The sequence below is a fragment of the Chiloscyllium plagiosum genome, chromosome 17 (genome assembly GCF_004010195.1).
Source record: "Chiloscyllium plagiosum isolate BGI_BamShark_2017 chromosome 17, ASM401019v2, whole genome shotgun sequence".
Classification (NCBI taxonomy): Eukaryota; Metazoa; Chordata; class Chondrichthyes; order Orectolobiformes; family Hemiscylliidae; genus Chiloscyllium; species Chiloscyllium plagiosum.
The window spans coordinates 39,204,141-39,273,586 of NC_057726.1; the positions used below are offsets into that span (position 1 = coordinate 39,204,141).

The 69,446-nt window shown below is 39.9% G+C and overlaps 1 protein-coding gene across 1 annotated transcript; it reads right to left on the reverse strand.

Moving 5' to 3' along the window:
• Nucleotides 1-24,911: 24,911 nt before the first annotated feature.
• Nucleotides 24,912-53,466, reverse strand: dnaja2a (DnaJ heat shock protein family (Hsp40) member A2a). The gene is made up of 9 exons (XM_043706912.1): nucleotides 53,311-53,466; nucleotides 45,406-45,465; nucleotides 44,482-44,705; nucleotides 44,321-44,401; nucleotides 38,618-38,751; nucleotides 35,125-35,321; nucleotides 27,242-27,386; nucleotides 26,438-26,565; nucleotides 24,912-26,218 (listed from the first exon to the last, which is right to left on the reverse strand). The coding sequence occupies exons 1-9, from the start codon at nucleotides 53,386-53,388 to the stop codon at nucleotides 26,027-26,029; spliced, it is 1,239 nt and encodes a 412-aa protein (XP_043562847.1). The 5' UTR covers nucleotides 53,389-53,466; the 3' UTR covers nucleotides 24,912-26,026.
• Between the last annotated feature and the right edge of the window lie 15,980 nt (nucleotides 53,467-69,446).

Sequence of the window (69,446 nt, forward strand, 5' to 3'; positions counted from 1 at the left end):
AGGTAACATTTTTTAAAAAACTATATAAATGTGATAGCGTTTCAACAGTAATTTTTTTTGCTTTTTTTAAAAAAATTCAATGCATACCCAAGTGGTCTGATACTGAACATGAAGATTACTTCATATCAAAAAGCTACATCAAAGTTGTCTAATGGTTTTAAAAAGTAAATGGCATTTTTGAAAGCCAAGAATGTGTAGTAGCTAAAGCTGCTTATGAAAGGATGACACTGATTTTCTATGTTGGATTGGCCAAAACTCTTAATGATGCTTGGCTGTCTTTCATAAATTTCAATGAAATTGCAAAAACAATACCCTACACATTGAGTTTTACTGGAGTCCTATCTGCATAGTAGACCTCTGCACTCTTCTAACCTTGCCGTTGAGGGTATATGTCACTTTCATCTGTATGCTGCCTTTATTATTTTGATAAATCCAAAATGGCCATGTGTTTTCTGATTTTGGAGTATCCTGGGTATTTTGAATGCAAGATTTGGAAGTGCATTGAGATGTAGCAGAGAATTCTGTTCATACACATTGATTTCTTTTAGTACTTCACTGAAGTGAATTAATGTGTAATCCTAGTTTTAAGTGGGGGAATGGGGAGGAGAAAGATAGGAAATGATCAAGACCCCATTAAGATGAGATCATCTTTGCATTGAACCTCAGGACAACGAGAGAGACATTTAATGGATGTTCGATTCATGTCAGTTTTTACTGTGGAGAAAGAAATGGAGGGTAGAGAAATAACTGTTTAAAATATCAATACTTCACATTACAGAAGAGGATGTGCTGGAAGTCTTAGAAAATATAAGAGGTGGATAAATCCCCAGGACCTGATCTAGTGTTTCCCACGATGTTGTGGGAAGTTAAGAAGGACATTGTAGGGCCCCTTGCAGAAATATTTGTATTATCTTTAACTATGGGTGAGATGCCAGATCACTGGAGAATGGCTAATTGTGCCTTTTTCCTTGCATCTCCTCTTAAGAGGAAAAGCATGGGAACTATAGACCTGTAACACTGATTTCAGGGGTGGTTAAGTTGGCAAGTCTGAAAGTTTTGCAATTAAGTGCATTTGGAGAGGCAAGGACTGACTAGGGATAATCAGCATAGCTTTGTGTGCAGGAAATCATGTCTCTCAAGTTGATTGAGATTTTTTTTGAGGAAGGAGCCAAGAAGACTTGAGGACAGAGTGGTAGATATTGTTTACTTGGAATTTAGTAAAGCCTTTGACTAGCCATATGGTAGCCTAATTAGTAAAGTTAGATCACTTGGAATTCGGGGTGAGCTTGCCAATTGGTTGCAAAATTGGCTTAATAGCAGGAGGGGGTGGTGGAGGGTTGTTTCTTCAACTGGAGGCCAGTGATTAGTGATGTTCCACAGGGATCAGTCCTGGATCTGTGTGTCATTTACATAAATGATTTAGATGAGAATAAAGGAGGCATGGTTACTAAGTTTGATTTCAAAATTGGTATAGTGACTGGTGACAAAGGTTATCTAAGATTACAAAGAGATTTTGATCAATTGGGTCAATGGGCTGAGGAGTGACAGGAGTTTAATTTAGATAAATGTGAGGTATTGCATTTTGGTAAAACGAACAAAGGCAGGACTTGTACAAATTAAAAGTAGGGCCTTGAGTAGTGTTGTAGAACAGAGGCAGAGGGGTTCAGGTACATATTCTTTAATGTTTGTCATATAAGGCGGTTAAAGTGTTTGGTGCATATACCTTCATTGCTCAGACCTTTTTGAGTATGGGAGTTGAAGTCATTTGCTGAAGTTGTACCAAGTGTTGGTGAAGCCTCGTTTGGTGTACTGCCTAGTTCTGGCTGGTCTGTTATAGGAAGGATATAAAGTTAGGGAGGATTCAGAAGAGTTATCAGGATGTTGCTGAGAATGGAGAGCTTCAGTTCTAAAAAATATGCTGGATAGAAAGGCTCTTTTCATTGGAGCTCAGAGGTTTATAAAATCATGAGGGGCATAAAGTGAATAGCAGGTGTCTTTTCCCTAGTGAATGATTCCAAGGCTAGTGGGCATATTTTTAAGGTGAGAGCTTTTAAAAAGAGGGTTTTCTTTGTGATTAGTGTGGAGTGAACTGTGGAGGAGGTGGTGGATTTAGGTACTGTCAAATGTCTAAGATATTTTGATAAGTATATAAACATTTGGAGGAATATGGGCCAAGTGCAGGTGGATGAAACCAGTTGAGTTTGACATTGTCCACATGGACTGGTTGGACTGAAGGCTCTGTTTGTGCTGTCTGACGAACCCTAATCTTCCCAACCATGTAATTCAGCTGCTCATCATTTTTTCTTTTTGTGCCTCTTCATTTTAGAATGCCTTCTTTTCACTAATTTTATTATAGGACATTTGGCTATGAAAGTTTGTTTGTATTTGGCGACATTGGTCCATGTGTGCCATAATGTGGAGACTATCAAGTTTTCTCTAATGTACTTTAGATATGCAAAGTTCCAAACCTGAGTTCTTTTGGGTTATTCCACTAAACTACTACTTGTTTTATTTGATCTAGGTGAAAAATTCAGAAATTTTCATATCCTTCAGCCTCTGTGGATAAGTTACTGCCATTTATTAAGATACCTCTGACTGATGAACAGGTAAACAAATGAAGACAAATTCTAATGCAGGATGCATTGGTTTTAAACATGGAGATTTTAAAGATCACCAATTCATAAAACGTTTGATCATAAGCAGGTGTAAACTTGATTAATGATGACACTCAATGGCTATAAGATCATATTCGATAACCTCACTTTTACTGCTAATTCACTTACTTTGTTCGAAGAGCTATTTAATTTTGCTTTTTTAAAAATACTGCTTCATTGATCCTATTTGCTGTTTTTCTGTTTGTACACTCTGGTAGTCCCAGCTATTCAAGTCACCAGGACATTGGTCCCAGCAGAGTTTACTGAAGTCCTCCTTTCGAACTGCTTACTCTGCCCATGAATAGAATTAAACCTGTTGGACTATAACCTGATGTTGTGTGATTTTTAACCATGAATAGAATGCTATTCTTCCCAAGCTAAGCTTTTGAGACATGCACTCAAACTCCATTTTACTTATCCTAAGTCAGTGTTCCTGTGGCTCAAGTAGTAATCTAGGTTATGTGGGTATTATTGTCTCTGACCACAACTAGTCTCATTTCTGCGTTTTTCTTTTTTCTGTTCTTGAAAATAGCTTGAGACCTAAATACAACGGCCTTATTTTAAAGATTAGAAACAGTCTCACCATTGACCGCTTTTCCCAGCAGCCATGTCAAGTTATGGTTTGACTCCACTTCTGGTCCCATTGCGGGTAGGTCCTTGCTTATGATAAGGTGTCCAAATAATTTTCCTCACCCCTGTGCCAAATCTCCAGATACTCACTTGGCCATTCTCTCCCCATTCTTCCTGTGTGTATTAACATATCTCCACAGAATCTTTCAATGAATGGAAAGTGACCAGTCCCAATACAGCTACCTGAGACAAACACTGACTGCACCCCCTCCAATCTACTGGGATGGGACCTTTACTATCCCTTTATCTCATGTATCTCCATCAATAAACACATTCTTGTTGCATGTTTGTCAAGGTACATATTTGGTGATCTGCAATTGCATCTAGTTACTGAAACTATTTGTAAAATGCCTCTTCAAATCAAAGATTTGCTATCTGACCTAACATTTTATTGTTTTAGGCAATCAGTGCAGTTGGTGATGAAGTAAATAATATAAATGTACAGTCACTTGATCCACATGCTCTTCAGCGTATTCGGTTGCTAATGGTAAGTTTCTTCACCTTTCTTTTTGGTCAGAGCTGTCTAGTTGGAGTCCATTATCTAGCTAAATGCAAAGTTTGGTGTTCAGCATTTTGAAGCAAGAAAGGCAACAAGTGATTCTCAGAATCTGAATGTCATTTTCACCAATCATTAATGGAGATTTTGAATATTTCAAATTGCCCAAGGATGAGCTAGAAGTTAACGTGAGCGCACAATGGACCAAAGATAATCATCTGGTCTTCAGCCTGAGCTATTTCATCACTGAATCTAATGAGTGTACTCCATCATGCAGAAGCTGCAATCTCCACAAGGCAAAAGTGAAACTATAGAAAATGAGTTGTGGTAGTGTTCCTTGCAAGCAGTCAAATTAGTGCAAATGAAGGGTTTATTGGAGACTGTGTGTTCAGCCTCCTTGTCCGCAATTATATCTGCATTGGCTTTACTCAGAGACTCATCCGGCTGATCTTTGAGCACTTGTTGCAGATCTGCACGTCCTGCATAATAACCAAAAGATTTGATTCCTGAATGCGACGACTCTTGACAATTAATCAAGTAAAATACTAGCATAACTAGTATATGTCCTCCTCCTTATCCAATCATAAGAAGGGAAATTTAATAATTTTTATCCTCCAACAGACTGCCTTGTACAAAAAAGCCAAAAATAGTGCAAAACATGCCAACACTCTAAGGAGAATTCATGTTTTTAAGTTTTTAGTAATTAAAGAATTCAGAGTTGTGTTTTAGTCCAAGTATGAAATTGTTTAATCTTTCAGCAAGTCTATTTTCAATTAAAACAAGCTTTAAGTGTCAGTTTGAAACTATAGTGCCCTTCATTGGGAGAGAAAGAAGTTGTACAAAGAGTTTTGTAACCCCTAGGATCTTTGCAGTGGTTCATGTTGCTTGGAGCTAAAGATCTGTCCGAGAGATGTCATAACTTATCTCAACAGGTTGGCCCAAAGTAGTTGAATTACCTCTAAGTGGTCAAAGATCATCAAGAATTTGATTCTATAGAGTTTTTTTGCTCTGAAATTATTTTCTTTAGTGGCAGAAATGGACCGTTCTACCTCTTGAGCAAAAAAAATCATTGGTGATCTTTGTTTTAAGTTGCACACTTCCATCTAATCCAAGATGTTGGTTCCCTTGCCTTAGTAAAATCTTGCCTCTGCCTTATGCAATAGCCTTCCTTCCACAGTTCTCTATTGCAGATTTTCAAAGTATCTCAACCTACTGATTTTTCATTTGTCCTAAAAGGTGACCTGTTACATTTCAAAGTGCCCTGCCCTAATTCTAGACTCAGCCACATGAAGAAACACTGCAATATCCATTTTAACACTGTTCAGCTTCTATACTTTGATTAGCAATCCATTGCTCTTTACTACAGTGGTGACTGGTTTGTCCATTCTCTGCTGTACAATGACCACCTCTTATCAGGAAGCAACAGTGTGTTGCACTAATTACAAATGACCCTTGTGAATAAATAAACCTGCCTGACACGTAGCCAAATGCTTCCAACCTTCTGAGGTATTTGAAGTTGATTTTGCCCGTTAAATGTAGCTGTGGTTCAAAGTAGAATAAAAAATGAAGAGAAAATGAAAGGACTGCAAAAAGTGCTCAACCTTTTTTAGAATTCTTTTGATTCCATGTCAATGGATGCATACAGATTCCATTCACCAATAGAAAAATGGTAACTCAACTGAATCCCTTTGGGCAGGTTATTTCTGACTCAATGTTTCTGGATAATACTATGTGGACTCGTGTGCAGATAAAAGATTAAGACATTAGTGATTTTGTTTTTCTCCTGTTTTATCTGTGCTGGTCACTGCCCTTTTAAAGGAGTAAAGTTGATTTTTATTGTAGAGAACAACTTGCAAAGTGTTTTTAGTATCAATAAATCTTGGTTATGTGATGTCAAAAGTTGTTTATATGCTTTAACCAGAAAGTAAATAAGCAGCAACTTTCACCAAACCCCTGGAGCCTTTTCTTTTCACTCCTGTCTCCCTTTCTGCTTTCTTTCCCCTCTTCCCACAACCCCCCACCCCAAAACAAACACCAGATATTTCATTTCCCTTTCTCAATGTTGCCCTCTCACTCCCTCCCCCCAAAAAACTTGAATGATTGAAGGAAAATCTGATTTATCCAAAGTTTGATCATACAAGTTATGGATATAGAGCTAGCAGGTTTACCACATCAATTTGGAACTGTCAACTGAGTGGCAGCATATGGAGCTTGAATTATTGTGCCATTACTATAAGGGGAAGAGACGCAATGTGCTATTGGTGGGAGGAACCAACTGAGGGTATTCCCTCAGACAGAACCCTACCATGGACTGAAGGAAGAATGTAATTTCACAATTATAGTTCAGCTGACTTGTGCATAGTTTATAATTTTGATTATTGCTCAACTTTACTGATTTTACATTTCTGAACTTTACCCCAACCATTTGTATATTAGCATGGTCAAACATCTGATGTGGGGTTGTGGAGGGAGGTAGTATAAACAAACCCAGAATGCTGAAACTACAAATGCTGGATAAGGTTTCAGAAATAAGAATTGGAGGGCATGATCTTTGGTTTTTAAAGAAGTAGTGTGGCATCTCTAAAAGATAGAAGTAACAAGGTTGTTGAATGAGTGTTGAGTCTCCAAGTTCTAAGAAAACATCAACATGATCAAATGTGAGCTGTTATGATCCCAGCTGATGCTATTACTGAACAAGTTAAATCCCAAACACAGATCTTGATGATCATGATTTGCTTTTAATAAAGTGACCTTTAACTGAAGCATAAGCACACAGTGCTGCAGATTTTGTAATAATGATCACACCAGTTTAAACAAGAAATTGTAACGATATACCTAGCCATCTATTTGCAATGCACATTTAAAGATTTTAAAACTCTCAGCAAAAGTATAATTCCAAAACATGAAATATAAAAAAAAACTTTGCATCTTGCCCTAAAATACCATTTGTACAATACTCAAACAAGCATCCCTATGTCTTAACCTTCTAGGTTTAAGTCACTTGTGACTTCAACTTTTAGACTGGGACTGTAGATAATTTCTTTATTGAGCTATTTTATACCTGATTTTTTAATGTACTGAGCTGTAAGCGCTGACCCCTTGAAGAGGTTACTTAGAACCCATGCTCATCTTGTGACTTTAACAGAACCATTGGTTAATGTACAAAGAGATTATGCAACCCATCATGTCTGCACTGACTAAATAAACTAGCTACTCATTCTAATCCCACTTCTTGTGCTATAGCAGGATTAGTGTTCTTCTGGTGGTGTTCCAGGTTCTTCTTAAATGAATTGAGGATTTCCACCTCAACCTCTGGACAGCGAAATCCAGATGACCATCTCTGGTTTTAAAAAAAAACTTTCCTCCTGTAACCTCTAATCCTTCTACTAATAAACTTCAAGCTGTCTGTTGGCAATTGACCTCACTGTTCAGGAACACTGGTTTTGCCTGTCCAATCTATCCAAACCCCCTCATTATTTTACACTTAATTAAGTCACACCTTAGCCACCTCTGTTCTGCATGAAACATCTCCAACATATCTAGTTTTTTTTTCTGCTACCATTTTCAAGACTCTCCTATCGAACAATTTTGTTCTTTCTGTAATGTGATGGTCAGAACTGTACCCAGAACTCTAGCTGTGATCTTACCAATGTCTAGTGTTAACTCCTGGCTTTTTGTATTGTGTATGAAGAAAGGTCCCTTGAGACTCCGCTGCCATTGAATAAAATAATCTGTTTGTCTTTTGAAGACCATATTGGGGGGTTATGTTGACTTAATGGTATTATCTTTGAACTAATACAGAGACAAAGGTAATGTTCTGGTGATCCAGGATCATGACAGATGGTGGAATTTGAATTCAATAAAATGGAATTAAGAGTCTAATGACAATGAAACCATTGTCAGTTTTTAGAAAAGCCCATCTGGTTCACTAATTTCCTTTAGGAAAGGAAATCAGCTAACTATACCTGGTCTGGTCTACATTTGACTGCCAACCAACAGCAACACGATTGATTCTGAACTGTTCTCTGGGCAATTAGGCATAGGGAATAAATGATGGTCTATCCAGTGATGCCTTCATCTAGAGAGAAAATATAAAAATCTCATTTCCCTCAATAACTTTTGCTTCCGTTGCCTAACAAGACTCTACCCATCTGTCTTTTAAAAAGAAACCCATTGCTTTGCCTCCAGCTCACCAAATGAAGAAAAGCATTCTACATGCCTTAGTCACCACCCTAACTACCTATCCTATCAATTTCAGGGACCTGTGGACATGTAACCCAAAGTCTGTCAGTTTCTTCTACACCTCTCAATATCATCCTGTTTTATTATTATTCCCATGCCTTCCCCAAATACATAATCTCGACACAGATGCTGAAAACCACTTCTTCGTCCCTCACTGATTCCTTTCAAACTTATCAAACTCCCACTTCACACACTGTACAACCAAAGCACTACTCAGCACAGGCAAGGCAGTGTTGAGGGTGACCTATTTATGCTTCTTGAAAACAGTGGTTCAACCATGAAAAAACCAGTTTAAGTAGCTGTTACTTAAGTAACTTCACACACAGTTTGTATACTCCTGATCTAAGGCTGCAATAAAATTTATTTTTTTTCTTAGAATAATGTTTAATTACTAAATTTAAAAAAAAAAGTATTTAGTTTAAAAAATGCCCCTGTGACTCTCATTCATCAGTTCTGTGTTATACAGAGAAAACTTCAATTTTCCAATATCCTCAAAATTGATAAAGCTCTTGTTGGACCACAATTAGAACATTGTGTACAATTCTGGTCATCACTATTCAAAAAGGATGTGAAAGACTTTGAGAAGAGATTTATCAGCAGGGTTCCAGGGATGAGGATAGTAGCTACATGGTTAAATTGGAGACGCTAGTGTTCTCTCCAAAACAATGGAGATGGGAAGAGGTTTGATATGAGTGTACAATGTTGAATGAGAGGTTTAAATAGAGAGACAATGATACAATAATAATGCTAATGATACAAACACTAAGACAAAGGTTTAAAATTTTGGACAACAGATACAGGTGGGAATGTGAAGTAATTTTTTTCCTCACATAGCAAGTGATGACCTTGAATTTACTACCCAGTAAGATGCCTAGTCTTCCAAGAGGAAGAAGGAAGCTTACTTAAGGTTGAGGAGGCAAGGATCAGACAGGACTCTAAAGGATTACAAGGTAGCCAGGAAGGAACTGAAGAATGGACTGAGGAAAGCTAGAAGGGGGCATGAACAAGGTTTAGCAGGTAGGATTAAGGTAGACCCCAAGGCATTTTACACTTGTGTGAGGAACAAGGGGATGGACAGACTGAAGATAGAGTTTATCAGGGATAGTGGAGGGAACTTGTGCCTGGAGTCAGAGAAGGAAGGGGAAGTCCTTAATGAATACTTTGCTTCAGTATTCACTACTGAAAGGGACCTTGTCATTTGTGAGGACGGTGTGAAACTGGCTGATATGCTCAAACAGGTCTGATAAAGTTCCCCATGATAGGCTCATTCAGAATGTAAGGAGGCATGGGATACAGGGAAATCTGGCTGTCTGGATACAGAATTGGTTGACCCACATAGAGCGTGGTAGTAGGTGGAAAGTATTCAGCCTGGAGCTTGGTGACCAGTGGTGTTCCACAGAGATCTGTTCTGGGACCTCTGCACTTTGTGATTTTTATAAATGACTGATGAGGAAGTGGAAGGGTGGGTTAATAAGCTTGCCGATGACATGAAGGTTGGTGGAGTAGTGGGTAGTGTGGAGGTCTGTTGTAGGTTGCAACGGGACATTGACAGGATGCAGAACTGGGCTGTGTTCAGTTCTGGTCGCCTCATTATAGGAAGGATCTGGAAGCTTTAGAGAGGGTGCAGAGCAGATTTACCAGGATGCTGCCTGGACTGGAGGGCATTTCTTATGAAGAAAGGTTGAGGGAGCTAAGGATTTTCTTATTGGAGCGAAGAAGGGTGAGAGGTGCCTTGGTAGAGGTTCACAAGATGAGAGGCATAAATAGAGTGGGGTAGCCAGGGACATTTTCCCAGGGCAGAAATGGCTATCACAAGGGGACATAATTTTAAGGTGATTGGAGGAAGGTTTAGGTGAGGTGTCAGGTGTCGGTCCTTTATACAGAATGTGGTGGCTGTGTGGAATGCACTGCCAACGGTGCTCGAAGAGTCAGATACATTAGGGAGGCTTAAGCGACTCTTGGTTAGGCACAGGGAAGATAGTACAATGAAGGGTATGTAGGTTATTTTGATCTTAGTAGAATAAAAGGTCGGCACAACATCAAAGGCGAAAGGGCCTGTACTGTGCTGTACTGTTCTATGTTCATACTGGAAGCAAAGACAGTAGATGTTTTCAGAAGGCAATTGGATGGACAGGTGAAGGAAATAGTATTGTAGAGCTAGATGAATTAACCCCACAAAGGCCAGTTTCCCATCACCAAGTCACCCTTTATTTACACATGGAGACTCCTTGACACTGATCCAGCTCCCTCCGAGCCAACTCAAGTGAACAGAATGATTAGATTAGATTACTTACAGTGTGGAAACAGGCCCTTCGGCCCAACAAGTCCACACCAACCCGTTGAAGCGCAACCCACCCAGACCCCTACATTTACCCCTTACCTAACACTACGGGCAATTTAGCATGGCCAATTCACCTGACCTGCACATCTTTGGACTGTGGGAGGAAACCGGAGCACCCGGAGGAAACCCACGCAGACACGGGGAGAACGTGCAAACTCCACACAGTCAGTCGCCTGAGGTGGATATTGAACCCGGGTCTCTGGCACTGTGAGGCAGCAGTGCTAACCACTGTGCCACTGTGCCGCCCACAATGGCTGACATTCCTTTTTTTTTCTTTTTCAGAACTTCTGACACTCCTGTTTTTTTTTCTTTTTTTTCTTCCCCACACTACCGTCTGACAGCAGTAGTACTTATTTTTTCCCCGCATCCATGTCATGTGTGTGCAGGTGTTGGACACAGTGAAAAACAAGGGTGTAAATCTTTCTTTATATTCCAGCACCAGGAAGAAAGGAAACACCCGAGTGGCCAGTGACAAGCAGTGTCCTTCTCAGAGGGCATTGCTGCATGATCAAACAGTGAAAGGGAGGGCAAGGATTAAATCAAAATAGAGTTGGAGGGGGACATTCCTGTTTATTTTTTATTATTACACCCACACTGCCGCGTAACTGCGGTAGTGCTTATTTTTTCCCCAGCACCCATGTTGTGTGTGCAGGTGTGAGACACAGTGAAAGACACAAAGTGTATGAATCTTTATTCAGTTTCCACCACCCGGAAGAAAAAAAACACCCAAGTGGCCAGTGACCAGCAGTGCCTTCACATCAAAGGGCAATGCTGCATGATCAAACAGTGAAGGGGAGGGCAGGGATTAAATCAAAATAGAATTGGAGGGGGACATTCCTGCTTCTCTTTCAGGCAGGGTTCCTTAATTGGACCAGATTAACAACCCCAATCAGGGAACTCATATTCTAGGAGGTCCACCTGGCTGACCCTGTTACAATCACTACATCCCTCTACCTCCCGCCCCACCGAGTCTGAGGACAAAGACCAGATTTTATTTTTGTATCTCCTCCTGGGGCATTTTAGCACCGGGGTCAGGTTCCTCTAACTCTGTCTCCAATATGAACAATGTATTCCAGATTTCCACCACTGTCTGGATCCTCTGTTGCTCAAATCCCCTTGAAACCTTTTGCTCTTCATCTTAAAATTTGACATCTTGTTATTGACCTTGCAACTAAGGGGAGCAGTTGCTTCCTGTCCATCTTGTCCATGCCCCTTATAATCTTCTCCATCTCCAGCAGGTCCTCTATTAGCTTTCTCTGCTCCAAACAAAAAACCGAAGCCTATCCAGCCTCTCTTCAGAACTAAACTGCTCCATCCAGGCAACATCCTGATAAATCTCTTCTGCATCCCCTCCAGTGCAATCACACCCTTCCTATAGTTTGGCAAGTAGAACTGCAAACTTTTCCAGCTGTAACCTAACCAAAATTTTGTTCAGCTCCAACATACCCTCCCTGCTCTTGTCATCTGTGCCATGAGTGATAAAGGCAAGTGTCCCAAATGCCTTGTTAACGTTCCCTATTAACCTGTCCTGCCACCTTCAGGGATGTGGACGATCACTCCAAGATCCCTCTGTTCTCCTGAGCTGCTTCGTGTCCTGGTTTACATTGACTACTCCCTTCTCTTTTTACTACTTCCTAGGTGCATCTCATCTCACTTTTCAGAGTTAAATTCCATCTGCTACCAAATTGCCCATCTGACCAACCTGTCTAAACTTCCAAAAATCTAAGACCTCCTTCCTCATTATTAAGCAGAGTAAGCAACATGTGGGGGGTCGGCAGGGCTTAGCAATCTCATGACTACTGGATCAAACAGAGGTGTGTAAGACACTGGAGGACATAGATAGGGTTGATAGGAAGTTACTTTTTCCATGAGTAAAAAGATCAATAACCAAGAGGCATAGATTTAAGAGGTGGAGCATATGGACCATCTGCAAACTCGCAAACTATGTGGGAACAAAACATACCTCGCTCCTCAACTGTCTTTCTGACTGTTCCAGAACAAATGAATTCTCCCTGTTAAGCATTGAAGAGACCTCAGAATCTGCGTTGGACATGACAGACATTGCTGTCTTGATACTTTTGTTCCTGAAGAAAAGAATGAATTTCTTCAGAGATGCTATAGGTGCAAGAGGTGAGCTACTGTTCCTTACATGCCTACTAAATATTGGGAAGATTGAAGGCATTGCTTCTGCTCTCCTCTTCCAAACTCTGTTCCCTATTCCTCTTCCTGGGAATGTTGTGAGACTAAGCCAATCTGTTCACAACTTTGGTGTTACACTTGATCTTGAGAGGAATTTCCATATTCCTATTCAGACCATCTTTTTGATTGTTCTTTCCCACCAACAGTAACAATACGTGATTTCATCCACTTCAACTGACCCACTTCTGAAACTCTCTCATTCATGGTTTGATTACTTCTAGACATGACTATTTAAATGCCACTCATTAATTAAGCCCCAAACTCTGGAATTCCCACTGTATACTCCTCTATCTTGATTTTTTTCAATTAAGACAGTTCTTAAAGCCTCCCTGGTTGACTGGGTTTTTGATTAGTTGATCTAATGTCTACTTGTCTGGCTCAGTGTCATTCTTTGTTAATAACCCTCTTGTTGGAAAATATCATTACATGAAAGATGCTTTATTAATATAAATTATTATTAGTGAAAGGGTTGAGAAGAAGAGAACACCAACTTCAGGTGATTGGCAGAAGCACAGTGATTAGATGTAAAATCTTTTATGCACTAAGTGCTTAGGTTCTGCAATATACTGCCTGAGTGTGTGGTGGAGGTAGATTCATTGTGGCTTTCAAATTACAGTGGAAGACTTTGCAGTGTTTTGTTGCAAAACTGGTTTGGAATTAGGCTAATTAGTTTTGCTGAGAGCTGACATAAAGACAATAAGGCAAAGGTCGTCTTTTGGGTTGTATACAATCAAGAAGCAGGATTTTTCAGATGGTAGCGCTTCCCAGCCTGCTCCCTGAAGAGTCACTGAATGCACTCCCACCTATCATAACAGCTCCCAAGAGTAACTTAACTTTGAGGAGTATTAATTGACTTAAACAAGATTTTTCATCCCCAACTTGGTCAGAAATTCCACTTCACAGAGCTGCCAACCAATTTGATTGGTCATTAGTTCCATAGCATCAACAATGCCAATAGCAGCCAGAACCAGGTCTGGGACTGCAAAAATGCTCCCAGATTCTGAGTCCAAATCTAGGCAAATATGAACAGTCCCACGATGGTAGTGTGGAGCGGGACGGGGTGCGGAATACCTTGAGGATGGGTGGGTTCAAGGATTTGATGGAGAGGCTAGAGAGAGAGAAAAGACCATGGTGACAGTATTAGATGGTGAGGAACCAGATGTGAAAAGGAGCTTATTGAGAAAGGCACCCCAACTTTGTGCCTGAGCATGAGCAGAATGATTTGCTTGGCCTCCTCCTTACTCCTGAGTTCTTTATCAGATTTTGAGGCTGGGATGGGAAAGGCCACATCGGGAACTTTACAGGCTCCCTCCAACTACAAAGCAGCCAATGGGGGGCTGTGAAATTCTACCCCATGCTAATAAACAAAAGGAATGTTAATGCTTATGGCTGAGGGCCCACCTGTCAACAATGTACACTGGTAAACCAAAATGAAGCACAAGATGCCAGAATAGGAGGAATACAAGACCGGAGGGTTGTCAGGCTAAAGGAGATTAGAGATATTGGAGGGCTCAGACCATGGAAAGATTTGAAAAAGAGGATTTGTCTGTCAGCTGCACAGGTAACAGGCAAAAATGACCTTTTTATGAAATTAGGATAAAGCCAACAAATTGTGGAAAAATAGAAAGATACAATAATACTGAAATGGTTTTAATGTGAACGTACAGTAGATTGAGCCCTGGATTTTCTAACCTTTTAGTTTCTTTTGAACGGATTTTCCCAACAGATGACCATTACAAGTGTTTGGAGCACCATCTGAACCAAGTCTATAAGAACTGCATGTCAGAAAATACTCCAGCAAGAGAGAACTTGTACTAGAAATTTCTTCGTTAATATTTTGGCTGCAGTTATATTTAAATTTTCATATTCAGTTATTTTGAAATTTCTTTATACTGAGATACACAACAGAAACTTCCTGTGATGTTGACATACATTACCACATTGGTTACGATGGACTCAGGAATTAGAGTTCAATGGAGGGTATGAAATAAAGTTCAAAAAGGGAATAGAAAATAACAGATGACATACCTGATAAAGATTGTTTGGAATCAATAAGCCGGTAATGTTAAAAGAATTATTGGGTTGATGAGAACCAGTGAGCTGTATGTTCTTTTTGAATGCTTATGTTGATAGTATGGCTCACAATATGCCAAGGGGGTGACATTATAGAGATTTATAAAAATCATGAGGAGCATGGATAGGGTAAATAGGCAAGGTCTTTTCCCTTAAGTAGGGGAGTCCAATTCTAAAGGGCATAGGTTTAAGGTGAGGGGGAAAAGATTCAAAAGGGATTTTGGGGCTTTTTTTGCACAGAGGGTGGTTCATGTGTGGAATGAGCTGGCAGAGGAAATGATGGAAGCTGATACAATTATAACATTTAAAAGGCATGTGGCAGGGTATATGAATAGGAAGGTTTAGAGGGACATGGGCCAAATGCTGCCTAATGGGACTACATTAGTTCAGGATAACTGGTCTTCATGGACCAATTGGATCGAGGGGTCTATTTCTGTGCTACACAACTCTATGACATATTATTTGGAGACGTATGTGCAGTGTAGAAAACAATGAATTTTAATTTTTGGTGCTGTGCATCTGACACTGTTTTAAAAAAAAAATCATATATTAACTTTGAACTGAAAGCTACAAACAGTTGAAGGAAGTGTGTAATTAAAGTGAAATGACTACCAAGCCCCTTGGGAGATGATTAAGGCATTTGCTGGCTTGAGTTTTACAATTCAGGACAGGTTGACAGAAAAATATTGACATATATCGTTCACGATAAAAGCACTGTTAATAGCAGTCTCCAAAAAGAGGACAGTGATGGGGGTGGGGTCTGATGTTTTCTTCAAAGCAATGTAAGAAGACATTGGCGTTATTAGAGGCGAAGGCATCTTACAAGACTGTCAGACATAAGTTTGTAGAACTCTGGTTCAGAAGTGTTAGTGACTTGAGTTAACTGCTTATTTAAAAGTTTTGGGGAGATACATTAATTGAAGAAAACAGAACAAGTGAATATACGAAAATTTACCTAAGAAGAAATTAAGTCTTGCTAGATGAGCAAGAAGCTTTAACATTAATATGAGCAATTCTTCACTGAGGTTTGTCTTTTTAAGGTAGTGCTGGGTGAACAGGATTAATTTTTCTTCCTGATGTTTGTAATGTGTGTTTCAATTATTCTTGAGTATAGTTTGTGTTTTCTTTGTGTAATAAACTTTAATGTACTTTGAACAAAAGAACATGAGACATCTTGTGAATTTGTTTAGTGACTGACTTTCATGGTAAATAAAACAAAATCAGTCTAGGATTATTCAGTGTCACCATCAACTGGGATCTTAGTAACATACAGAACAGAAAAGCATCTACATTTCTGTTTATTAGGCTATAAGCACAATACTGGGACAATGGTCTCGAGATAATTGAACAAAAAGCTATAAATCTCCTGACTAGCCATTTCCCTTTAAAGCAAAATATTTCTATTTCTTTATCCAATTAAAATGATTCTTCTATCAACTACAGACATCAGCGTAATGTATAAGTTCACAAAATGTAAGAATTCTCGCTTCAACACATGAAGTCCAACTTCGGATGAACAATTATTTATTTGTACAAAGTCAATTAACAGTTCTGACACGTGGACCTGTTCCCTACATTCTAGATGTGTTTTTAATATAAGTATGTGTTCCACCTCTCATTAGACGGTTAACTTGCCCAGTATGCAGATTCCTTCCATTATGTGCAATCCTAAAATACTGCCTCAAAGCCCCTCTCAAAGATGCTTTGGTGTATGTGGATTTACATACTTCTCATAATTAATAGGTAAAACTTATCAAATATCTTTACTAATGGTTTAAAAAGCTAAATAGTGAGGTCATAGTGTCTTCCCATCTTTTAAAAGTTTCAAATTAAAAATTATGGTTTTCATTTAGAGAATGAGACTGGTTCAATCATCCTAACAGAGGATGTGATTCGTCCAGTTCATTTTCTTTATGATCCCCAAAACGTCTAATGCCGTAGCATCCAATAACTATGAGATATTAATTCCCTAGCAACTTTCATGAGTTCACATTTTAAGACATTTTCTGTAACAACTAAAAGCTGATTAATATATTATCCAAGTAAAATTTAATCTAGAGAAAAAGTACTTTTAAACTTTAAAAAAAACCAGACCTTGTTTTGAATTATACTGCACACTGGAAATGTTTAAAATCGCAGGCTCCTCCTGGATTGGCTCACTACTAAGATTCCCAGCTGATGGTGACACTGAATAATCCTAGACTGATTTTTGTTTTGTTTACCATGAAAGTCAGTCACTAAACAAATTCACAAGATGTCTCTTATGCTTTTTTGTTCAAAGTACATTAAAGTTTATTACACACAGAAAACAAACTATATTCAAGTATAATTGAAACACACTGGAAAAAAAGTCCTCTTTGCTCAATCTTGAGCATACTCAAATGGACTTCTAGTAGCAGAACGCACTCCAGCAATTTCTTATTCTTCAACTCTCCACAAATCTCAATTCATTGAGCTCAGAATCAATTATCACCAGCACTCTGTGTCTGATGATTAACCTATGACATTTCTTTCACATGGATAGAAGCACCCTTTGTGGTTTTCTTTCCAAAACACACTGACTCAGAGTTTGCATGCAACAAAGCCACCTGCCGTCTCCGTTATGCCTAAGTGTCAAAATTACTAAAAGGTCCAAGTATTGATCCACAACCCCAAGGCAACTAAATCACGTGGGCCAGGCAGATTGCCTTAAAACATGATTCACCCCTTCAAACTACTCCATTATACCATGAATTAAAGGAGACCATACAAAAAAAAATCTTAAATCCAGTGTTAATAATATTTTCAAAAAGTCATAGCAGGCAAAATCTAATTTGCCATTCTCTGAAAGTAACGTGCAGCATGGTGGCTCAGTGGTTAGCACTGCTGCCTCACAGCACCAGGAACCTGTTTGATTCCTGCTCAGGAAATTGTCTGCGTGGCGTTTGCACACTCTCCGTGTCTGCATAGGTTTCCTCCTAGTCCAAAGATGTGCAGATCAGGCAAATTGGTCATGTTAAATTGCCCATAGTATTAGGTGCATTAGTCAGGGATAAATATAGGGTGGGAAGGGGGAGGGAGAGAATGGGTCTGGGTGAGCTACTGTTCAGAGGGTTGGTGTGAACTTAGGACAAATAGTCTGTTTCCATAGTGTAGGAAACCTAATCTAATCATAACATCAACTCCTCTTAGATTTTGGAGGAATGAAAATAATCCAGCGTAATCACAGGTCATCCAAAAACACTTCAGAGGTTCTTGAGCGCATTGTAAAAATGAGGTCACTGTTGTAGGGGAGGATCACAATAAGACCCCAGAAACCAATAATGAGAAATGGCCGGTTGATCTGTTGTCATGTTGGAAGTTGCATGTTAGCCAGGACACACAGACTGCTGTGCCTTTCACAATATTGCCTGGAATGCCTGCTTAAGGGCAGGTGGTACCTCAACGTAATGTGCCCATCCCTCCTCAATGACAATGTGGCTTTTCTACTCAAGGCATTAAATTGGACTTTCTTCTGACTCAAAATGCTTTTAGGCAGTAACTTCTACAACTTCAAACACCAAATAGACCAGTGCTTAGGTAGCTTGCTAAAATCTAAGAAATGTGACAGCACATTTGTAGACAGCTTGATAAAATGAAAGCAAATGCTTTGAATCAAAGAGTATGGTGCCAGAAAAGTACAGCTGGCCAGGCAGCCTCCAAGGAGCAGGAGAGTCGCCGTTTCCAGCATAAGTGGTTCATGAAGAATGAGGGAAATAAATGGGGGGGTGTGGAGCTAGTGGGAACATAATTGGGAATGTGATAGGTAGATGAAAGTGGAGGTGAAAGTATGAGAGTCAAAGAGAAGGGAAGGAAGATGTGGGATGCCAACTTGCAGAGAGTTTCAGGGAACATCTCTGGCATGCCATATTGCAGAATGTTCCAGGGAACATCTCTAGGACACGCGCACTAAACAATGCCGCCACCCTGTGGCCAAACATTTTAACTCCCCCAACCCACTTCGCCAAGGACATGCAAGTCCTGGGCCTCCACCACCACCAAACTCCAGCCACCCGAGGCCTGGAGGAAGAACTGCCTTGGGACACTCCAACCACACAGGATCAATGTGGATTTCACAAATTTCACCTCCACCAACCTTATCCCAGATCCAAACTTGCAACTCAGCATTACCCCCTTGAACTGTCCCATCTGTCTTCCCACCTATCTACTCCGCCCTCCTTCCCGACCTATCACCTTCATCTACCCATTCCCAGCTTAAACCCCAAGACCCACCCTCCACCCTCCTATCTCTCAGCTCCTCCTCTCCACTTTCCTGGTGAAGGGCTTATGCCCAAAATATTGATCCTCCTCCTTCTTGGATGCTGCCTGACTTGCTGTGCTTTTCCAGCACAACACACCAGTCCTCACTTTTCTCCTAGTTGAAAATACTTTGAATGCTGTGCATTCATATAAAACCAAAATATGCACAAAATCTCACATCTTACAAAATAGTTCTGAGCAAGAAAGAATTGAAGCTTCCAATCCATGGAGCGCTGGCACTAGTACTGGAGGATGTGGGGTCTGTATCTTTGGGATATTCTACACCTGTGCAGTTCACTAAAATTCTGGCTCCAGCATAACCAGGGAAGTGGAGTGTGCTTAAGTAATGGGGTTAATGGATCAAATTTAGGAAAATGTGGTAGAGAAAAGGCAAGATAGAAGAGTATTGCACAGGAGGTAAAATCTAAGTGTAAATCAATAGATAAGGCTAGAGGTTACAAAAGATTAAAGGGCAAAACTAAAGAATGCACATAGGATTCAAAGCAAAACAGATGAATAAATGAGTCCAGGTTGACCGATTTGAGACCTGAACAGACTTTAGGAAGGGCAGGAAGCTAGGGAAAGCTGGAGGAGTGATTCTCTTAATTATTCAGTATTGGATCATGCCTCTCTGTTGAGCTAAGTTCATGAAATCTGGATGAAGAGATTTAGGCAGATGAGAAATGATAACATCAAATCACTTGTGGGAGTTACATACATGACTAACAGTAATCACATACTGTAATGATTGGAGTATGAAAGAAGCTTCACAAAAACATTGATAATCATGGGCAAATCAAGTTAAAGGATAAGTCAATTCGGCTTTCCCTGAGCCCAGGAGCTGTTAACTGAACTGTGATGAACCTTGCCTGAATTTAGTTCTGTTTCAAGATGCATGGCTTCGGTCATTGATGTTGGTACCATGGAGGGGTGACTTATACATGAAAGATACAAAACTTTTCACTATGTCAAAATAAATTTCTATTCTATTCTAAAACATATAGCAGATATTGAAGGGGATATTTCAGAATACACAATAGTTATGCTCTATAGCAGTGAAAAATATCCAAGCAGAGGAGCCACCATTCATGATTAACTAAAAAAGATAAAAGATAAAACCAACTTTAAAAAGTTCCATTGGCACAAAGATCACAAGATTGGGCAGAATACAATAAAAATTCAAACGAGAAAAGACTTGAGTATGAAAGAAAGCCAGAAATATAGGGACAGATCTATAGATGTTTGCAAAAAAAAAGCATTCACATTGAGTGCGTTGGTTATGAAGAAAATAAATCTAGAACATTAGCAAGGGAGATGGCAGATGAAATGAACATTTTACATTGGTCTTCACTAAACAGGAAGTTTAGTGAAAATCCCAGTACAGCAGTAAATTAGATAATGAGAGGGAGGAAGGAACTCAAGCAAATGACAATCAATCAACAAGGTGGTGTTACTGAGCAAACTGTTGACACCACAAGCTGACAGTTCTCACGTCCTGATGAGCTTCATCCCGGGGTCTTCACAAGAGGCTAGTGAGATTGCTAATACTCAGATTTGAATTCTTCAAAACTCAGGTTCATGCAAGGTTCTTTTAGGTTAGAAATACACAAATACACACTAGTATAGAGAAGATATTATAAATTAAAGGCATTAGAGCAGGGTACTTCAACAAATTCAATATAACCAAAGTCAACATGGTTTTGTGAAAGGAAAACTGTTGAACCAATTTACTGGAGTTCTTTGAAGAAATAAGATGCTTGGATAAAAGGAAACCAGTGGATGTATTGTATTTCCAGAAGACATTTGGTAAGATGCCACAAATATTTTTGGCTGCAATACATTTGCTAAAACCAATGCTCTAGTGGTGACTGCACAAGACTTGCTGCTAATTATTTCTGAAGTGTGCACGTGCACACTATTAAGCCTACATTTAAAAGAAGTTCTATTTTTACACTTTTTCTAACTCAATATACTCTTTCATTAATATGTTTACTAGGTATCTGTCACTTTGTTAAAATGAGAGATATTCTGAGTGCACGTTCTCCTCGGTGTCAACAAGGACAGCCTATCAGCTAATAGCAAACTACAGGCAGAAATGGGCTATTTTCTGGTGTTTGTAAAACCCTTTATAAATGATACAAATGACTTTGAAGGGACTGAAGGTATAGTTTCTACATTTGCGGATGACACAAGGATTGGAAGAAAGGTAACTCCTGAATAGGACCAGAGACTATAAAGGGATAAGGGGAGTAGGTAAAGAACTGGCAAAGAAATTTAATGGGAAAAAGTGTAAAAATGTCAATTTTGACAGGGAAAAAAAAAGGCCTATTATTTAAATGGTGAGCGACTGCAGAGCTCTGAGATGCAGAGGGACCTGGTGCCCTAGTGCATGAATCACAAAGTTATATGTAAATACAAAGTAATTAGGATATCTAATGGAACATTGATTCAAGAAACGGAATAAAGACACCTTACTTCAGTATTACAGGTCAATGGCAAAAATCACACCTGGTGTATTGCACACAGTATTGGTCTCATCACACAAAAAAAAATCAAGGTATTGGAATGGGTGGGGTGCCTTATATGAAAAAGGTGTATAGGCAAGGCTATCATCCATTGAAGTTTCAAAGAGTAGAAAGGGATCAACAGATCTCCTCTGATCTGACAGCATTTGGCCCATTTCCCTGTAAACTGTTCCTATTCAAGTACCTACCCAGATGCCTTTTAAATGTTCCAATCAAAACCAGCTCAACTTCCTCTGGCAGCTCATTCCATAGACACACCACCCTCTGAAGGAAAACATTACCCCTCAGGTCCTTTTTAAAATCTTTTCCCCCTCACCTTAAATCTATGCCCTCTAGTTTTGGAATCTCCTACCCTGGCTATTGACCCCACCCATGCCCCTCATGATTTTATAATCCTTAGCGAGTTTTGAGAAGATTTGTAGCTCAGGTTGAGGTTCTGGATGTAGGTTTGCTCGCTGAGCTGGAAGGTTCGTTTTCAGATGTTTCATCACCATACTAGATATCATTAGTGAGCCTCCGGCTGAAGCACTGGTGGCATGGCCCACTTTCTATTTGTGTTTGGATTTCCTAGGGTTGGTGATGTCATTTCCTGTTCTTTTTCTCCAGGGGGTGGTAAATGGGATCCAAGTCAAATGTATTTGTTGAGAAGAGTTCCTGTCAGAATGCCATGCTTCTATGAATTCTCATGCATGCTTCTGTTTGGCTTGTTCTAGGATGGATGTGTTGTCCCTGTCGAAGTGGTGTCCTTCCTCATCTGTATGCAAGGATACTAGTGAGAGTGGGTCATGTCTTTTTGTGGTTAGTACTAGCCACAAAAAGACATGACCCACTCTCACTAGTATCCTTGCATACAGATGAGGAAGGACACCACTTCGACTGGGACAACACATTAGATTAGATTAGATTACAGAAGATTACATTACAGTGTGGAAACAGGCCCTTCAGCCCAACAAGTCCACACCGACATCCACCCGAGAACAAGACAAACCAAACAGAGACACACAATTCCTAGAAGCTTGGCATTCTAACCAGAACTCTATCAACAAACACATTGACTTGGATCCCATTTACCACCCCCTGAGAAAAAGAACAGGATATGACATCACCAATCCAAGATGATCTTAACACGTAAATAGAAAGTGGGCCACGCCACCAGCGCTTCATCCAGAGGCTCACTGATGTTACCTATATGGTGATGAAACACCTGAAAATGAATCTTTATAATCCTTAAGGTCACCCATCAGCCTCTGATGCTCCAGGAGTAAAAGTCCCAACCTATTCAGCCTCTCCCTATAATTCAAACCCTCCAGTCCAGGCACCATCCTCCTATGTTTGACCAAAGCTCAAACCTCTGGAATGGTAATTAAACCCACAATCTAATCCATACATGAGGTTCTACCAAGTTCAAAGAAAATTGCTAGCCATGAGTATTTCCACTTAGTGACTAACAGTCACTGGATGGAAAAAAATAGGCTTCTCAAACACCAAATTATGATTAGAAACATCCACTGAAAACAAAAGCAAATTGCAAATATTAAACAATTTCTACTTATTACTATGGGAAACAATAAATTCTTATTAAGCTTGGAATATGAACCGCTGAAAGCACATTTCAAACTTTTGTACAAACAATTCAAAGTCGGGAGCATTCTTCCAGTTCAATTCAAGTGGTCTCATCACACATCAACTCCCTCTCCCAGGACATGCAGGTCCTGGGCCTCCTCCATTGCCAAACTCTAACCACCCAACACTTGGAGGAAGAACACCTTATCTTCCGCCATGGAACTCTGCAACCACACAGGATTAATGTGGATTTCACTAGTTTCCTCATTTCCCCTCCCCCCACTTTATCCCAGTTCCAAGCTTCCAACTCGGCACTGCCCTCTTGGCCTGTCCATAGTCTTTCCCATCTTTCTGCTGCACCCTCCTCTTCAACCTATCACCTTCTCCCCTACCTTCATCTACTTATTGCATTCTCAGCTACCTGTGCACCCTCCCATTTATCTCAACCCCCCCCAGCCAACATGTTTCATTCATGATCCTCCTGCTCCTCGGATGCTGCCTGACCTGCTGTGCTTTTCCAGCACCACACTCAATGTCTCATATCAATCGCAAAATGTCCACTTCATTCACTCTTCCATTCCTCCCCTTCTAAATGTGGGACCATTCCAGTCTGTACTTCTGATCTATGCCAGAGGTTTCTCTATTGCTCAACATTCCCATGTACTTTCATGTAGGACTTAAAATAATCCCACTGACCTGGGTGGTCAGATGATGCATCATGAAATAAGTCACAGCATTTTCAAAGTACATTGCATTTATAAATAACTTAGAATTCACCAGCACAAGGTTTATTGATTAATGAGTGCAGCTTTGCTGTATATTCATAATTATATGGAATCCACACATTTCAGTAGCTGTAGAATCATGTTCCACTTTTGTCGCCAGTCAGCTCCTTAGCCTGCAACATACTTGGTGATTAGTATTTTTGAAAGGTTTCATCCCAATAACAATTAACTGCGATATATTTCTGTACTACTATAGTGCAAATTTGCACAAGACCTTAAATACTCAACTGTGTTTTATTACAAAAAGATAAATGGAACATGACTCTGAAGCTTGCCAATGTCAATTTCTGATTTCTATTTATTTGGACAGGAAAAACTACACTTCTGTTACAAGATATTGGATACCAGCTCTTTATATGGTAAATCCATATTCACCCAATTATCAAGACATTTTTATTATTGATTAGTGTACGATAAGTACTGTGCAAAATAGTCTGCTTTTAACAAAGTTGATACTAATTACATTATTGAGCAGGAGGAAACTATATGCAGAGAAATGGAGGACAAAGGGCCTTTTTTTAATGGACTGATTTGAAACTTTCGCCCCACACTGCATTTTGTTTTTCAAAAATGAGGCACAATAGTAGATTCATTTGCCCTGAAAAGCTATAGGCACACAGCTAATCTTATATTACTGTCAGCTTTGCTACTTAATTTGAGAACATATACTGAAGCCAATGAAGTAAGCAAATAAAATGTGCTGCTGCCTCAAATTAATTTTACTAAATGCACATGTTTAATTTATTTATAGCCCCCATCTCTAGCCATACCAAATTTGGGGTCCTCTGATTCAGCCCACTGTACCCTATTAGCAGTAAGTGTACTATCAGTCACCTGCATTCCATTCCATCAACTCCTCCAATTCCTCTGGCCTTCAAACATCTTCCTACAAACCAATCTCTTGGTTAATGTTTCAATGACTTGACGTTCTTTGTTTTTAAGAAATCTAAAGCCATGGGATCTTACGTTGTAGTATGCACTTCTAGATATATGAACACACCAGTGATCGCTTTTTAAATGCCGTTTTCCCATCAACATCTCACCAATGAAAAAAGTGATCAGGTGAGTAGCATGTTGATTCAAACCAAATTCACTGCCATTGCCCAATGATTCCATAAAAATAAATGTCTGTCCATACTTTTAATTGATTCCATTACTGAACAATTGCCTGCATCCACAATGACCACCACTGCAAACGTCAATCTATTCAAATTTCATACAGGGAGCTTTTGCCATACATTCAGCAGACTGCACATCATTTTCAGCAAATGGCTGTTACACGTGTCACAGCTAAACAAAAGTCAGCCCCAAAATTCATAAAACAGCCAAATATTTAACAGTGCATACAAATGATTCTAATTTTTTCAAAACTTTTAATTTGAACAAACATTTTAACAGATGACTCAATTTTGGACTTCAGAAATAACTACTTACAGTTTGAGCATGAAAAAACATTTTAAATCATTGTCACAACACAGAATGGTCCAAAGGCTTTGCCAAAATTTAAGGCAATGGGAAGGATGGAGAAAAAGCAAAATAAAACTGCCCAAACTTTATAAAACAAACAGAACTGAGCCTCCTTCCAAGCATGGGTTCAGAATAAAAAATATTCGCCATTGCAATTTGAATTTATTACTTAACAACCACAGAACTTTGAGGATTCTGGAAAAGAACCGCATAACCACATTATCTGTTACTTTGCTTTAAACTTTTTTTGTTGAAGCTCTAGAAAACTTATAGATGCAGCTTCACTTGGGTTGACATGCAGCTGTTGAGATATGCGCACCACTAAATTCTTTATTTCTACGTATGTTAGCAGCTCATGTGATTTCAGCCCATACATCAAGTGTACACAAATAAGGGCCAGACAACATCAGGAAAACTTTTTTTTAAAGTGGTGGCAGAAGGAAAGCAAAGAATTTACAGAAACTTTTCTTTAAAAAAAGCAGAGATACAAGGACAGACAAAATTTGAGATACCAGTTTAATTCTCACTAGCTGCTCCCCTGCAAAGGTCTCAAAGAATTGAGCACCTCACACTGTGCCATGGTTAGTTTACTTTAAATTATACATTCGGTAAATATAATTAAAAGTTACATATACAGCAAAGAGATGTCCATCAGAGTTCCTCTGGATTGAGTTGTGACATAAAGTCCAGTTTGGCTCTTAACAAAACCAGATGAAATCTGAAAATATCCAAAACTGAACAGAACATAGTTTGCAAGTGTGTTTTACCAAAGTTTACTGATGGGCACACTGTACACCAGGGCCAGTGTGGTGGCCACTTTCATCATCAGAACTATCATTGTACGCTTCCCGTCGGTGTCCTCCTGCAGAGCCACGGGTGCTATCAAATTCTTGCAGATCAACTTCCTCAATGTCACCAATCACATCAGGAACATCAGGCCGGGCAGGGAGCAGATCTTCTAGTTCCTGAAGGTAACACAGGTATTAACTTTGCATATGCATTTTTGTAAGAAAATGTTAGAAACATGGAGATAAAAAATATTTTAAATCTTCCTGGTTTATAGAGGCATATTAGATGCTGCAGGCTTACGTCCTTCCAATACTAAATGACAAAATATCAGACTGGGTGACTGGCAGAAAGCAACCACCAAACAAGTGAAATAAGAAACTGGATTTTCCACTTACAGCTATTTTTTCAGGGCTTATCCAATTATTTTCAGGGAACTGAACATCAAACTTGATATACAAGTTGCCTTTTTCAAATGGATTACGATACTGTGGCATTCCTTCACCTTTAACAACACGAACACAACCTAATAGAAAATATAAAATACAAATATCAGAATAGTGCTTTGGGCACTTAGCGCATTATAAACTGTAATGACAACCAAATACTTCATGGTCATCATTACTAATGTCATTTTTATTGCATATTTATTTCATTACTTGAATCTGAATTTTTGAAAATGTTTATCCATATTATTAGTCCAGTAATTTGATCACTATACTAACAAATCCCTTGGGCTGTCGTAAAAGTTGAGTGGGACAGTGAATTGACAGTGAAGAGAGGGGGTAAACTCAGGAAGGATGTTCCTGATGACCAGAGAGTCCAGAACCAGGGGGTCAGCCTAAGAACATAGGGTATATGCCATTTAGAACTGAGACGAGGAAAACATTTCTTCACAGAGTGGTGTTCCTGTGGGGTTCTCTGCCATGTAAAGTGGCTGAGGCTAAAACATTGAATGCCTTCAAGAAGAGTTACATACAATTTAAGGCAAATGGGATCAAAGGGTATGGCGAGAAAGCAGGTACTAAGTTGGATGAGGAGCCATCATATTGGTGGAGCAGACTAGAAGGACTGAATGGTCAATTCCGGCTCCTGTTTTTAATTCCATTAATGTTGGAACATGCTGTACATTATCATTTTCATACAATTTTTGATGGGTTGGTTTGAGAATAAAATATTTCTTCAATATTCTTATCTATTACCTGGTTCAATAACTTTTCCTGGAGGATATTTCACAACAATCTGCCGTCCATCCAAATGTTGGAATGTGAACTGAAAGCCACAGAGTGCCTCAACAAGACCAATTTTGTGGGTCATGTGCAAATCATTTCCCTCTCTTTGAAACACCTAGGAATTAAAGCAAAACGTTATGTCTTGTGAACTAAATGCAACTTTACATTTAAAAAAAAAGAGAATAAAACACATGAAATTAGATAGGTCAAGCATCACGACAGAACACTAAGTTTGCTCTGCGTGATATTCCTAAAATATTAGGTAAAATAAAAAAACTCAAAGCTTCCGTTAGTTTCAAAGAATAAGAATATTAGGTTGCTATTTAAAGATGATAGTAGCTGCACTATCTGTAAGCACTTAGCACCCAGGCCTAAATTTTCATTTAGCAACTCAAAACATGCCCATTCACAGTTTACAACTAACTATTTTATATGAGAGCTATTCAGCCAACTGATCACAACAAACCACTCCAATCCGATATCAAAAAAGAAAATGCTGGAAATATTCAGCAGGTTTGGCAAATTTTGAAAGAGAAACAATAATACTTCAGACTGACGGCTTTTCACATTAGTAGTATTTTGTTTGTATTTCAGATTCCCAGCATGTAGTTATTTGCTTCTGCAAGTCCATAGATGATCACTAGTCTGAATTTCTTGTGCATTTTACAAAAGCCTTTCAATTGGGTTGTTCAAGAAAGATTTGGACCAATTTGTATATCTGGTCCAGTTAGATCAGAGGCAAATTCTTTGGCACTTCATGGGAAAGCACATTTCATGCTGTCAGAAATGTTGGTTCAACAAAGGATCCACAGTAGATTTTTCTCTCTCAACAGATGCACTCTAACCTGAGTATGTCCTATACCTGCGATTTTTACTCTGTATTTCAACACTCTTGCATAGACCATCCCAGAGATGACTGACCTAGTCTAGAATGCAAATGCTGTGACAGTAATTCCGACTCAAAGTTAATAGCTATCTTGCATATTGTGGTTATGCCTTTGACAAAGAGCTTGGGAAGATCAGTAGGCCTAGGAATTTCAGTAACAAGGGCATGAACTCCAGAAGTAGTATGGAGCAAGGCAATATAACTTTTGAAAAGTTATTTAGTTTGGAATTTTGGACAAAATGGGAAAGTGACAGTGCTTTAAACTAAGAAAACTGTGGAAGGAGATGTTGCAGTTTTAAAACAAGTAACTTTAACTCATTATGAATCGTATTGGCTCTGTTGCTTCCTTCAAGCAATGGGGAAAGATATTAATGACTCAGCTTTGCCCCGAGAGAATCTGTTAAGTGGTATTTCATCAGGACCAGTTGTAGGGGGTCAGGACTTAGCAGTACGAAAACTGACTGGCTGCTTGGCAGGCAGACACAGAAAGACAATCTCTGAGAACAACATGGGGCAGAGAGCCTCGGCATGCAAAAAGAAAGTATCCCTCTCCTTGCAGATAGGTTACAAAGAATTGGAAGACAGTTAGCTGCTGCCTCAAAACAGAGACTGAACAATTAATGAGCCAACTGCCCTATGTCTGTCGTAAAGAATTGAATACACTTGGAAAAACAACTGGAGATCAGAAAGACCAAATAATAAGGACTTCATTTTATCCTGCAGACTGGTACAAATATTTTTGTCCACTCAAAACAATTTATTTTCTTTGACTGTTTGCATGTGTTGCGATTGAGAGTTACAAGTTGTTAATTCATATTTTGTCTGCCTGTGCCTAATTTCAAATTTATTGATTTAATTTCAATGTTAAATACAGAAAGCTAGTCAATGCTTTCTGTTAACCAGAGTACTTCAGACACAAAAATTAAAGAATTTGAGTAATTTAAATCTCTAACTTGATGAACACAAACCATGCACTTCCTGAAATGCTCTGTAGTAGTAATCAAAGTCAGGGCACTCTCAGGACAGATGCTTTAATATTTTGCATTCCATATTCTGTAATTTGAAACATATTTCTACTGCTATCCCCCTAATTACTAACTTTATAATAGAAATACAAAGAACTTTAGCATCTTACCCATAGTTAGCAGTTTGCTGGTTATAAAATTGCTATTACTTATACAGATATTTAAAGAAACATTAACCAAAAGAACCATCTGAACACATACATATTAACCAAGTCATCTTAGCATGATGTAACACTGGACCACCTCCACAAAATGGCAACATTTCCTTTTGAAGTTCATTGCATACAACAATGATAACAATTCAGCAGTATATCATTAAAATCTATTACTTTCAATATAGTATAGTCAACAAAGACCCAAACAGTCAGATGTATCCACTTGCCAAAATACTTTCTGCAATAACTGATGTTTTATGATTAAAAAAAAAGTTGTTGCCACACCTACTCATTCCTATATGAATTGTACACTTGCCCAACAGTAGTGGTGCCTAAAAGCTAAAGTGAAAAAACAGAAAATTGATAGAACTGTTTCAGCAGTCACCTTCAATTTTCTGGATTAAAGCAAATCAGGACAGAGTGGTCACAGAATAGCACGCATCGTGAACATGGAAATTTTGTGCAAGCATGAATTGGGTTTGGAACTACTCAGCTGTATTTTTTTGGTTCTAGCACTTGTTGCGTTTTGTGTTACAAGCAGCCGTTGAATGTTACATACCTACAACTCAAAATAGATTAAGCAATCAGTTAAGAGACAAGAACTCTAAGACAATCTCAAAGAGACATAAAGACGGCCAAGGAATTAGGCTTGAACAGAGGTAATAAGAATTTGCCGACTCACTGTTTTTTAAATTCAAAGTGATGTCACAAGACATTCTCCCCACCTCTAATCTTCAATGGGAACGTTAAGCAACCTAGTTGTGGGCGGCACGGTGGCACAGTGGTTAGCACTGCTGCCTCACAGCGCCAGAGACCCGGGTTCAATTCCCGACTCGGGCGACTGACTGTGTGGAGTTTGCACATTCTCCCCATGTCTGCGTGGGTTTCCTCCGGGTGCTCCGGTTTCCTCCCACAGTCCAAAAATGTGCACGTCAGGTGAATTGGCCATGCTAAATTGCCCGTAGTGTTAGGTAAAGGGGTAAATGTAGGGGAATGGGTGGGTTACGCTTCAGTGGGTTGGTGTGGACTTGTTGGGCTGAAGGACCTGTTTCCACACTAAGTAATCTAACCTAATCTGTAAATAATCTAATCTAATCTAGTTGAATAAATAGATGCACCTCAGTCCTGTCAAATGCAAATCTTGTGCCATCTGGGAATTCCACAATCTTTGTATAACTGACAACATATAAAGAAATATCAAGGGGAGCGCAAAGAGGATGAAGTTATCACAGCAGCAATAGCTAAGGGATTCAATAGCCATTGGAAAAGAAATACACCAACAAGCAGAGTAATAATTCCAAGATGGCATGCCATTTTTCTGGTGCCAAAGTCAACGAGGTGTCTTAAGCAGCTGTAGAACATTGAAAAGGGACGATTAAACGCCTCTGCAAGGATTTGCAATGCATTAGCAGGGTGCTTGCCTCTGGGCCACGAGTCCAGGTTCAAGACCCACTTGTTGCAAATGTGTGTAATAGCATCTTTTAACAGGTTGATTAGAAAATATCTAAAATGCCAAAGATTGTGGTCTATGTCTATATCAATGAGACCTGTTACAAAGATGTGGGTTCAAGAGAGTTAAAAGCATCAGAACTACTGGACACAGCACCAAGTGTTCTCAATAGGTAACAATGTACTATTTAGTCGAACAACTTGATTAGATTAGATTCCCTACAGTGTGGAAACTGGCCCTTCGGCCCAGCAAGTCCACACCGACCCTCCAAAGAGTAACCCACCCAGACTCATTTCCCTCTGGCTAATGTACCTAACACTATGGGCAATTTAGCATGGCTAATTCACCTAACTTGCACATCTTTGGACTATGGGAGAAAACCGGAGCACCCAGAGGAAACCCACACAGACACTGGGAGAATGTGCAAACTCCACACAATCGCCAGAGGTTGGAATTGAATCTATGAGGCTGCAGTCTAACCACTGAGCCACTGTACCGCCTAGCGCATTGCCTGGAGACTAAAACAAATTGGAATTTGGCCAGTTTAAAAAATACCCCGAAAAATACCAAATGCCAATCCAGTTTGAATTTAGTTTATCAACAACCTTAAAAGCCAATGACACAACCGACGTTTTGGGGTTATAAGTCTGGGGAAAATTGAACAGTTGAGAGGAGAACTGTCAAGTCCCAGTGGGTAAAATACTGCCTGAAAAATAGCACTCTTAAATCAGTAACCTGTGACGCAGAAATTCCTAAAAAGAAAAGATGACAGGACGATCCAAACAGAAGAACTGAAAGCTGCCTGGTTTAGAGATAAGAAGTGTTGTTTTATAGATCTTAATCAGAAGTTTTATCAGACTAGTATTATAGAAGGGAAAGTAAGAGATAGGTTAAAGTAAGGACTTGTACACATTATTCTCTGTTATTTCTTGAGGAATAAAGTTGTTAATTTTTACTTTAAATAGTTCTTGGACACTCAAATTTTTAGATTGCATGGGATAAATCTTTTGTGTTGCTGCTTTTAAATTAAGCAGGAGGGTTTACCCAGTGTCGTAACATACCTGTAGAAAGACGCATGATGCCTTGCAGAGTTTAAGGAGTTGGGAGAAAAACTGAAAAGCAGGAACTCAAAATCAGTCCCGGTTGCCTTACATTACTGAGCATCAAAATAGGACAACTCAGCAATACTGAGAGAGATGTTGCAAAAGTGAAAAACTTCAGATTCCTGGTGTATTGAGACCAATGGCTTGCATCTCAATAGGATGGGATGGCCTGTTAAAGATATGGGGAGCATTTAAACTGTAGCAAGATTCTTTACCCAAGATGGCACCATAAGCAACTTTTCAATAAGTAAACCTTTTACTGTATTCATGCAAGTACATGTGATAATAAACCAAATTCAATTAATTGGTATGGTGATAGGAAGCATAACTTTTGTATTCAGAAAGAAGTAGTGAAGCAGGGACCAGATGGCAGAAAATTAAGAGTACAAACAGTTGAGAAAACAAAAAGGAGAGAAAATAAACAAACAAGTTGTTTTGTGCTTACCATTACTGAGTTTAATATGTTACAAATACACATTAAGTCATTTTAGCTATTATTAAAATAGTGTCGCCATGTTGGCAAATTGTTAAGTGCAAATGAAATTAAATTGGTGTAAAAGGCATTAAGGGAGCAGAGTTCTTCAAATGCATTCAAAAAAGCTTTTTAGCCAGTATGTAGGAAGGGTATCAATGGCAGATCTATACTTAATTTTAGGGAAATAAACTGGGCAAGTTGAAGCAGTACCCTCGGAGGAAGCCTACAAATAGAAATTGTAGGGGTGAATTTACAAAGGAAGTAAGAAAAGCAAAGAGGAACATTAAACTATATCAAGTAAAAATCAAGGAATATCCAAAGATGTCCTAAAGAACAAGAGGATGACAAGACAGAGTTGGGCATAAGGGACTGAATAAAAACAGCCTGCATGTGGAGGGAAAAGATATGCAGTTAAGATATAATGGCTGTTGGCAGAAATATATCATGGCAGTTAAGGATAATTCTGGGACATTGAATGAGATAAACCTAAAATATTAAGTGTTTAACGTTTGGAAGCAGATAAGTCACTCGATCCACTATGCATTGCAGGTGCTAAGAAAGGACATTAGTAAAGGTATTTTACAATCCTTTCTGGCTACAAGCGTGGTACCAGAGGCTTGGAGGATTGCTAACATTGTATCTTGGCTTAAAAGGAGTAAGTGATAGACCAAGTAATCAGATGTCCTACCTATTATTTTAAACAATTTAGTGAGACAGTATCTAATCTCTGCCTTTCTCAATAGTAATAATCAAGCCCAGACTTGCTCAGGGAAAGTCTGACTAACTCAACTGAATATTTTGAGAAGACTAATGAGTTTGATGTAGTCAGTGTGGATTGTTACTCAGACGGTTAACAAAATCGCACTTGGCAATGACATTAAAAAGCAAAATTACAGGTGCTCGAAGGGAAAAACGAAACATGAATCTAAACTTGGCTCAGCACTAAGGCACTTTTTGCGGTTCACGTCAATGATTCAGAATTAAATGGAGAAATGACAGTCAAGACATTTGCAGATGAAACAACTGGCTCTCATAGGATTATACCATAATGGAGGAAGCAGTAAACTACAAGATATCAATGGGCAGCTGGGTAGGAAAATGGCAAACGGTAGGATAATAAATTGTGGAAGGAGATTCCGATGACAAGGTGATAATGTGGGATACTTTTTTTCTAAAATTAGCCAAGGCTTAGAAGTCAAGGTCTAGGAAATGATTCTAGAATTGTATAAAAATTAGTTAGGCTACAGTTAGAATACTGGCTATAATCCTGCATACCATATTACAGAATGAATTTAATTGCACTCAAAAGCATCTTCTCAGCATGCTGAATGTACATACAACTAGAATTCAACAGTTCACTAAGGCATTTTACCATGGGTAACAAATGCTTAAATAAGGATTTGAGGACACTGCCAGGAATGGAGAACATTAGCCTTGAGGGAAGGTTGATTAAACTGGGGTTTTCTTCTTCCAAGCAGGGAGTGTTTAAGGAGATTCAAAACGTGTTTCTAAAATCGTTCATGGGACACAGACTCAGCATTTATTGCTCATTCTTACCCACCTAAAGTGGGTAAGAATGAGCACTGTAGTCTCTAATGACTACAGTGCTTACCTTGAAGCACTGTAGTCATTAGAGACTTTTAAGGACACCCACAAATGACAAATGGAAGGAAATTCCAAGATTTAGAGCTAGTAATAGTGAGGAAATGGTAACATTTCAAAGTCAAGATGACAAAAAAAACTTGGAAGGAATTTAGATGGAATCAATTGGAAGGACCTATTAACTGTTTAGCATAAAAGGTCACCATCACTGCACAGATTCAAATTTACCCATGGAAGAATTAGAATTCGGGCAGAATTTACTTTCCCCAGAGACCGGCTGAGAACTCAATGCAGAAATCTTCAGTGTTTGAAAAAAAACATGGTATATGTACATAAGTGGGGTAATTTACAGGGCTACAGCACAAGCTCGAAGAAGTGGAAACAGGCCTGAAAGCTCTTCAGCTGACACAGGCAGAATCAGTCACATCGCTTCCTTTAGTGCTGCAGGATGTCTACATATCTGTAAGTTCTAATGCTTCACTTGCAAGATTTAATAAGCACCTCAAGACTTAAACCTTTTCTAAGACGGCCGATCAGTAATTAGAAGCAAAGAAAATTGGACATAGCCACCTAAATTTCAAAACTGGCATATATGACATTAATAAAGAAAACAGTGCTAAATACATTTTTTTTAATGGGTATTGTATGAATTGAGAGATATGATGGGAATACTATTTTAGTCCACTGTTAAACAGATTATCTTCCATATCTTACTGTACAAGATCACATACACCACCAACATATAGAAGCATAGAACGCAGAACAGTAAGCAAGCTTACATTTCAGAACTGCAAAATGAAATATCAAATTTTTAGTATATACCATCAACTACTTAAGTTGCTGAATGCTTAACATAAATAATTGAATACCTCTTCCCTTTGCTTCTAGTTTAAAAATGCCACAAGACTTTTTGCCTCAAATGCTTGCATTGTCAAATCAGACCAGCTTTCTTTTAAAGCTGCTTCCACCATGAAATCTGTCACAAATGAAACAACACAGCCACTGGGAAATATTGAATATACTAGATATTTTGATTCATCTAATGTATTTTCACCCTACTTCAGGCTAATTCAGCTGAACACCCACTAAGCCTCACCAATACTGGAGAAATTGAAAATATATTATTAAAGCGAAGGTCGCATTTATCAGTTAGATACCTCATGATCCTTTTCTTGTAGTACAAGGATAATATCACCAGGTTCCACACCAGGAGATTGGTCTGCTTCTCCACTGAATGTAATACGTTGCCCATGCTTCATGCCTTTATCTATGTGAACTTCTAGAATCTTCACTTCTTTCACCACCTTCTTTCCTTCACATTTCTTGCATCGATCTTTTTCATTAATAACTTCACCTGTAATATTCAAACATAAGGCCCGAATTCAAAGAGTATAATTTAATAATTCCACCATGCATCTTTTGTTCAGTTAGTTTTAGGGATATAATAAAACTAGACCTAAAAACAAGATGTTTTTGCACACAATAGAACTAAAATCAGTTCTGAAAGCTGTACCATATACATATTTAGATTAAAACCTTAGATTCCAGAAAGTTTTGGTATTTCATGTTTAATTTTTTACAAAAAGAATTTAATGCAAAACAAACGATAAGGTACTTCAAGTGACTTTTCTGATAGATACAACACTGTAGGTCTAAATCTTTAATCACACACTTTAATGAAATCTTGGATTGAAACGAATTTTTCCTTAAACTAGATTTCCAACAATGTTTTCATATGGAGAAAGATGCATTGAATAGTCAATAACGCACAACTCAATGTAGCCTTTGCACAAACATACATTTCTTTCTTACACAAAAGGTTTACTTTCGACACATAGCAAGGCAGAGATAGAGTTATTTTGCAGTAGAAATTTGTGTGGGGCTGTGGCTATGTGTGCTATTTGGAGACTTACCCACGAAGACACCTCTGCCATTTTGCACAAACATTATGTAGAATGAAACAGTGGATCAGTTCAATAACTCAAATTGACTATGCACAAGGTGCTGTGGAACATCAACAGTAGAACAGTTTTCCACAACCTATCAACCTTTTAAACTGGGAGATACTTTCATGCTACCGTTCTTATCAAGCCAGCATGCTAATTTTCATGCTAGGAAACATGCTAGGAGCAGTACCAGCTGCACCTACAATGGAGGTGCCAAATTAGTGAAGTAACAACACAGTAAACATGCTTTAAACAGAATAAAGCAATCATACACCAACTGATCAAAGCTGTACAACTCTGGCACATCAGTCATGAATGGGGGCTGACAATAGAACAGGTAACAGTAAAAGAAGGTTCCATGATTCTCCCCAATTTTGAAGATAGTGTTACCCAGCAGGATGACAAAACCTGAAACATTCTCAATGATCTTCAGTCAGAACTCCCAATTCAATTCACTCCATGTGATAAAGAAAAGTCACTGCATATTACTAGTAGCGACTACTAGTCCTAATAAAATCCCAAGTTTAGTTTTCAAGACTTGCGCACCAGAACTTGCTGTAACTCTCACATTCCAATACAACCAAAACACTACCTGACAAAATGAAATTGCCAGGTAGTTCCTGCCATACAAAGCTTGATAAATCCATTTGGCTTTTCACTGGCCCATCAGCCTCATCAACAAAACAATGTCAGTGGTCTTTGACAGTGTAATCAAGTGACATTTATCTATCAACAGCACGTTTACTGACACCAGTTCATTTTTGAAAGGACCATTTGGCTCCTGACCTCATTAAAGACATATTCACTGCAGCAGAATTCTAGAGGTCAGGTATGGTGACGAGCAATCAATGCTGTATGTGATCGGGTACAACATTAAGACGACAGGTAAAATTGAAGTTGACATATCGCACATCTAACAAATGCACTAAGGCACAAGGGAGATTCCCAGACATAGACGTTTCCTTGCCACTGGAACTGGATCAACTTTGTGTGAAGGACCATATGCCTGTTGATCTGCAACAGCACTATCAGGTTAAAAAAATGCCCACACAAGGCATCTAGGACCTGCCAAATGTGTGGTCAGAGATGCGGTTCTAAAATCAGACAGACTCATTAGCCACACAAAGATCCAGAGAACCCATGACCAGGGACGCAGAATTTCCTAGATGGATAAAAGTAGTCTTCAATGATGAACGTAACAGCATTACAAGACCTCATTACATTTGGAGTCAGGAGATCTCTACAAAGAGACCCATCGCGCTCTATTGTGTAGAATATGACGAGATTAGACACATTCATTATGGTTATTCTGCAGGATGGGCCCAGGAAGTGTATCAATTAATAGCACAATATGACCAATAAACCAAATCCTGACAGCCGGAAAGGAAGCAGGGTTAAAAGGCTTACAACTGTTTACGACAAAAGAACCTAAAGGAGGGTATGGGTGGAGAAAAGACTATTGCTGATGTCAGTCTAAACTGGAGACTACAAGAAAAACACCTGCAGCAAGCCTGATCAACCTGGAGATGACATACAGAGACAGGTGAGGCTTGTTTGATTTGTGCTTCTGATATTGTGCTTTGTGATAAAGCAATACTACATTCAAATCATAATTTGGGTCTCTGGGTTTTTACTCGATATCACTAGCAAAACTGTGGGACGCGCGCACCTGAACAGGCAGGTCAGCAGTGGAACAATTCAATAAAACAGTTACAGTGGAAACTCAATTAAATGCCTTTCCTCTGGGACTTGGAGTTTTTAAGTCTGCTCCCGGTTCAGGAGACTGCAGCAGCACACAAGGCCCCGCCCCCAACCCGGTCCAAACCCCCCCCCCCATTCCCAACCCGGTCCAAACCTGCCCCCTACCCCCACCCCGGTCCAAACCTGTCCCCAGCACAGCCCTCCACCACCCCCATAACCAGCGTCCACCCCCGGCCTCTCTCCAGGGCATCCAGACTGCACACCAAGAATAAGATTGCTGCCTCTGTGGGTAAGTCTCCAAATAGCACACATAGCCACAGCCCCACACAAATTTCTACTGCAAATTTTTGACAGGTTCCACGTTTGCCATGCACAGGACAATGTTGGAGCGATTATTTCTTTGGGGGGGGGGGGGGGCAGGAGGTTGAGGGTACACCCCTCTGTAGAACTTTAGGGAAAGTGTGGGGGGAGAGAGGGCGCGGGCAGGCAGTCAGTCATTTGGAGACGGTGCCTGTTTAATCACTGTAAGATGCGATCACTGTTGATGTCTTTGACATAATGTTTCTATCGGGACCTCAAGATCTCCTTAGGATAATCCTATTTTCGGACAATTAGTATTCGGATAATCAAGGTTCCCCTGTAAATGGCTCCACTGTGTTCAGATCTTTGAATATTTAGGGTTAAGATGAGAAATGGATGTCAAAATCCTCAGCTTTTTGCCTCCTGATTAGTATTGCGGACAACATTAACCAATTTGGCCAAGGTGTAGTGCAGTCATTGGATTATCAGTTAAAATTAAGTCCACATGAGATTAAACATATAAACGAATCAGCAAATGTAACCCTGTCATATTCGCATCATCCGGAGCACATTTGTTTACAAATCTAGATTTTTTCCCAACACACACGTGGAGATTTCAAATCAAAAAATTCCATTCGTTACATTATAATGGCAAGCTTACATCACAATCACAATGTATATGTAAACACAAGAACTTACTCACCCTCTCCATTACAATCAGAACACACAGATTGCATCTGTTGAACCATTCCTGGTGCCAACTGCCTAATCATAATCCTTATACCTCGTCCCCTGCAAGCACTGCACTTCTGAACAGCTCCTGCCTTTCCACCCTGGCTGTGTTTAAAAATAAACATTTCACGTTATAACAAATGACTGCATGTAAACATGTGATGGGAAGAACAGCTGAGGCGAGTAAGGGCTTCAATACTTAATTGACAGGTAGTTAAATTAATGCTACTATTTCAAGAATCACTTTGTTAAATGAAATACACCTTGGTCACAAGAGACATTTGAAAAAGGCTATGTACATTCCGAAGTCATCTCAGAATAGTCAAGAAATAAAGCTAAACCAAGAAAGCATTCAAATGATGGGTGATAGAGATAAACAAAAAGCAATTATTGCTCAAGTCTCGAAAATAGAATTACCAAGCGACACATTTTTAACATTTCCTCATCACCTGAACTGCCTAGGTTCATCTGCAATGCTATCCACCATTACTTGTGACCATCATTCAATGAATGGCCACTTGAACCAGGTTTGGGGGAAATATACTGCATAGATTGAGAGCTGGTTAATGGATAGAAAACATGGGACAAACAAACAAGTATTTTTTGTGCTTGCAGGTTGCGATCAGTGGGGCCCACATGAATCAGTAGAGTCATAGAGATGTACAGCATGGAAACAGACCCTTCGGTCCAATCCGTCCATGCCGACCAGATATCCCAAGCCAATCTAGTCTCACCTGCCAGCACCCAGCCCATATCCCTCCAAACCCTTCCTATTCATATACCCATCCAAATGCCTTTTAAATATTGCAATTGTACCAGCCTCCACCACTTCCGCTGGCAGCTCATTCCATAGACATGCCACTCTGTGGAAAATGTTGCCCCTTAGGTCTCTTTTATATCTTTCCCCTCTCACCTTAAATCTATGCCCTCTAGTTCTAGACCCGCCCACCCCAGGGAAAAGACTTTGGCTATTTATCCTATCCATGCCCCTCAATTTTGCAAACCTCTACAAGGTCACCCCTCAGCCTCCGACGTTCCAGGGAAAACAGTCCCAGCCTGTTCAGCCTCTCCCTATAGCTCAAATCCTCCAACCCTGGCAACATCCTTGTAAATCTTTTCTGAACCCTTTCAATTTTCACAACATCTTTCTGATAGGAAGGAGACCAGAATTGCACGCAGTATTCCAACAGTGGCCTAACCAATGACCTGTACAGCCGCAGACATGACCTCCCAACCCCTGTACTCAATACTCTGACCAATAAAGGAAAACATACCAAATGCCTTCTTCACTATCCTATCTACATGTGACTCCACTTTCAAGGAGCTATGAACCTGCACTCCAAGGTCTCTTTGTTCAACAACACTCCCTGGGACCTTACCATTAAGTGTATAAGTCCTGCTAAGATTTGCTTTCCCAAAATGCAGCACCTTGCATTTATCGGAATTAAACTCCATCTGCCTCTTCTCAGCCCATTGGCGCATCTGATCAAGATCCTGTTATAATAACTATACCGCTTATGCTCGCATCCAAATCATTTATATAAATGACAAAAAGTAGAGGACCCAGCACTGATCCTTGTGGCACTCCATTGGTCACAAGACCTCCAGTCTGAAAAACCCCTCCACCACCACCAGTCTTCTACCTTTGAGCCAGTTCTGTATCCAAATGGCTAGCTCTCCCTGTATTCCGTGAGATCTAACCTTGTTAACCAGTCTCCCATGGGGAACTTTGTCGAACGCCTTACTGAAGTCTACATAGATCACATCTACCGCTCTGCCCCATTAATCCTCTTTGCTAGTTCTTCAAAAAACTCAAATCAAGTTTGTGAGACACGATTTCCCACGCATAAAGCCATCTTGACTATCCCTAACCAGTCCTTGCCTTTCCAAATACATGTACATCTTGTCCCTCAGGATTCCCGCCAACAACTTGCCCACCACCCATGTCAGGCTCACTGGTCTGTAGTTCCCTGGCTTGTCTTTGCCACCTTTCTTAAACAGTGACACCATGTTAGCCAATCTCCAGTCTTCCAGCACCTCACCTGTGGCTATCAATGATACAAATATCTCATCAAGAGGCCCAACAATCACTTCTCTAGCTTCCCACAGCATTCTAGGTTACACCTGATCAGGTTCTGGGTATTTATTCACCTTTATGCATTTCAACTCACCCAGCACTTCCTCCTCTGTAATTTGGACATTTTCCAAGGTGTCACCATCAATTTCCCTACATTCTAAATCTTCCATATCCTTTTCCACGTAAATACTGATGCAAAACACTAGGTTAGTATCTCCCCTATTTTCTGCGGCTCCACACAAAGACCTCCTTCCTGATCTTTGTCGGGCGCTATCCCGTAGTTATCCTTTTGTGCTTAATCTATTTGTAAAAACTCTTTGAATTCTCCTTAATTCTATTTGCCAAAGCTATCTCATGCCCCTTTTTGACCTCCTGATTTCCCTCTTAAGTATACTCCTATTGCCTTTATACTCTAAGGATTCACTCAATCTATCCTGTCTATACCTGACAAATGTTTCCTTCTTTTTTCTTAACCAAACCCTCAATTAGGAGAAAGTGAGGACTGCAGATGCTGGAGATCAGTGCTGAAAAATGTGTTGCTGGAAACGCGCAGGTCAGGCAGCATCAAAGGAGCAGTTGAATCGGAGAAGGGCTGATGCCCGAAACGTCGATTCTCCAGCAACACAATTTTCAAACCCTCAATTGCTTTAGTCATCTAGCATCCCCAATATCTACCAGCCTTTCCTTTCACCCTAACAGGAATATACTTTCTCTGGATTCGCGTTCTTTCATTTCTGAAAGCTTCCCATTTTCCAGCCGTCCCTTTACCTGCGAACATCTGCCCCCAATCAGCTTTTGAAAGTTCTTGCCTATTACCATCAAACTTGGCCTTTCTCCATTTTAGAACTTCAACTTTTAGATCTGGTCTATCCTTTCTCATCACTATTTTAAAACTAATACAATTATGGTCGCTGGCCCCAAAGTGCTTCCCCACTGACACCTGCCCTGCCTTATTTGCCAAGTGTAGGTCAAGGTTTGCACCTTCTCTAGTAGGTACATCCACATACTGAATCAGAAAATTTTCTTGTACACACTTAGATTCCTCTCCATCTAAACCCTTAACACTATGGCAGCCCCAGTCTATGTTTGGATAGCTAAACTTCCCTACCATAACCACCCTAGTATTCTTACAGATAATTGAGAACTCCTTACTAGTTTTTCCTGACGATTAGGGAATCTATAATACAATCCCAATAAGGTGATCATCCCTTTCTTATTTCTCAGTTCCACCCAAACAATTTTCCTGGATGTATTTCCAGGAACATCCTCCTTCAGTACAGCTGTAATGCTATCCCTTATCAAAAACGCCATTCCCCCTCCTCTCTTGCCTCCCTTTCTGTCCTTCCTGTAGCATTTGTATCCTGGAACATTAATCTGTCAGTCCTGCCCATCCTTGAGCCATGTTTCTCTAATTGCTATGACATCCCAGTCCCATCCTCATAACCATGCTTTGAGTTCCCTGTTAGGCCCCTTGCATTAAAATAAATGCAATTTAATTTATTAGTCCTACCATGTCACTGCTTGCCCTGACTGTTTGACTCGCTTCTGTTCTCAATTGTGCCAGTGTCAGATTGATCTCTTCCTTCACTATCTCTCTGGGTGTTCCTCCCTTAATTCCTGCCTAACTCTTTAATCTCCTGTGAGAATCTCAGCCTTTTCCCTTCCTATGTCGGTGGTTCCAATGTGGACAATGACATCTTGCTGGCTGCTCTCCTCCTTGAGAACATTCTGCACCCTGTCTGAGACATCCTTGATCCTGGCACCAGGGAAGCAACACACCTCTTGGACTTTTCAGTGCTGGCCAGAGAAACATCTGTCTGTACCTCGGACTAGAGAGTCCCCTAACACAACTGATCTCTTGGAACCCTATGTACCCCTTACTGCATTAGAGCCGGTCTCAATACCAGAAGCTTGGCTGTTCGTACCACGTTCTGCTGTGAATCGATCACCCCCTGCATTTTCCACAACAGCATACTTGTTTGAAATGGGTAGATGCACAAAAGACTCTTGCCCTAGGTGCCTACCTCTTACCTTTCCTGGAGTTCACCCATGTGACTGTATCTGAGACTTTCCCCCCTTCCTATAACTGCCATCCATCACATACTGATGCTGTTGCAAATTCCTCATTGCCTCTTACTGTCTCTCCAACCGATCTGATAGGATTCCCAACCAACAGCATTTATTGCAGATATAATCTGCAGTAACCCATAAACGCTCCTTTGGAGCCCAGCTATTCACAAATTTAATGTAGGGATTCAATGTAATATTTCCAAGTTTCCAGATGAGACAAAACTAGGAGATTCAGTTGAGAGGGGGATGCAAAAACACTTCTACAGAGGCTAAGTGAATGGCAATACACTGTTGAATGGAATATCAGTTATGTGGTCATTCATTTTGGTAGTAAAAGCAGAAACAAATTATTTCTTAAATGGAGAGAGGTTGGATAGTGGTGAGTTTCAAAGGGATCTGGGATATCCTTGTTCACATATCATTGAAAATTAACATGCACGTACAGCAAGCAATGAAGGCAAATGATATGTTGGCTTTTAGACAGGAGGATTTGAGCAGAAGAGTAAAGATGACTTATTACATTAATACGGAACTTTAGCGAGATCACACCTGAAGTATGGTGTGCAGTTTTGGTCTTCTACTTGGGTATCCTTACATTACTGTACGGAATGCAACAAAAACCCAAAATGATTCCAGGGTTGGAGGGATTGTGGGAAAACTTTAAATAGACTGAACCTTTATTTGCTGGAGTTTAGAATATGGAGGGGTGACTCCATTCAAATTTACACAATTCTTTGAGGAATCCAGACAGTGGAAGGATGTTTCCCCTGGCTGGAGAAGCAGAGGTCTAGAACCAGAAAATAGTCTCAGAATAAAAGACTCAGGATAAAGCAGAATTTATTTACTCAGAAGGTGGTGAATCTTTGCCCCAGAGAGGTGTGCCGGCTCAACCATTGAGCATATTCAAGACAAAGATTAATAGATTTTTGTATATTAAAAATCTTCAACCCATGTGGGGAATGTGTAGGAAAAAGGTGCTGAAATAGAGGATCCGTTTTAAATTAAATGGCAGAGCAGGCTCAAGGGTCTACTCCTATTTCTTATGCTGTACCAGAAAGTCGTCACCCTGGAACAATACCTCAACAAAAATAATTGTCTTCATGAAAGTGAACAACAGGAAAACATGTGCCATTCTGCTTAGTAATGGTCAAGAAATGTTTGGTACTAATAGAGTTCAAAATTCTTTTCCTTTGGTAGATACAATAATCATTGCTTAGGTAGTTAAAAAAAATTAAGAAGCTTAAATGATCACTCTCTTTGATGTTAAACATAAAATGCAAGATATGCCAAGAATGTGTACCACTCCACATAGTACCAGTTGAATATCACATTGCTCTTTCTTGCCGAGCCTCTAGCACAAATAGTAGCTATCACTGTTAAGTAGGAAAGCCTTACAAAAGTGATATTTTCAATGCCTTCATTTAATGGATAGTAAGTTGGGAAACTAATACTGAGGATAGAAAATCAAACAAGCATTTAAATGGTTTTAAAATGCTACTTCACTCAAATCATTCAAGCTCAACTTACCCATTACATGCACTACACAGGACATTTTTGCTTAGTTGCAGCTTAGTTGTCTTTGCATTATACAAGTCTTCTAAAGAGACCCTGTTGAATTTGGAAAACAAAATATTAGTAAGGCAATTCTTATGGTAAACTAAAGATTTTTAAATGAAAAAATAACTTACTTAAGAGGATGCACCATATCTTCTCCTCTTCGTCTACTGTTACGGTTTCTACTCTGACCACCCATGAATCCAAAAAGACCCCCACCAAAGATATGTGAGAAGATATCATCCATCCCACTTCCAACGCCACCGCTTTCTCGCAGGCCTTGCTCACCATATCGATCATAAAGTTCACGCTTCTCTGGATTTGATAAAACTTCATATGCAAAGCTTATTTCTTTAAACTGCAGATAAAAGAACAGTAAGTTTTAAGCACTGTCCAATTTCAATCCAAAAAGAAGCACTAATTACTGTTAAAGACTACAAAACACTTAACCAGATATGTTACAAATCAGTATTTTTAACATGGAAACTTCATATATGGAGTATTCATAATAATAACTCCCCTCTCAAAATGACTTGCCCTATTTGAAAATGAAAATTAATTTATGCACTCACTTAATCCATAACTCTGCTCAGTTAACCTTCACTACAATGAAGTGTGGAATGGTAAATCTGCCATCCAACTTGAAGAAAATCCACCATGAGCGATTTCTATTCAAGATTTAATGACTCCTGCTGGAGGTACAAATATGGAATATACTCTACAGTCCAATAATCTAGCATGATGATGGAACCAAATCTCAGTAAGGAGCTGTGACTTCATGATTGAAAGTAAAGGTTATGTTTAAAAGAAAAAGCATGTGTACTTTCAAGTATAGCAGCATGACTATCATTTGAAATTTTCACAGGCTCACTATATCAAGTTGTATTTTCATAAACAGCTGGACCAGGATTAGGATTTTGAAAGTAGTATCTGAACAAGGAGCAAATCCAGCTATGTGCATGATCCACACTTTTCATTCAAAATTTCTCAGTCAAGCATAGCACAATGTCAGATGCAAACAATTTTTTTTTAAAATGAAAATAGTTATTCACTTTTACCTTGTCGCCAGCATTTGGATTTTTATCTGGATGGTATTCCTTAGCCAATTTGCGATATGCCTTAAAAATGAATACATTATCGGTCAAACAAACTCTCAATCAAGTTGGTCAGCATCATATTCCACACATTTAAACACGTATAATAAGAAGTTGAGTGCATGGTATTAGAAAAGCACAGCAGTTGAGGCAGCAACTAAGGAGCAGCAGAATCGACATTTTCTCCATTACTGATAAAGGACTTATGCCCAAAACATCAATTCTCCTGCTCCTTGGATGCTGCCTGACCTGCTAGGTTTTTCCAACACCACACTTTTGACTCTGATCTTCTGTTCTCACATTCTCCCAGTAAGAAAGGTGGAGGGACTTCTTTATTCATAAATTGCAGTTTGTTCAATGAACCTAATGACATTTATAGATGTATGATAAAAATTCCTTCAAGTATAAAAGGCACCAGTTATTTCTAATAGGCAAATTCCATGAACAATTGATTTAAATAAGCAGACATTTCACTCTGTCATACCAGAAAGCTGGCTATTGTCCACATTGCAACAATATGCACAGATTAGTACAACTATACATTGATATATCTGGAACAAATTGATCTGAAAATAAGTATCTTGTATCATGGAACAATTATACCATCTTGTCCATATTGTCTTCCTCCCCTTTTATCTGTGACTCCAGAAAAATAGCTCTTGGTGTGACACTGCATTGTAATGGAATGTGGCTTTTTGACTGAGAAAGGCAAGACGACCATCCTTGCTATCAAAGCAACATCCAAAAAGATAATTCCCACAAATAAGGATCACTGAATAACATTAAGCTGTAATCTTTCTTGCTCAGGAGCAAACAACAATTTTAAAGATTCCACTGCGCTCTCACCTAAGTAGTGCGCCAGTTCAGGTACAGAATCTAGGAACACTGGGTAGTCTGATACTATGCAGAACTAGTCTGGATTGAGTAAAACGTGGTGAAGCAACACCATTAACTTTGAAGTGGTGGACTTTCACTTTCCTGATTACAGTTTAAATCTGGCCACAAACCAAGTGGAGTAGTGAATGCAGTGATGCCAGCAATCAAAGTGGCAATCACATGAATGCATTCTGCTCATAGGTATACGGAGTTCACCCCCACCTTCTCAAGGGCAAACAGGGTTGAGCGATAATAAAACCCATATGCCCTGAATAATTTAAAAATTCTCTCGGAAAGCAACCAGGAATTAAAAATTCTGAACCTCTTCGCTTTTAATTTAAATTTAAACAGTGAAATAAATTATGATTGATTGGATTAAATTAGCAGTTAAAATAATATTAACAAATTTCAAAAAAAATCAATCATGGAATCATAATGGAGAAATCTGCAATTCTACAAACATAAAAACAGAATTAAAAAAGAGTATTCAGCAAGTAACATTTTCTAAGGTTTTTGCTGTGAGATAAAAAGTGAATGCTTTTACCAATTCACTGATGGCTTAGGGACTGGAGAATACGCAATAGTGTATTTGCTAGAGCAATACCATCACTGACAGAAACTTCTGCATTTGTTTTGTTCTGCACATGTGCAGACTGCCAGCTTCAGTGCAGCATTGACAATGAATGCAGATAGCTTTGTCATTATCATTGTGAAATCTGGACCAATGAGAACTCCATTTAACGCATGCCCTTCAGTGATTGGTACAATGAAAACATCTACCTCAATCCAAGAACAATCAAATGTGCATTAAAATGAAATGGTACATACCTACAGCACTATACCTGTATTTTTCTGGCTATTGCTCACAATTCAATGCAGCAATATGAACCATTCAATCTGAATACTTTCCTGCAAAATCTCTAATTTAGTTAACACGGAACAGTTAATCTTTCAGATGAATGACCTTCTGTCCAAATGGACTGAAGTTGGATTTAACAGAGGAATTTTGATACAGACATGTAAGGAGAAACTGTTTCCAGTAGCAGAACAGTCAGTAACCAGAGGATACATATTAAAAGTAAAGGCAAAAGAACCAGAGTTAAGATAAGGAAACTTCCCCACCTCTGCCCTAAATCAATAGACAACAGACAATAGGTGCAGGAGTAGGCCATTCTGCCCTTCGAGCGTGCACCGCCATTCAATATGATCATGGCTGATCATTCCTAATCAATATCCTGTTCCTGCCTTATCTCCATAACCCTTGATTCCACTATCTTTGAGAAGTCTATCAACTCTTTCTTAAATGAATCCAGAGACTGGGCCTCCACTGCCCTCTGGGACAGAGCATTCCACACAGCCACCACTCTCTGGGTGAAGAAGTTTCTCCTCATCTCTGTCCTAAATGGTCTACCCCGTATTTTTAAGCTGTGTCCTCTGGTTCGGCACTCACCCATCAGCGGAAACATGTTTCCTGCTGCCAGAGTGTCCAATCCTTTCATAATCTTATATGCCTCAATCAGATCCCCTCTCAGTCTTCTAAACTCAAGGGTATACAAGCCTGGTCGCTTCAGTCTTTCAGTGTAAGGTAATCCCGCCATTTCAGGAATTGACCGCGTGAACCTACGCTGAGCTCCCTCAATAGCCAGAACGTCTTTCCTCAAATTTGGAGACCAGAACTGCACACCTCCAGGTGTGGTGTCACCAGGGCCCTGTACAGCTGCAGAAGCGCCTCTTTGCTTCTATACTCAATTCCTCTAGTTATAAAGGCCAGCATGCTATTAGCCTTCTTCACTACCTGCTGTACCTGCATGCTTGCCTTCATTGACTGGTGTACAAGAACACCCAGATCTCTCTGTACTGCCCCTTTACCTAAATTGATTCCATTGAGGTAGTAATCTGCCTTCCTGTTCTTGCCACCAAAGTGGATAACCATACATTTATCCACATTAAACTGCATCTGCCATGCATCTGCCTACTCACCTAACTTGTCCAGGTCAGTCAGCCAACCAACTTTCAATCAAAGTTAGTACTTTGCCCCCAATAGCATGCGCCCTAATTTTGCTCACTAACCTCCTATGTGGGACTTTATCTAAAGCTTTCTGAAAGTCCAGGTACACTACATCTACTGGATCTCCCTCATCCAACTTCAGAGTTACATCCTCAAAAAATTCAAGAAGATTAGTCAAGCATGATTTCCCCTTCATAAATCCATGCTGACTCCGTCCTATCCTGTTACTACTATCCAGATGTGTCGTAATTTCATCCTTTATAATAGACTCCAGCATCTTTCCCACCACTGAAGTCAGACTAACTGGTCTATAATTTCCTGCTTTCTCTCTCCCACCTTTCTTAAAAAGTGGTACAACATTAGCCATCCTCAGGAACCGACCCTGAATCTATCGAACTCTGGAAAATAATCACCAACGCATCCACGATTTCCTGAGCCACCTCCTTCAGTACCTTGGGATGCAGACCATCAGGCCCCGGAGACTTATCAACCTCGTTGAAGTCTGAATGCATTGCCTGAAAGTCTTAAATGAGGTACTAAATATTGCAAGGATGCGGGGCTGGGGAACCGAACTAATGTTCAGCACCATTCACAATTTACCAAATAGTGAGTCCAAATCCACCCACAGCAAGACCTGCACAATATTCAGACTTTGGCTGATAAATGGCCAAGAGAAAGCAAGGACTGCAGATGCTGAAGATCAGAGTCGAAGAATGGGGTGCTGGAAAAGCACAGCTGGACAGGCAGCATCTGAGGAGAAGAAATTAAATTTCGGGTATAAGCCCTTCATCAAGAATGAAGCCATGATCATTTTTTAAACAAAAAAATTCTACTGGTCATTCAATGGCACTACCAACATTTAATACACCATTAACAAATTCAGAAATTGAACTGGATCAGCTGTGTAAATACTGTGGCAGCAAAAGGAAGTCAGAATTTGGTAGCAATTTGCTCACCTCCTGACTCCCCAGTGCTGCCCACTATCTACAAATTCCAGATGTCATCAAATATATTCAATTTGCCCAGGTGATTGTATATCTATTAACACTCAAGAAGTTTGACACCACCAAGATAAAACAGCCCAATTGATCAGCATACCAGTGAACATTTTAAACATTCATTTCCTGTACGAAGGATGCAAGTGGCACATTAAACCAACTACAAAATCACACTGAAGTTATCTGCCCAGTGTGACAAACAATTCGGTCAGAAGGGAAACTAACTCATCAAACAGTCCTCTCACCAACGACCTTAAAGCACAGAACAAATTTCATGAAGATCCTAAGAATTAACTTTGTTCCCTAATGTTGCAATAAGACATAGCTTTGTGGTAAGAAACAACTTAGTATCTTTGCTGCTTATAAAAATCAAATGCACATTTGACATATTGGAGATAACTAAAACTTTCAGCTTTCCTCTAAATACTGGACTGCAGATTCGGAGTACAACAGGCTCATTTTAAAATATCCTCAAAGGGTTATGTGGAAGACTACAACACCAATGAGGCAATTCTAATATCCTCTCCCCGTCAGAGTAATCCAGATAGAATCCCATTTTCCTTGTTAATTTTTAATCTTCTCTCAACATGGAAGATTTGACTATTTTATCTACACTCACACTTTGAAGCAATTTTTTTTGCATACTTATAACTGTTCCTCCAGGTCTCCGTTTAGATTATAATTATGCATTATTTTACAATTTCTCACACTGGGTTTATTTAATCTCACCTGAGATCTTTAATGAATACCTGCCTTAATCCAGTGTAGAAAATGGATCTAGTATTACCCCTCACTGAACATCAACCCTTCTCTTCATTTATTATGTTTATCCCAAAGCCAAACTTCTACCAATGCTATTACAATTCTTCTTAAATCATTCATCTAGTTCCACTTTCTTTTAATACTGAAGCAATTGTATGTTTTAATGTTTTGAACCAAAAACAATTAAATGGGAAGACCAACTTTTAGTGGATGATACATTATAAAACTAACAAACCTAACACTTTATAACACTACTTGGTGGGAGGAGGCAGTGAGTCTGAAAGAGGAAGCAACATTGTTTGATCATCAAAAGGATTAGCTACCAAAAAAAGGAGCGACGGATAAGTAGAGGGATGCACAGCAGATCAGAGTTAAAGAAAAAATTGCTGAGAGTTGTAGGGTTAAAGAGACAGGGATGTACAAAGTAGATGCAAGGACGAGAATTTTAAATTGGAGTCTGTGTACATCAAAGAACACGAGCCAACAGGTGAGCAGGGTTTACTGAAAAATTAGTATATATGAAGTTGACTTTTGAATTAGATGATTTTAGTACATAAATGATAGGTCAGCCAAGACATCTGAATCAACTTTAAATGCTCTAGTGCGTAGCTGACAAATACACATGATTCAGCGGATCAGTTTGATATTTTGCTAGAACCTAATGGGTTCATTTGATAGAGATGTATCTTAGCATAATAAAGTAAGGTTATGAAGTTCCCACATGAAATAGGATATTCAGGTTTAAAGAGCAACGTGGACAGAGTTCCTTCACCCCAACTAACCCCACAGTTCATGGAGGCAGTTCATCACATTTCCAGGGCTATTAGTAATGGGTAATAAATCCTGGCCAAATGCCTAACCAGCAACACCTACATTCCATGTAACAAAATAAAACACCAAGGTACATGAAAATAGACAATGGGAACTGTGATTTAAAGGGTTCCCCCCCCTCTACAACATAGTGCTTAAACTAGGTAACATGTTGTGGAAAGATTAAAAGATGATCTTTCATTAAAAATTGCCTGAATTAGGAAAGCACACAAGAAATTTGCAATTTTTTTTGAGAACGTTCTTAACAGAATAGTTAACACGATACAGTATAACATGTAAAGCCATGCAGAAACAATCTTTACAAAAGCAATCAGGAATTGGAAGCGTGAGCATTGAAAAGAATCTCTGCCAGGCCAAAACACAAAGTAAACCAACTTAGCTTCAACATATATCTCATGAAATTTCACCAGATTAATGTTCTGGATTGGTTCTGTTAAAGTACATACTGTTTTTCTAAAAACAGTTACAATAAGCTGCACATTCACAATATGTTTAACTAAATTTAAATTTACAGGATGTATTTTTCTCCTTTTGCTTTCTTCCAATCCGTTCCTGTACGAAAACCATTATTGCAATGTACTGTAATCCCACTGACTCCAGGACTTTGCACAAAAACAAACTTTTATAAGAAAGTGGGCGGCAAGACAGCATGATTTAATGGCCATAAAAAGACATGACAAAACTATTTCCTCATGCTAAGGCCAGTCAGAGTCAACAGAAAGTTAGTAATAACTCTTGCCAAATTTCACTCCTATCCCAGCAAAATTACATATGCTCACAACGAATTTAACAGTCTCATAAATCAGTCAGGTTAGCACAAGACCAGCCTCAAATTTTTGTGGTATCATTCAGTTGTTGTCACTTAAGCAAGCAAACTACCATGACCCTTTAGTTACTTTAATATATACAACACTGTGATTCAGTAGTTAGTACTGTGGCCTCAATGCCAGAGACTGGGTTCAATTCTACTCCTAATGTGGTGGTGGTTACACATTCTTCGTGTCTGAGAGTTTCCTCTGGATGCTCCAGTTTCCTCCCAGGTGGACTGGCCATGCTAAATTGCCCAGTGTTCTGGGATGTGTAGGTTAAGTGGGTTAGCCATGGAATATGTAGGGTTACTGGGTAGGGAAGTAGGTCTGGGTAGGATGCTTTTCTGAGGGTCAGTGCGGACTCATGGGCCAAATGGCCTGCTTCCATACTGTAGAGATTCTATGATTCTAAGCACCAAACACAGGAAATTCTGTAAACGATTATAAGACCTCTAAGAGCAAGGTACAAATATACTCAAAGCATCTCAGTTCAGAAAGCAAGAAAGGTAATACCCAAGTTTTCAAGCGATATGGAGAAAATCTAAACTAACACAAAGAACAGTGAACGCTGGATATCCAAATCAAAAACAAATTGCTGAACAAAGTCGACTCGGTGAAGAAGGGTTCACTGGATCCGAAACGTTCTCTCCACGGAAGCTGCCCGGCCTGCTGAGTTTCTTCAGCAATTTCTACTTTTGATCGAGTCAGATCGATATGTGCATTCCACCTAGTATTTTGCTAATCTTCCTCATCCAACAGTAACGAAAACAACGTATCGCTTGGAGCAGTCGACCCATCATAAAATCTTTCCAACTCATTCATCAAGAACATGGAAATATTTACATAATAAGCGAAAATGCGACTTCAAACGCTGGTCTGATCAGCTTTATATTTACGACTAACCTCACAGAAATACAACTTTGTATTTCTAGCTAACCAATCTACCTGCACTTGAACTCTCCGGCCGCGACAGAAGACATAAACTGATATATTTCCAGATTACTGCCCGGCTAATTGTATCAGCAGCATTTCAAACGCTTCCGCCATCACCGTCACTTCCCTCCTGAAAAGCCTCGCTCACGGCCCAGGCGCTGCGGCTGCGGTGAAAGACGGGCCCGGGGTCCGGGTGGGGGAGTTGCAGTTACACAAAATGGTGTCGCGGTCAACGAAGGGTGTTTTTCTAATCCCAGGCGAGCTGCTTCGAGGAAGGGGAGGGGAAACTCGAGCGGATGCCGGCGACAGCAGTGCCGGCAAATCCACCTCTCCCTGTCCAACCCTCCCCCTCCTCCCCCCCGCAAAGGGAGACCCGGTGAGGCGGCCCCGCTCTGCTCATAATCAGGGTGAAAACGGCTCATTCCTATTAAACCCACTCAACTTTCGGGGTTTTTTTTCCGCCATTCGTTCCCCCTCCCCACACGCCGCCATTCGTCTACCCACAACACACCAACCCAAGGCAGCGGCCTAACCGGTCAGGCCTCAAGCTTAAAATTTTGCCGAGAGCCACCGGCTATGGGGGGGGGGGGAAAGAAGAGGAATTTTGTTTTCCATTTTGATCATTGCGTATCGCCGGCGGCCTGTGACTGACCTTCTTGAGTTCGTTCTCCGTGGCTCCGGAGCTGACTCCGAGGATATCGTAAAGCTTTGTGTCCACCACCGACGCCATCGTGACAGAAGAGAGAGAGGGAAGAGAGGAAGAAGCTCGAGCACCGGCCGCAATCTGGCAGGCTCAGGAAGTGACGTCCGCCCCTGGCTCACATAGAGCGCGCTGGCGTCACCACCGCACGGCGGAGGGGGCGGGGCCTCACTGTCGTGTCATAGCAACGCGAACAGAAATGGTGGACCCTTCTCGTTTGACTCATAATGAGTGGGCCTATCGTCACCAAGGAGTCCATCGCCGCCCGAATGCCAAATCAAAGTCTCACCGTTCAAATGGGAAATTAAAATTAAGCGGGTGCTTGAAGGGCCCAGCAACATCGGTGCAGAGCAAGCTAAAAAAAAAAGGACATCACCTTGAACTTTGTCAGAACTGGCACTGAAACAGAAAGCAAAAAAAAGGGTTCGGGGACAGAAAGTGCTGGAAGCACTCAGCAGGTCATCCAGCGTACACACAGAAATAGTGCCAAATAGGCCTGTGACTAGTGGTGTTCCACAGAGATTGGTTCTGGGTCCTCCTTTGTGTGTCATTTAAATAAATAATTCGGATGAGAATATAGAAGGCGTGCTTAGTACGTTTGCAGATGACATCGAAACTGGTGACATTGTAGACAGTGAAGAAGGTTTTCTAAGGTTACAAAGGGATCCTGATCAAATGGGTCAATGGACTGAAAAATGGCAAATGGAGTTCAATCTGGATAAGTGGAGGTGTTGCATTTTGGTATAAGGGTACAATTATACAATTAGTGGCAGGCCTTGAGTAGTGTTGTCGAACAGAGAAATCCAGGGATGGAGGTACAGTACATACTTCTTTAAAGTTTGGGCCTCATATAGTAGACAGGACAGTTAAAAAGACGTTTGCCACATTTACCTTCATTGCTCAGTCCTTTGAGTATAAGAGTTGGGATGTTATGTTGAGGTTGTACAGGATATTGGTAAGGCCTCTTCTGGAATACTGTGTCCAGTTCTGGTCACCAAGTTATATAAACAATATGATAAAGCTGGAGAGGATTCAGAGGAGAATTACTAGGATGGCAGGTTAGAAGGTATATGGAAGATTTGAGTTAAAGAAAGGCTGGATAGGCTGGGACGTTTTTTCACTGGAGCATAGGAAGTTGAGAGATGACGTGATAGAAGTTTATAAAATAATGAGAAGTGTAGATAGAGTTGATGGTAGTTGTCTTTTCCCTAGGATGGGGGATTCTGAGACTAGGGGGCACACTTTAAAGGTGAGAGATTTAAAAACAACATGACAGGTAATACAGCGGGTGGTAAATGTGTGGCAGATGCAGTTGAATTTAGATAAATGCGAGGTGCTGAATTTTTGGGAAAGCAAATCTTAGCAGGATTTATACACTTAATGAGCTGAAAAATGTGTTGCTGGAAAAGCGCAGCAGGTCAGGCAGCATCCAAGGAGCAGGAGAATCGACGTTTCGGGCATAAGCCCTTCTTCAGGATTCCTGAAGAAGGGCTTATGCCCGAAACGTCGATTCTCTGCTCCTTGGATGCTGCCTGACCTGCTGCGCTTTTCCAGCAACACATTTTTCAGCTCTGATCTCCAGCATCTGCAGTCCTCACTTTCTCCTTATACACTTAATGGTAAGGTTCTCAGGGGTGTTGCTGAACAAAGAGACCTTAGAATGCAGGTTCATAGCTATTTGAAAGTAGAGTCACAGGTAGATAGGATAGCGAAGAAGGCGTTTGGTATGCTTTCCTTTATTGGTCAGAGTATTGAGTACAGGAGTTAGGAGGTCATGTTGAGGCTGTAGTGGACATTGGTTTCGGCCACTGTTGGAATATTGCATGCAATTCTGGTCTTTCTATCGGAAGGATGTTGTGAAACTTGAAAGGGTTCAGAAAAGATTTACAAGTATGTTGCCAGGTTTGGAGGATTTGAGTATAGGGAGAGGTTGAATAGGTTTGGGCTGTTTTCCCTGGAGCGTCAGAGGCTGAGGGGTGACCTTGTAGAGGTTTATAAAATCATGAGGGGCATGGATAGGGTAACCATGGGGTGGGGAAGTTCAGCATTTGAGGGCATAGGTTTAGGGTGAGAGGGCAACTTGTTTTACGCAGAGAGTGATACATGTGTGGAATGGGCTGCCAGAGGAAGTCGTGGAGGCTGATACAATTGCAACATTTAAAAGGCATCTGGATGGGTATATGAATAGGAAGGGTTTGGAGGGCTATGGGCCGGGTGCTGGCAGGTGGGACTAGTTTGGGTTGGGATATCTGGTCGGCATGGATGGGTTGGACCGAAGGTCTGTTTCTGTTTGTACCAGTGCTGTACATCTCTATGACTCTTAAGTAGTGGATGTGATTGCAATTACAATGTTTAAAAGACATTTGGATGGACATATGAATGGGAGAGATTTGGAGGGATATGGGCCGGAATCAGGCAAGTGGGGTTAGTTTAGTTTTGGATGATGTTCGGCATGGACTGTTTGGATTGAAGGGTCTGTTTCTGAGCTGTATGATTCTATTTGAAGGGGTGGGGCCGGGGGAAGTTGCTTTTGCAGGAAATGTTATATTTCTTGCATATAACCGTCTGATTTCTGGGTCCTCTGTACCAGATTTCCTGGAAATTCTATTTTCCGATTTAATGTTTCAATGGCAAGTGTTTAATTTCGCTAAAGCGGTGACTATTTTATTTCCATGCATTTGCATCTCATTATTAATTAATCTACCTTATTCTCTGCTCCTATTTCTTTGCGGCTTGCGATTTTCCTCTCTTCTCCCAAAAAGCTAGACAGCAACAATTCCTGTTGTAAAAGTCAGAGCAGTAACTTGATGAGTGCCGGTCACCACATGCTTCTCTGGGTCTTCATTTTATTGTTTCTTCACAAACATGTTCTTGATTGCACCATGTGTAGCATTCTTCTCCATCCTTTCTTCACCAAAGTCAGAATCAGCATACCACCAGCAACATGGCTGGGGTTTAATCATTTCAAAGTCTACTTCAGCTCTTCGGGACTTCATTTTCGAGCTCAGGAATATCTTCGACATGCATGCCTTTGCCAGGTCACTTTATGTACAGGGCCATTCAGCCATCTAACACATACACAAGATGCATTTTACAGAATAAAAATGATAGAACTATGGATACTGGAAATCTGAAACAAAAACAGAAATTGCTGAAAAATCTCAGCAGGTCTGGCAACATCTGTGGAGAGAAATCAGAGCTAATGTTTCGGCACTGGTGACCCTTCTACAGAACTGCTGCCAGATCTGCTAAGATTCTCCAACAATTTCTGATTTTGTTATGCAATTTATGGATCTTAGCTTAATTTCTTAGTGCTTACTCGATGGCTGCTAGTCACTGAGAACTGTATACCTTTTTTGACCCAGAGTGCAGGAAGGTTTAGTAGTTGCAACCTCTATTGGTCCACCGGATAGAAGATGGCCTTCCACTGGAAAACCCACCCACCAAGATTTCCAGGGTCTTCTTTGTAAAGTAGGGTGACAATTTCTGTTCCAAAGATATAAAGACCAAAACTTTTTTGTATTCCTGTATTTTTGATTGTGGACTCAAATGAGAAAAGGACTTTTAAAAACCAATGATCATGGAAGGGTTGCTGTACTTTTTAAAAGCAAACTGCTTGTATTTATTGTAAGTGCTGTTTACAAGATTTGTTCAGCCACTGGCAGAAGTTTAGATGCAGATGTAGTGGCATCAGGGAGTGTGTACAAAATGTGATTGAGTTGGCAACAAGTAACTGATAGATCTATGCAGTGAAGGCCAGTTATTGATGGCAAACACTCTGTTAGCAATTATGTGATTGGCCCCCAGGTAGATGAAAAGCTTGTGGGTGTGAATGAGATAGCCAGAAGCTGTCAGTTCTCTGAAAGGGGAGGTAGTATTCTTTTCTGTGCTGTGAAGAACACTTAAAGCCTGAAGAAATCCATTTATTATCCCTCACCAGTTGCTATAATCTTAAACTGATAAATAAGATACTTTATCGGTTGTGAACCAGTCACTCTGTGTCCCCTGTAAGCCAATGAAGAGACAGATTAGGGAGCAGCAGGTTCTGGCAAGCCAAAAGGATCATCTCAGCAAACCCTGTGAACAGGAATCATTGAATCGCCTTTCCAGTTTTTCCTTCCCATAATGTCAATTGGTTTTGTATCTGTCTGCACATGTGTAAGGGATGTTTGAAAAGAGTTAGTTTTAATCAGTCAAAATATATTTTGACCATTCATCTTTATTTATCTATAACTAAAATCTATTTATTTGTCATAAATAGTAATTCAGAAGTAAAATACAGGAACGTGGTCCACGCTTATGGTTAACCTGAGTTGAAAAGAAAAGTGAATTGGAGAAGTTTGCATACTTTGATAGCTTTAACTTTTGTGTTGACTCCAGGAAAGCAGAGCTTAGTTTGTTGTGTGCTGCCCCATTGAGGCTTGACAAAGTTTGGAGCTTGTCTGAAATCACTTTGAAACAAAGACAACATTTGATGTGGGAATGATATTAGTAAATGAAACCAAGGAAAGAAACTGCAGGCTTTGTCCTGCACTTAAGACAAGGCACTAGAAATGGCAAAAGGTTTCCTGCAGGTGATAGGGTTGTCCATAACATTTCTTAAGCGAATTTTCAAAACTCAGGTTGACTGAATTGAGGGTAATTTGGATATAACATTGTCTGACAAATGAGAAAGTAAGTATTATGGAGGACAAAAGAAAATGCTGCGGATATTGGGAATCTGAAACAAACATAGAAAATTCTGAAGAAACTCAGCAGCTATGCCAGTATCTGTGGAAAGAGAAGAAGTGTTAATGTTTTGAATCCAGTATGATGTCTTCAGAATTGAATAGGATTGGAATTTTATAAAAAATATCCATTTAAAAGTGATGGAGGAGGAGCAAGGGGAACAGGTGATGTGGCAGCCCAGTGCAAAAGACAAATGGGTTGTTAATTGTATTGAACGAGAAATAGAAATATAAAATTTGTGTAAATTAAGGGAGCAAATGAGTTCTCCTTCTTGAGATATATTCGAGGCACTGGCAAGGCACTTGGGTTTGGAGGAAATACAAGTTGGGTACCAGTGATGAATAACTGCACTAAAAACACATCTACTTTGCAATACAGCACCTAAATATGGCATTTGAATGCAGGAAACACTTCACACTTAACTTTTCAGGATGTTACGTACGCCCAAGAAAGCTTCTATTTCCTTCATGAAAGCTCAATTCTGACTGCTTTTTATGGGCTTCCAAAACACCATGCCACCAGTAATAAATGGTGTGCAAGAGGAAACTTGAGTTAAAGTGGTCAACCATACCATAGTGGTATGAGGGGAGGAAGTGGGTTCCGCATCCTGACTACTCAGTAAAGGCAGGAGAAATGGAGTGGTTTTGGAATTGTTGATAAAAATTTGATTTCCTCCAGAATCAAAACATGTGTTCACAGCAGAATGAAAATTCAGTCCCTGAAATTTTATTATAATATGACTAAACTGTTTTCAACATTTGTGGATTTATATGTTAGCAATCCATACTCTTTAATTATTTCTTATCAAGTCCTCTTAGCCATATGCACACACTGCCCACATTCACCTTTTCTCCTCTCTGCTGACTGCAGTGCTAGTGTCTGGTTCACTGAATATTTGCAGATCCTTGTACTTCATCCAAATCTCCATTTCCTCACTATGAGAGAGTGAGCAGTTTTAGAAATTAGAACAAACTAGGTATGTTGGTCCTTTTTTCTGAGACCAATTTCAACGACTCACTTTCTTTATATATCCTTCAATCGTATGTCACTGATAATACAGGGTGACCCCCCCCATCTGCGGAATCCTTTTCTGTAGTTTCAGGTTTACTGTGGCCTGAACATATTATAGAGAACCTTCCAGAACTGGGGGCTGCTGGGAAGGTAAATTTCCCATTTAAATGAATGGGTTCACTCCTACCCATGGTTGTGGGCTTCCGCGGTAAGTCTTGGAACATGTCCCATGTGAGTACGGGTGTCTACTGTACATTCAAATATTGTGTAAATGTGGTGAAAGTGAGGACTGCAGATGCTGGAGATTGGAGTTGAGAGTGTGGTGCTAGAAAAGCACAGCAGGTCAGGCAGCGTCCGAGGAGCAGGAGAATCAACATTTCGGGCAAAAGCCCTTCATCAGGAATGAGCTGTTTGTTTACTAGCTGCGAGTGGCCTTCAGTGTTTAATGCAAGTTCTTATTAGTTTGATGGAATGCCTGACTCCCCTTTTTTATTGACTTCCTAACTTCAATCTTATGCCCCCTGATATTTCAACTCCTTGCCAGAGGCAATAATTCACCCAGATGACTTTGGAAAATTATATTCATAACCTTGGAAACTTCAGTTCAATCACTTCAATGTCTCCTTTGACAAATAAAGCAAATACAGTTTGCTTAGCCTTTCCACAAAATTTGAAGTACTTGTTGCTATGAATCATTATAGTTGTTCAGCTTGTTGCATGAATTTTTGCAAAGAATGTTATTTTTAGTCAGTTTATGAGACAAAGGTACATTCTTTTGAGCTAAAAAGACATCTACATGAAGATAATGTGCTAAATGAAAACAAAATAAACACTCACTAGTTTCTCTGTGTCATCAAAAATAGCTTGCATCCATGTAATCAAATGTTCTTTCATCTCCATTTGTGAAAAGAGACATGAAGATGATGGCTGGAACACAGCCTGAGAGAGAGTTTCTTTATCAAAAAAGTAAATCTGTGAAGGCATTCAGATTTTATTAAAAGGAAAATCTGTGGCTTTTAATCTGATGAAGGCCTAAAGTCTAAAATGTTGAAGATCTCATCTTTTAACTCCAGCAAGGCTGATACTTGGCAGCATGTGTCCAGTTCTGGTTGTCCAGAAATAGGCAGAATATTTTTAAGCTGGAGAGGGTTCGGAAGAGATGTAGCAGAATATTGCCGGGTATGGAAGGTTTGCATTATAAAGAAAGGCAGGATAGGCTGGGACTTTTTTCACTGGAGCATTGGAGGCTGAGAGGTGACCTGATAGAAGTTTATAAAGTCATGAGAGATATGGCTGGGTGAATGGTAGGTGTCTTTTGCGTAAGATGGTGTTTCTCAGGAATAGGGGCACATATTTAAGGTGAGAGGAGAGAGATTTAAAAAAGACATGGGGGCAAATCTTTAATACAATGATTCGCATGTGGAATGAACTTCCTGAGGAAGTGGTGAATGTTGGCACAATTACAATGTTTAAAAGACATTTGGATAGACACATGAATAAGAAATGTTTGGAGGGATCTGGGCCAGGAACAGGTAGGTGGGACTAGTTTAGTTTGGGATTATGTTCAGCGTGGACTAGTTAGACTGAAGGGTCTGTTTCCATACTGTATGACTCTATGATCCTATGATTTTGTAAGATAGACCTGGTATTCCAGATATTGAAATACCACAATCAAGTGATATTTTGTTATGGTTAAAGCAATTTGACTATGAGGAAGCCATGAAGAAACAAGAGATGGAGTTCCCAAAAGAAAGAAAAATTCAAGGAAAGAACAGATAAAGATAAGGAAAGGGAGGTAGGATCAAGAAGTCTGAAAATGAGAAAATTAGAATTGTAAAGAGAAGAGAAAGGTGAGAACATGAATATCAAATTTAAAATGATGACATTGAAACAGGAGACATCAAATGCTGATGAAGACTATGTTAAGGAGAATCTGAATCATAATTGGAAGTCCAGCAAGGAAATGTTTAAGTTCACACAGGCCCTACCAAAACTTGAGGGAAAAGTTGTGGAGGCATTCTTCATATCATCTGACAAAACAGTGAGTCGAACTTGGCATGAGAGGACCGAATACTGCTCATGCAGAGCAATTGATAGGTAAAGCAAATGAAATTTGGGCTTCACTGTTAGAGGAGGTTTCTCAGATTTATCACTCTGTAAAGAAAACTATATCAGCTGCATATAAGTTAGTTCCTGAGACATATGGACAAAGGGTCCAAAATTTAAGAAAATGGCCGGGGAAAATCTATTCTAAATTTGAAAGGGTAAAGCAAAGTCATTTTGACAATTGAATATGAGCATTCAACACAACTTAGACCATTGTCTTTGAGAAATTTAAAAACTCACAGCCTTCTGTAATAAGAACCCATGTTGAGGACCAAGGATTCACAACTGCTAGATGGACAGCAATAATAGTTGACAATTATAAATTGATGCATAAAAGCAAATCATTTTTCTGTCACTTGTAAATTTGAAAGGGTTAGAAAATACTACAGTGAGAGGCAGGCCAGTAGCCAAGATGAAGAATGAATTGCTGGGAAATCTCCCAAGGTCTCCATTTCAGATCAGAAAGGAAAGCACTGAGGGTGGAGGTTAAAATTGGAAGCCTAGATATTTCAGTTGTAACAAGGTGGGATAGATAAATTCATAATATCGGAAGTTATAAGAGAAACCTGTGGAGTTAATAAGAATTAATCCAAAAAGCAAACTCAAAATGAAAAGACCATGGGTCAGGTTGTAGCTTCAACTTCACCAAAGAGACTGGAATAAACACTACTGTAAATGTAGAAGAAGTATGTAGGGTTGCCGAGATAAATTAAGCATTTTTGTCTCACTGGAAGATCACTCCTTTTGTTCAAATGAAGCATCCAAGGCCATAAAATATAGGGCTACTCAAACTCTCCTGACTGGAAAAGGATTTTGCTTTTCCTCCGAAGAGTTCAATGAAAACTGAAGTGTTAGCAAATGGACTAGGTGGAGAGTGCATATGGGTTACATTGATGTGGAAGAGCTGGTGTTGGACTGGGGTGGACAAAGTTAAAAATCACACAACACCAGGTTGTAGTCCAACAGGTTTATTTGGAAGCCTGAGCTTTCGAAGCGCTTCCAAATCAACCTGTTGGACTATAACCTGATGTGTGATTTTTAACTGTGAATTATATTGTACAAGGTCCAAAGGCATAGAACAGAGAACAGTACAGCACGGGAACAGATTCATTAGCTGACTATGTCTGTCCCATCCATGATGTTATTCTAAACTAATCCCATCTGCCTGCACAAGGACGATATTCCTTTGGTCTCTGTCAGTTCATATATCTGTCTCAATGTCTCTTAAACCTTGCTATTGTATCTGCTTCTACTATTTCCCCTGGCAGTGCATTCTAGGCATCTACTAACCTCATTGTAAAAAATTCTTTCCTTGCGCATCTTCTTTAAACTTTCCCCCTCACACCCTAAACCTATGTCCCCTAATATTTGACCTGCTGAAAGAGTTGTTTTACTCCTGGGGAATGATTTAGTAGAAGTGAAAGTGAGAGCTTCACCTATTGTTAAGGGCAATAGAAGCTAAAGAGTCAGAACACTTGGTAGAATGGCTTCCAGGAAGAGACCAGAGCAATGGCTAAGTCAAGTCCATCACCAGAGGTCATACTTCTGCTGCAAGCAGGTGTTAGGGGCGTTAAAGGTCTAGATAAGAAGGAAGATAATTCAAATAGATGCCTTCATTAATTAAGACTCAGGAAACAGATCCCGATATAATTAAGTTAGTACAGACAGCTCACACTGAAACTGAGGCAGAAGGAGTTCCAGGAAGTTATTTTATTAAAATCAGAATTCCAATGAGGAATTGGAGCCATCTTCACAGACCTGCAGATGAAAAATGGATGGTTGTTCATCAAATAGTGATACTGTCCAGATCCATAAGGATAAATTGTGAGTAGCACATGAATTCCTTTGGAAGGACATAAGGGAAAATGGAAAATGTAGGCATCAATAAACAGCTTGGAAAGACAAAGGGGTTAGACTGCAGAATACACACTGAACTGTATTTCAAATTTTGCACATTAGAGCAGAGGGAAGGAAAAATAATTTTTGACAAGAGCTGGAATTCTTTCCCGGCCCAGTTGTCTCGTCGTCTTGGAATACAGTGCCTGGTGAAAAAGTAAATTAGGAAACCAACCATACACTGAGAAAACAAAGATATCTATATATTTTGCTACTGCTGAAGTTGTACATTAACCAGTGAACTACCATGATTTCAGGTTAAGAATCTAAAACTTCAAGGATTCTACGATCTATTCAGAATTGTACAGTTTTCCTAGAAGTTTTTTAAAAAATCATTGGATCTATTTTGACAGTAATTTTGTGCTGTCTACACAGCTGCCAGTCTTGAAAACCAATAATTTTCAGGATGCAAAACTGCTTTGACATTCTGAAATGGAAATCAAATAGATTAAGTATGGGAAATAGTTTTGTTTGCTCACAGACTCATAAATTAATTTGAATAAATGGGCTAGGAAACCAGGAATGTTAGTCAAAGTGAAAGAAGACATCAGGTTCATGTTAGACATTAGTACAAGCATATAAAGGAGGAAAAGATAGAGGCCCTTTGGCCCCTTGAGCTTACTCTGTCACTTAATCAGATCATAGCTGCCTACCCCTGATAATTTTGCAACCCACTATTCTTTTCACACTCGCCTTAAAATATTCAAATATTCTGGTTCCATTGCCTTTTCATGAAGAAAAGTAACTGGAGTTCACCTCTTACAATAGTGCCAAAATCAGATGATTACAATGATTATGTATAGATTATTGCAAAGTCACTGTGGCAACAAATATAAAATATCCTAGACTGAATAGCCAAGGTCTTTTTCCCAGGATAGGGGAGTCCAAAATTAGATGGCATAGGTTTAAAGTGAGAGGAGAAAAATTTAAAAAGGGGACCTGACAAGCAGCTTTTTCACGCAGCGGGTGGTGAATGTATGGAATGAGCTGTCAGGGGAAGTTGTGGAGGCAGATACGATTACAACAATTAAAAGGTATCTGGATGGGTACATGATTAGGAAGGGTTTCAAGGGATATAAGCCAAGTGCTGGCAAATGGGACTAGATCAGTTTAGGATATCTGGTCGGCATGGACAATGAGGACTGAAGAGACTTCCTATGCTGTAGAATGCTATGATTCTATTTGATAGTATTCAGCCAAACCTGGGAGGAATATTTGCATATAACCATAAGAATAGGCCATCCAGCTCATTGATCCTGGCCTATCAAAGACTTCAATGCCTTTCATCCATATTATCCCCAGAACCCTTTATGTAATTGGTAATCAGAAATCTATCAACTCTATTTTAAAAATGTTCAAAGACTTCTCCAACTGGGGTAGGGAACTCCAGATATATCCCTCTGAGTAAAATAATTTCTCCTAATCTCAATACGGTGGCTCAGTGGTTAGCACTACTGCCTCACAGCACCAGGGATCCAGGATTGATTCCTGCCTTGGGCGACTGTCTATTTGTGGAGTTTGCACATTCTCCCCGTGTCTGCATGGGTTTACTCAGGGTGCTCCGATTTCCTCCCACAATCCAAAGATGTGCAGGTTTGGTGATTTGGCCATACTAAACAGTGTTCAGGGATGTGTAGGTGAGGTGCATTAGCCAGGGGTAAATATAGGGTAGGGAAAAGGGTCTGCGTAGGTTACTCTTCGAAGGTCGGTGTGGACTTGTTGGACTGAAGAGCCTATTTCCGCACTGTAGGGATTCTATGATTCAATACATAATGGTATTGTCCATGTTTTTAAAATGTGCGTCCAGATTTTAGACTTGCCAACAAGGAGAAATAGTCCTTTAAATCTATTCCATCTATACCTTTGAGTATGATGTTAGTTTCAATTAGATCACCGTTCATTCTTCAAAACTCTCTATATATTGATATATATTCAGAACAGCTGGGGCCTAGGTCGGGATCCTTGTGGTACCCACTAGTCACAGTTTGCCAACATAAAAATGATCCATTTATTCCTATTCTGTTTCTGCCTGTTGGCTAAGCCTTAATTCAAGCCATTGCATTAAGTCCTATCCCATGTGCCTTAACTTTACTAACCAACCTCTTGTGAAGGACCTTATCAAAAGCCTTCTGAAAATTCAAGTACATTTTGTTCATTAAAGGCTCTTGTGGCACAGTGATAATGTCTCTATCCCTGGGCCGGACGTCCTACAGTTCAAATCCCAGCTGTTGCATAAGTTTTGTTAGTAACATCCTCAAAAAACTGCGAGAAGTTCATTAAACATGAATTCCCATTCACAAATCCATGTTGACTGTGTCCAATCAGATCATTATTATTCAAGTATGCATTTATTACATTGTTTATAATAGATTCCAGCATTTTTCCCTATTACTGATGTAAGGCTGATTATTTTGATGTATTTCCCCAATATACTTCAGCAAATTTATGCTTAATGCTTTCATAATTTTCTTTATTTAAATTTATGAATATTAATTTAGATTAAACTATCTTATTTTTCAACATAATATAAATTATGTTATATTGTGGTCATCCATCCCGAAAAGTTCTTTAACACCAAGATTATTCATTAGCTCTCTTTCACTACATAGTGCTAGATCTAACATAACCTGTCCTCGATTTGGATCCTCAACATACTGTTCTAGAACACCATCCCATCCAGAAATCTTTCCTCCACAGCTTTAGTACTGGTTTGGTTTACCCAGTCTACACACAGATTGAAGTCACCCATGACAAATGTTTTGCCTATGCTACATATTTCTCTCAACTCCTGATTAATACCAAGCTCCATACTACCACTCCTATTTGTTGGCCTGTAAATAACTCCAACCTACATTTCCTGCCCCAAATAGATTTCACATAAACAGATCCTCCCTTACTAATATACTGTTCTTATCTTATTGTCAGTGCAACTCCACCTCCTTTTCCTTCTTTTCTGATCTTTCTAAATGTTGAATATCTTTGAATGTTCAATTTGACACTATGTTATGGGATGTCTTTTCCTGCAATGATACACAGGTGCTGAATAAGGAAGACACAAAAGGGTGGCACGGCTCTTGTTCTGGTGCATGTGGAGCAAGAGAGTGAGGTATTCCAAAAGACTGAGGAGACAGTGCGGAGAGTATACATGGTTGGTGATGTGGGAGAATGTGGTGTAATGAGAGCAAGTGATGGAAGGTGTTTCATGCTACAGAGGGGGTGTCAAAGAATGAGCTTTGGTGGGAGGTGGCACATTGACAGAGGTAAATGTGAGATAGCACAGAGCAGAGCATTGCATTTGCCCTGATAGAGTGGATAGAAACAATGACTGCAGATGCTGGAAACTAGAATCTAGATTAGAGTGGTGCTGGAAAAGCACAGCAGTTCAGGCAGCATCCGAGAAGCAGTAAAATCAACGTTTCGGGCAAAAGCCCTTCATCAGGAATACAGGCAGAGAGCCTGATAGAGTGGAGAAGATCATTCGCCTTCTTCCTGCACTGCTGCCTAATCCTCCTCAATGTGGAGATAGCATGATCTGGATGGCAATCTCTGGCCATGCGAGCACAGCCGATCCTAAAGAAGGGGAATTCTTTCCACCAGCTCGTTCACAAGGAGCTCCAGGTCCTCCTCGTATCATGACAGTCTCCTGTTCTCCACCATCTCTTCTCACTCCATCCACAGCCAATCAGAACAGCTTCCAGATAGCAGCAACCTGTAGATGTACAGTGGACTTTGAAAGATGGCATGACTGCAAGGAATGCCGACCTAAGGGAGAAACTTTGCTGAGCAACGGGTTCCCCTGTGAGGAGGATGTGGTAAGATGGGGCAGAAATCAGACATGATTCTTGCAATCAGTCTGGTGAGTTTGTTAAGATATTGAGAGGAAACATGCTCAGTCTTATAGTAAGAATCACTCCACACATCTTGATTTGACTGGCACTTTACCAAAATCAAAAATGTAAGATTCCACCCTCTGTTAAATGTCTTCTTGGACGACACTTCTTTAGTGGAAATAGTCATAAGTACTTTGTTTCTATCCTTGACATCCTCCTGGTGAATCAACATCGTACATGCTGTTATTGGCTTAGTATCTTTACTGTTGTGGGATTCCTGAAACTGCTATTATAGTGATTGGAATGATGTCAACCAGGTGAACATTATAGAATATGAGATTCCTGATTGGGACTGTTAACTCAGTCTAATCAGGGAGCTCTGGCTGTCAGATATAAACAGGAGTTTCAGGGAATTTGCTTGCTCTAGGAGCCGGCATTGAGCTAGCTGAGTCAGTGTCATGTACAAAGCACATGTAAATAAAAGGGTGACTTGATGATGGAATATCAACCTTCAAGGAGTTATTTCAACTTTGGAGTCATAGAGCAAAATATTCCTCTTCAAGTCAGGAAACAAGCGTCAGATAATTCTGAAAGTTAGTCTGTTCACCTTGAATTTCTCTTCCAGAGGTTAGCACTACCCATTTCTGATTCAGGCCTGAGGTGAAACAGGTGGTGAATGTTGAGGCTATTGGGTTAGAAGACCCATCTCAGTCCACTGGGACATTAGCCGAGTTCTCTACATGGATGTTAGAACCCCAGGACCTCATCTCTCACCCAATGCATTCTCTGCTCCCTTCATGCCCCATGCATCCTTCATGCCTCCAATCCCTTACAGGCCTACCCTTACATCCTCCTTACTCAATCACTTAACATGTAGAAATGTAGAAGCACCTAATAAGAGAAGGAAGTCTTTGAAATGCTCAGGAAAATAAGAAGAAATACAATCAACTGTTCAAACTCCAGCTGCAGTTCCGGTTCATAAAAGAAACTGCCCCTTAGAAAATAATAACGCTATGATTAAAACGTGCAGTAATTAAACTTGCCCTTGAAAAAATAGTTCCCTCGTTTCAAGTGCTTATTAACCTAAGTAAACAGCTCTTCAAAACCTCTTCAAACATTTAATCCTATTATCTGTTCATAAAAATCGCAATTAAACAAAACAAACAGCCTCCTCTACTGCATTTATCAATTTAAATTCAGTACACGGTCCAGCTGAACCATTGAAATCAAATCCTTAGTATTGTTAAATGCAGAACACTTTGTCCGCTGTGTAAAAACAGTGTCTTTTTTTTATTTTAATGATTTTTAAAACTTCAGACTGAAATGAAAAATAACTATTTTGAAACCTAGGATTATATTGAAAGCTCATGTTTTGAAAGCAAGGAATTTGATACTTATTCTGAACTCTACGAGTTCCATCAATGTGCAGATGAACTGGAGCTGAGTGGCTGTTTACAAGTGAAGCTGTTTGGTTGGTGGACAAAAGTCCTCTGCCGGCCAACTATATAATCAGTTACAGGTAGCTGAACGACTTGGTCTGTGAACAAAAATGGGAGAATCTTGCCAGATCAGCAAAGAAACCAGCAGATCTGTAGTGGTAAAAAAAAATATTTTACAATCCTCTGTAGTAAGCCATTCAAGCCAGAAGAAAACTAGCCTACTTTTCCTTCAGCAATTAATACAAATTATGACTTTTATTTGGATGGGTCAAAGATGTTGGATAAGGCTGAAGATAACAGGAATTTTCAAGAGACTTTAAAATGGGCTGCTATGTGAGTGTAATTAAACTGAGTGCTTCACTTATGTATGAAAGATCTTTGTTGCCTATCTCTGTGAAACAACATTATATATATATAGACAAAGATACAGCAGAGACACTTAAAGTTCTATAAAACTCAATTAATTTATTAAGTCCTTAAATTAATAACACATGCTTTCAGCTACTAGAGATATCTCACTACCCCGGGTTCTGTAAGTAACTCAAAACATTATTACCTGGGAAAGATGCCAGTTGGTCTTCTCAACAACGTCACCACAACTCCTGACATAGGTTACCTCCTGCAGTGTTATTCTTCAAAGTCCTGTTGGAACTGCCAAGAGCTAATTGTCTCAGCATGCTCCTGCCCCACTGAACTCATCTCTACCTACCTCGACACTGTCCTATCCCCCCTAGTCCAGGAACTCCCCACATACGTTCGAGACACCACCCACGCCCTCCACCTCCTCCAAGACTTCAGTTTCCCCGGCCCCCAACGCCTCATCTTCACCATGGATATCCAATCCCTCTACACCTCCAACCGCCATGACCAGGGCCTACAAGCCCTCCGTTTTTTTTCCCCTCCAGACGTCCCCAACAGTACCCTTCCACCGACACTCTCATTCGTTTGGCCGAACTGGTCCTCACCCTTAACAATTTCTCCTTTGAATCCTCCCACTTCCTCCAGACCAAAGGGGTAGCCATGGGCACACATATGGGCCCCAGCTATGCCTGTCTCTTTGTTGGCTACATAGAACAGT

What these genes read in the sequence shown, in the direction of transcription:
- dnaja2a (XM_043706912.1), bottom strand. Translation starts at nt 53,388, where the DNA reads ATGGCGTCGGTGGTGGACACAAAGCTTTACGATATCCTCGGAGTCAGC. An exon ending in TACAAGAAAAGGATCATGAG is followed by an intron (nt 27,387 to 35,124) that starts GTATCTAACTGA and finishes TTTAATTCCTAG; the next exon opens with GTGTTTCAAAGAGAGGGAAA. An exon ending in TAAGCCCTGAAAAAATAGCT is followed by an intron (nt 26,219 to 26,437) that starts GTAAGTGGAAAA and finishes TGTTACCTTCAG; the next exon opens with GAACTAGAAGATCTGCTCCC.